Source organism: Argopecten irradians, chromosome 3 (assembly GCF_041381155.1).
Source record: "Argopecten irradians isolate NY chromosome 3, Ai_NY, whole genome shotgun sequence".
NCBI classification, from domain to species: Eukaryota; Metazoa; Mollusca; class Bivalvia; order Pectinida; family Pectinidae; genus Argopecten; species Argopecten irradians.
The window spans coordinates 14,673,315-14,734,262 of record NC_091136.1 but is presented as its reverse complement, the minus strand read 5'-3'; the positions used below and the strand labels follow the sequence as shown (position 1 = coordinate 14,734,262).

General features: G+C 33.5%; 3 protein-coding genes across 3 annotated transcripts in view; 1 reads left to right on the top strand and 2 right to left on the bottom strand.

Moving 5' to 3' along the window:
* Window positions 1–3,784: 3,784 nt before the first annotated feature.
* Window positions 3,785–7,054, top strand: LOC138317632 (uncharacterized). The gene is made up of 3 exons (XM_069259431.1): window positions 3,785–3,936; window positions 4,449–5,549; window positions 6,754–7,054. Exons 1-3 carry the CDS (start codon window positions 3,888–3,890, stop codon window positions 6,816–6,818), a joined length of 1,215 nt encoding a protein of 404 aa, XP_069115532.1. The 5' UTR covers window positions 3,785–3,887; the 3' UTR covers window positions 6,819–7,054.
* An 8,056-nt stretch (window positions 7,055–15,110) lies between these two features.
* LOC138317631 (uncharacterized) lies at window positions 15,111–29,521 on the bottom strand. The gene is made up of 17 exons (XM_069259430.1): window positions 29,357–29,521; window positions 27,437–27,539; window positions 27,181–27,311; window positions 25,572–25,653; window positions 25,246–25,367; window positions 24,341–24,419; window positions 23,864–23,988; window positions 22,939–23,023; window positions 22,550–22,671; window positions 22,136–22,338; window positions 21,009–21,170; window positions 18,868–19,015; window positions 18,383–18,442; window positions 17,698–17,779; window positions 17,132–17,253; window positions 16,353–16,397; window positions 15,111–15,680 (listed from the first exon to the last, which is right to left on the bottom strand). The coding sequence occupies exons 1-17, from the start codon at window positions 29,460–29,462 to the stop codon at window positions 15,466–15,468; spliced, it is 1,992 nt and encodes a 663-aa protein (XP_069115531.1). The 5' UTR covers window positions 29,463–29,521; the 3' UTR covers window positions 15,111–15,465.
* Window positions 29,522–52,097: 22,576 nt separating this feature from the next.
* The window catches only part of LOC138317630 (ultra-long-chain fatty acid omega-hydroxylase-like), a 13,765-nt gene continuing 4,914 nt past the window's right edge, over window positions 52,098–60,948 (bottom strand). Inside the window, exons 6-11 of the mRNA XM_069259429.1 lie at window positions 60,528–60,654; window positions 60,105–60,240; window positions 57,573–57,696; window positions 57,173–57,368; window positions 56,839–56,921; window positions 52,098–52,321 (exon numbers count right to left, since the gene is read on the bottom strand). Of these exons, the coding sequence (XP_069115530.1) occupies window positions 52,222–52,321; window positions 56,839–56,921; window positions 57,173–57,368; window positions 57,573–57,696; window positions 60,105–60,240; window positions 60,528–60,654 (766 nt within the window). The 3' untranslated portion in view covers window positions 52,098–52,221. The remainder of the gene's footprint in view (window positions 52,322–56,838; window positions 56,922–57,172; window positions 57,369–57,572; window positions 57,697–60,104; window positions 60,241–60,527; window positions 60,655–60,948) is intronic.

The following is a 60,948-nucleotide window of genomic DNA, read 5'->3' as shown; positions in this document are numbered from 1 at the left end:
ACAAATGCAATTCACCATTTTTCGTTACAGTTTGACAGGCAATACTCAAACATGTGTCTGAATAGAGGACAATGTATATATCATTGTCCTCTATTCAGACACATGTTTGAGTATTCCCTTTCATACTTTAACGAAAAATGGTGAATTGTATTTGTTATATAACCATCATAACAAGACTTACCGCCAATCCTCGGCATGTTGTGGTTGCCCAGCCAAAATCATACAGTCGGATTGAGATATCCCTGTCCACTCGACAGAACCATGGGAGATTATATTTAATACCAAGGAAACGTATAAGTCTGACATAGAAATTTATTTGTCAAGGTAACCAAAATGTTTAATTTGCTGGCCAGAATATTTACTGAATTGGCGGCTGCCAGAAAAAGATAATTAACAGCCGTCAGATAGGGTTTTTTTTTGGCGACCGTCAGATAGATTATTTGGCGGTCATCAGATAGATTATTTGGCAGCCGTCAGAGAGATTATTTGGTGATCATCAGATAGATTATTTGGAGATCATCAGATAGATTATTTTGCAACCGTCAGATAGACGTTTAGGCGACCTTCAGATAGATTACTTGCCAGCCATAATATAATTTAGTGACGAGCTCCAAAACATTTTGTTATGCTGAAATATAGTGTCCTATTTAGCCTAATACGCTTCCGTAAAATCCATTACATACACGATGCCTTTAGTTTAATAACTAATGTACAATTTTGTATACGAGTTCATGGATGTATGCCCAATTGATTACTTTTTTTTCTATTTTATTGACCACTCTGTATCACGCAGCATGTTGCGGCACCAGCAAGTGGTCAACCATACAAAGTATCGTGTTCTATTAGAGTCATTGTAGCCTGTCTACCGTGTTAGAATTACTACTGCCGATAACAAATTCAGAAATAATGCATTGCTATGTACAATGTAAAAATGGCTCAAATGATAAAACTAACACCATCGTAGACATTTTGCAAAATAGTTTACATAATAAGCAGACAGTTGCATGGCAATAAGTTAATATCACGTTTTTGGAGCAAAAAAAACGAGTTGTAGAAACGGAATATATTCTGTGGATATCTTTTTTATATGTTGTTTTTTATATTGTTGTTGGGTTTTTTTTTTTCATAATATTTCGGTTCAATAATTTGCCTTCATAAATGTACAACCTTAAAGATGTACACAGCTTATTAGATACAAACACAGGTTTCTAAAGGTGAAAATAGTTTGATAAAAATGAAGATATTATCAAATTAGTGAAACTAGACACTGTCTAGTACAGGATATGTTTGTCCGATCACCTGATGTATGATTTTAACAAAGGCGTAGATCTTACAATTAAAACGACAGTTAGAAATTTAACATTATTCTGGACTTACAGTTATGACAAAACACTATATAACTGATAACAAAACAATTCGAGTAAGCTGACACCACAGAACTACATTCATTAACACTACAATGGCGACGTGGTGACTAGTATTTATGTCTAGGAGTCCGGTGTAAAATGGTCCAGGTGAGATTTCACAGATTTTTTTTTTTTTTATTACCGAACCGGCGAGAAAACCATTATGATATTAAGATAGTTTGATACAAATGTTTTTTGACAATCGCTAATGTTTATAACCATAACGAATCACGAATTAATGGTTATGTTTATTATAAGTAATAAATGACTCCCTGCTCGGAACGCCATGGTAACTGACAGTGACGGTTCTGGTGTGATAAAATATTCTTTAAATAACCCCTTGTACTTGCCTGCCAAATTAAATGAAATACCGACCAATAACTGGGGTTTTTTCGTAACAGCCGACGATGTATAACTTATTCATATTTAAATAATCTTTATGGTACAGATATCTCCGTAAGCAGCTATTCTGAAATCTCTATCACGACTTTATTTTATCAACTTATAGTTTGTCATTTACCTTTGCACGGGTTTCGCAATACATTATGAAGACACTTAATATATTAATCTCTGCCAACGATATGATAAACTAAAGTAGTTAGTATTATCCAAACAACCAGATTTTCCTCGGTGAATATGTTTTCCTGATGAGGAACAGTATATCAATAATAAAATTTAGAAATAATAGATATTCTTGTGAGTTTTTATTCTGTGTATAATTGTTTTTCTACAATAATCAGCAATACATGGTTTCTCAAAGTGTCCTTGAGAGTAAATGCGACACGATGTTTACACGTCATATAGAAACATAATAAGTTATAACAAATTAAACACAAAATGCACATGTGTTCAATTAGGTGAAAGGTTTACCCCAAAAGAAGATGTTCGATCATGTCTCGTTAGATATGCGTTTATAGAATTGTGTTAAAAAGCGATATTGATAATCCACATTGAAATTAGCATTACACATACCATATAACATGCAAATTAGGTTAGGGCGCAAATGAAACAAAGCCACATGTCGTGATGTGTTTTTAGCGCTTTGTCACGATATCATTTTGTTTGTTGATATTAATGAACATGTTCCGGAAAATGATTAAATTTCATAAGATGATGACTAATGGAACGATTTCGATTGATCGCGTTTATACGTTTTCGGTTTTGCTGTGTTACATCGCAAGCTATTTTGGTTCAAAGATATCTAATTGTGTGATATAAATTTCATTTTCTATATATTCATCCAATCCATAAAATTATGTGTATGAAAAAAAAATTATATTAAATCGATTCAATCCATCAAATTATGTGTAAGAAAAAAAATCTTTGATTCGAAACCAGTAACATTTGTTATTTATTTACTTATTTATTTATTTATTTTTTTATTTATTTATATGTTTATATATTTATTTTTTTATTTATTTATTTATTTTTTTAATTTATTTATTTATTTATTTATTTATATGTTTATTTATTTCATTTTATTCATTCATTATTTATTCATTTATTTATTTTATTTATTTATTGTTATTATTGTTATTTATCTTATTATATAAGTCACTCTAAATCAGTCTTGATAAAAATCATAAACCTGTTTATAAAGGACACCAAAGGAACAAGAGGTTAATGATATAGTAAGTTGCACCAAATGTATATGTTATAGGTAGACAAGTCCGGTATAGATAACCTTTACAATTGCATATTTGACAGTATGTTTAGTTATCATTTGCGTGTATTTGATTATTCATAATTTATTTGGTAAATCATCATAATAACAACGTAAATAATGACTTTCATCTAGTGATACATCATCGAGCTTAATGACCGTATAATTGAATTAATTAGCAATAATGAAATAGAGACGTGACTTACATTCGGTACATCATTTATTGTGTGGCAAGATGTATAAAATATAAAATATATATATATCAGTTGTGTCTTCCGATTTTTTATTTGCTTACACCTATAAGGTAGTATTGTTGTTTTCTTGTTAAACGAAAACAAATTAGTAATAATGTTCCTGAAAAATGGAGTCATGTGTCTTTAAATTGTCAATCAGCAATTAGTTGTAATGTTGAAATATACATAGATGTATTTAAGAAAAAAAAAACACTTAAGTATGATCTCGTAAAAATGTATTTAATGTGAATAAGTGTATTCATTATTGAGACCTCATTATAACATGAAACGTCAGAACGCCATTCTAATGTGCATTTCTGGAAAAAAGTGTGTATTAAGCATAGCGCTACAAACAAGGATGTTTATCAAATGGTGAATATTTATAAGGCCGATGTCAAATACCTGGACGTTTCGACAGCTGGTAGGGACGTCGCGATTTTTAATGAGATCATGCTTTTGGGTTCGTGAACATATATAATGTGCCAAACTTTTGATAACGTAACATTGTCAGGAACTTTGTCTGTTGCCAATGTTCACTGATCAAGTCGTCAAATTTCAGAATTGCTTTTCTACGAATATACAGAAATGGATGTGCAAGTTTTAATTTCGATTTTTGTGACGCTGTCTGTTTGTGGTAAGTGATTAATTGCTAAATAATGTATATGTAACGTTATAAAACCTTGCCAACATGCATGCATCATGTGGTTCACTTATATTAATGGTAAAAAATTAATGTATTTCCATATTGCATTGATGTTATTGTTCTATCTAGCTATATTATATGCGCTGCATTTTCTTTGCTACATTAGATATTATTTTCAATAGAAAAAACTTTTAAGCAAAGTTTTGTGCATGTTAAATTAAAATCGTTTGTTTTGTTTTCGTTTGATTATGATTAGTGACTCTTGCTGCACTAACCGATTTGAGATTTGAGTTTCGTATTGTATCATTACATAAATTATATATACATTATGAATGTTTTGATTTTCTATGTGAAATAAGTAATCATTTCTATATGTATTAACTGTAAAGTCAAATATTTCGTCGCCATATTTATATCTGATTGTATTTTGCTGATTGTTTTCTGTAATAACAGAACAAAACCATATAGGTATATATATATTACACTATTGTAATCAATTGCAGGTGTTAAAGCAATGTCGCCGATGATGCAAGATATGAATGCTGATATTATGAAAGACATAATGAATCTACGAAAAAAGATTGAGAATCACCAAAGAACATTATCAAATAAAGGAGCAGGAAAAGACACAAATAGCGTACTCCCTGCAGCAGAAATTGCCATGCGTGAGTTTTTCTCCCCTGACAGAAAAAGTCAAGTGAGTACAAAAAAGTCTAAAAAGTCAGAGGATAAAAAGCCAAAGAATACTATCAAAGTACCAGACGTTCCTGAAACACTTAAAAACTCCGTGATATCAGATACAAATGCTGTCCCAGTTGAGAAAAAGAAAACAAAGGCATTAGAAAAGAACTCTAAATCGGCGACTGATTTAAGTGCAAAAGATTCTGCAACAGAACAAAGAGTTCCATCTGATCAACCAGTCATTGGCAAAAGTGAAACAACAGGCGCTCCTCAGACAACGTCAATGTCGAAAACAAAACGATCAAGGAGAAGGTCAAGACGAAGGAAATCTTCAAAGAAATCTAAATCTAACCGGGAAAGTACTCCTGCGCCTGAAACAACAACAACGGCGAAACCCGCAACATCTGTACCTACAGTTCAACAGGTACCAACGATGGATACTGGCCTTCCGAGTGGTGCAGAGACAGCTCCTGGACATTCAATGCAAACAGCAATGACCCATATGCTAAGCCAAGGGCAAATGATGGTGGCTTCAATGCTGGCAAGGGCATATCCTCGTTTGATGAGACTTCTTGGAGGTGCTTCAAGTCAAGGCCCAATGATTGATCCTAATGTAGCATTGATGATGAACGGTGATCCATATTTAAACGGGCCCGCTATTCCCGGAGATATGTTCGGTCAAAGTTCTAATACTAAACAACATGGGCAAAGCAAACAAAGTTCTTCGAAAAAGTCGTCGTCGTCATCAAAACGTGTAGAAGTCACGAAAAATCCCATGCAGCTTTATATGGAAAGGGAATTGTGTTCTGAAACTCCATCCAGATTGATCCGACAATGTCAGACAACACAAGACTGTAGACATAAGATGAAATGTTTTTCCGGATACTGTTGTGCCTCGAGCCATAGACATGCCGAGATGCTCGGTAAGTTTTTCTCATTTAAAACAATACACACTTTAAAATAACACTTTTCAGATCGTATAAGATCTCCTCAATTAGCATGAAATCACTTCGTCGTATTTCATTAACTACCTTTAAATCTTCATATTTTTCCAGAGAGTTTTTGTGGACAAAAATATATTTCTCTATCATTTTTTCTTCGTTATTATTTGTTATATTAGAATAGCGTAAAATTATATATACATATTGTTTGTATATGGTTCAGTGTATCTTCATAACTCTATTTAGTCGCTGTTAGGTGCAGAGAAACTAACTGCTGGAAATAGTACTAGTCATTATCTTTATACATAGCATAATTGCTTTATTCATCTCTCGGTTGATACATATTTTTTCATAAGGAAAAAGTATGTGCAGATTTCTAAAACTATAACCTCCTCATAAGTGACATCAAGTTACCAATGACACAAATCGCCCTTGACATGTCGATATAAAGGCATTAGTGTCAGAAACACAAAACCTGCCGGTCAACGATTTTTTTACCGTTGTCATACGTGTGCCATTGATCATTGTCAATCCAAACTCCCTTCTTATATTTGCCCACGCCCTACTTTGCATATTGTTGTATTAAATTACCATATCCTTTCATTTTTCCCTCCAAAATTTTCTGGAAAAAAATAAGTTGATTACTTGTATAGTTTGACATAATTTTATTTTTATAAATTTTTTCCTAATTCAAAAATGTAATAAGATATTAAAAAGTTCATTTTTAGATTTCAACTTTTATATATGATGCCTCTATCAGTTTTTGTAGTCTATTGATAAGGTGTTAGATAGCAGGGTGTAGAAACATAATGTGATTGTTTGTTACATATGTATTTGTAATCGTACCCCCCCCCCATATTTGTTCCATTGCTTAAACTTTACATGAAGTGTGTATTATGCAATTTGTATATGATAACCACAAAAATCTTAATTGTTAATATTGTATATGCATGAGGTAAATATATCCATGCTTTAATCTCAACCTCCATGCTTGAAAGTTTGAATAAAAAACGTATGTTTGAATCATCTCCACAACTAACACCACTTTTTTTTACACAGGGCATGTTATAAACAAAAATCGATAATGTAGCAGATGATAGAGTCTCATTATACATATTGTACAATATTAGACATTGCAAAACACAAATGACATAATCAAACTAATAATGTACCTTTCTGTTTTCAGATAATTTGCCTGAATACATCGGTATGCCACCCCCACAAAGATCATGGCGGAACTTTTTCAAATGAGGAAATGTTTATCTCTTGTTCAGTTAATGTGTGTTTTATATCTGCTTCAAATATACTCCGTGCTTTTCTCTGGGACCTCTAACAACCGGACTTCCTGGTTCTAATTATTTATCACAATTGTAGAAAACAGAACTAAACAAAAATTGACATGGGGACGTTATGTTTCTTTTGTGTATTCTGTTCAGTGGATCTCGATGTATGAGGGTGAAATATGTATAAATATATATATTTTTCTAGTTTGTCGTTCTTGTTATTTTTGTACTGTGTTATTGTATTCGTGACATGAACTTCTGTTTCTGTACTTCAATAAGTGTATAACAAAACTAGAACCATTTAGAAAACAATCCAGTCACACCTACTGTTATTTTATAATCAAAGTCTAATCCAACTTTTATTTTTAAATTAACATGTCTCATCAAACTATTAACGTTGTTAGTTTAATTTTTACATTCAATATGTTTCGAATAAATAATTCTTCGTCAAATGATATAAACTATATCTGATAACGGAATGGGTCAGTGTAGGCTAACATACGCCAGTATACGGTGAGACAGTGGAACAGTTGTGGTGTGAGCTGTCATCTCTGTGTGCCCACCTGTCAATCTTCTGGTGATAAATCACCCACTTAACGCGTTACTTGAGATAAACATTAACATATTATACCTGTCGCAAATTGAAGGGCTGTCAAAGTGCCTGAATCGTCAATATGGATAGAATAGAATGGTGGTGAACAAACAACCCCATACATCCACTTGGAAAACAAAACGTAAATGAAATTTTGATTTTAATCTTTTCATACATTACCTTCTTCAAGACACGTCCATTAACTTGAAACATTCATAACTGTTTAGTTAACGGCACATCATGTCTCATCAGTTATAACGTTCCTGAGAGTATACCAATGCCTTGTACATCATTAGAAAATAAAAAATGATCATGGTGAATTTTCTAGGTCATATAGCAGTATACTGCGACAATCCGAATTTCCTTTCATTTCTGGAGTTCTTTGATATGTCAAGTATATCCAATCGAATACGCCGTGATAACGGCATACTCATATCATGTAACCAATTAATAGTAATATTTAGCGAGGAAAAATGCAATGCAACAACCCTAGTCATTGAAATAATAGTTGAGCGGCTAAGGTCGATTTTTTGGCAAAATCGTTCAAAATTTGAAGAAATCATGAAACTTTGCATATGACCTCCCTAGGACATAAGGCTTCAGGAAAAAGATGGACACCAAAAAATCACGGCACCTGACGGCCGCCATATTGGTTTTCAAAATGGCCGTCAAAACCACCTTCCGCGACCCATTTTTCGCATTCTATACCAGCTAGGCAAAACTTTAAACGTCTATACCCATATTCCTGACACTTAGGAACATTTTGTTAGTGTTAAACTTCATGTAGAAGGACCGCCATTTTGTATTTCAAGATGACCGCCAACTCCGGGAGCTATATCTGTATATAATACATCTAATGGCTAAGCTTACTTTAAACAAATAAACACAGGCAAATATAGTAAGAGTATTTATGGGTTTTTTTGTTTGATACATAAATAATTTTATTCTTATTTTAACTTCAAAATGACCGCCATTTAAAGATCCAAGATGGCCGTTTGAAGTTGTCTCCGTATTTCACTCTGTAAGAGAAGCAAAAAGTTAAAATGTTGACACAAATGGGATGCCTTGAATGATCTTGGAATGTATCCTTGAATTGCAACTCTATAGGCGTCATCGGATGAGTATCTTTCATGTGCTTCGAGTCCTCAACTGGAACATCTTCAACTCAACAATGCTTGGCCGAATCAATCCCCATCTGTAGATATCTCCCAGCTCTTACCTTGTCGCTTCTACTGCGATCAGTCGGGCGCCTTCTCTCCTGTTTTAAAAGTGCATCTACAGCTGATTTCTTGTCACTTCCCATTACTGCCAATGTTGGATATAGCTTTTAAGTTGAAGATGCAGGAAACAGGAACACCAATTCCTACATGCTAGGGTATTGATACCTTCTTCTAACCCTTTATACTTCGGCTTCCTACTTTGAAATCCCTCCTCACAGTGTAACTCCGATGGAACTGTTACCCATAACCACTTGTCAATGAGAACATCTTGACAAACAGTTCACCTTATGGTGTTTAAGAACATAATCTACCTTATTTATCATGTGTATGAATGAATTCCTTCTTTAGATCATAAAGACATCTGTCATCCCTCTTCATCATTAACAAAGTTGACGAAAGTATTGTATTTTAGTGGCTTCGTCTTCTTTAATCTTTTCAAGATATGTGCCAATTTACTTAGCACCTTGTCAGGGCGACCGCTATACTTTCTTTAAGGAGCTGGGGTTGTAGAACGCGTAAGAGTTATTGTGGTACAATCATCAGCTGCACTACTTTTAGTTACATATCGATGTCAACCTGAAATAAAGCCAGCAAGGTTCCAGATGACAATATCATTGAGTTAGTTTTCAGTCTATGTGTTTGCCAATCTTGGTTATGCTCTCTATCATCTCCACAGCTTGCACTTATTTTTAATGACCATATATACATTCTCTTTGAAGACTAACAGTTCTCCTGTTCTCCATGCGATGGCTGCTACTTATTTTTACCCAGTCCTTGATGCCGTATGCATGTTTTACTGACGGTGTTTATAATGCATTGCTAGTGTAGCGTTTCATCTCTGTTCTTAATTCAACACCATCATCTTTCTTCATCACCATCTTTATCTCCTAAGCATGCAACGGAATTGGAAGTTCTAGCTCGAGGGCACAGCTAACATTTGTAGAAAAAAAGGACTTGTATTAGGTTAATTACTAGGGCCACTTTGTCAAATTGATAAACGTTCCACAAAGGGTCATGTCAGACCAGGTAGACATCCAAGCTTTTGCGGCAAAATCTTGCTATGAACTTACTCGAAGTCCGAAGTCCTGATGTTGTTGGAGTCGTTCAGGATTGCATCAAACTTATTTTCCTGGAATTTTATCTGATTACTGTAGAGGGAATATCTTCCCCTGAATCCAAATAAGCTTTCCTGAGACGGGGTTGACGGCCAGAATGAACGTATACAATATGAGTGCTACCATCTCATCCATGAAACCTCCTTTGTAAGACGAATCCCAAATAAAATCCTTAACTTTAGCACTTCTGTTTGCAAGTCAGTTATTAAGGTGAATCTCCATTACGCTTAGTATCTCGGATGCCTGCCAAAGTGATTTCGTTTAGATATTTTCTGATAATTCCCTTACTGGGGTCAGATATAGTTATGTGGTAATATCCATATGCATTAAATAGTTGCAGTCATAATAAATCATTTGAAGTCATGGCTGCCTTCTTGCTTTATTCAAAATAAATTCGTTAGCCGTTATGAAGATTCCCATTCTTCTGGCAAATACGATCTTCAATCATTACACATACAAAAAGGAGATGATCATCAATTGTTATTGTTTTGTTTTGTTTGCAATTTGTATATTCGGCAACACCTTCTCTGTCATCTGACCTCTACAATTTATCCGATATTCTGCATTTCTTCAAAATCACATTTATGTGTTTCGACAGTTTCTTTTATAAGCTTTGAGCACATCTTGCATTTGTAGGTAGTGTAAGGTATACCAATAGGACATTGTGCTGATGTAGTGAAGATCTCCATGAGGATAGGTTATTTCCAATTACATGATATACTAAAAACCCGCATTAAGTGCATCGTCATTAAAACAAATGAAATAAACAAATGTGGTTAGTGTTGTGACTGGATGAAATACAGTGATATTAGAAAATTAGAGATGGTAATACAATGTTTTAAGCTGGTGATTGATTTTCCGGTTTTTAGGCGAAATTCTACACCTCATTGTCTGAATTATTCTACCATTTCATTGCAAATTTTACAGATTTACATATATTTACATATACAGACACCTAAAAACCAATTAGCCACTGTCATTTATCAAATAAACGCCTTGCACTTTAACGAAATTGTACAAACGACCGATTTAACACTAGACTAGGTAAGAATTCACTGATTTTTTGATGCTACATGATAATGCATACGCTTTCTCTTTGGAACTACTTTTTCATAAAATCGTTTATTGAGTGAGTAAAAACTGGAATATGTTCGCTTAAGACAATGAAAATAAGATATCCATTTACCCATGTATTACCGATTTCCTCAAAATAGCGACAATGCCAGACTACGAAAACAGTACCTTATCTCGTAAGAAAATTCTTTGTGTTGATAACTACTATGATGTTGAACGAAACTAATGTGACGTAAGCTGTGTAGGACTTTATTGCAGGAAAGTTAATAATAAACTATTTACGACGGACACACTAAACAATGAATTAAAGATGGGCAAAACCAAAGATACCAATCTATATACTGTCGCACAATGTCCTCTACAAATCAGATGTGAAATGTTTATTATATTTTGATTTATGAGGTAAACGACTTAGTTTATCCTATCTGTGTGAAGCCCAATCATAGTGAACACTGTCAAAACTGGATGTGACAGATAGTGGCAGTGCACAGAAATTAATATATATATTTTTCCTTGAATGAATACAGAATTAATTTTGGTATGATTTTTGAAATATTCCTGGGATGCTTTATACAGTAAGATAGTACACGCTACACTACACTTGTAATTAGTGAAAATCATTCACCTTACAATTATTGATTTTTTTTCTATCAAACTCTCGGCAAAATATTTTGTTATTCCGCTGGTTTTGATCAATATATTTCAGATTTGTTTCTCAGTATGTTTAAACCAAACTGCTACTAGCATCATGAAACAGAATTTTATGAAATTTTCTTTTAAATATTTTGATAGTGTATTTTGTTTATTGATACATGACAATTTAAGCACTGAAGAATTATATTTTATATCAAAGATATAAAGACTTAATCGACATAGATGCATTTTCTGTTAATTTGACGTATTTAATTTCAATAATTTAACTTTCATTACAGTAAAGGTTATACATTTATTATATATAAACTTAATGCGCCATGTAAACAATCCCTATTATAATACCTTCGTAAGTGTTTATCAAACTTGATATACATGAGGTGTCACTTTGCAAATTTATTCAGATATGTCCGTAGCGCTTCATTAAAAGTACAAATCTGATATAAGTTCAACGCGGGCAGATGTCACGTCTCTTCATTACAAATCAACAATACACGGTAGTTTTGTGTGTGTATTATATTCATTACATGACCAATATTTACATATATACAAAGATCAACAACAAAGACCTTGTCTAAAACACAGGTGTTGTTGATTTGAAAGGTATTGTAGATTGTTATCTTTGATAAAGGAGAAGCCACTCCCTGCTAACCGACCATTGACCGATTTTTATAAACTTAACTGAAATCACTTCCTGCAAAATGTCCACAATCATATCCAGAACAAAACTCATCAACCAATGTTGTGAATTGCAAAAATGATGTGAATCGCATAAATGTTGTGAATCGCATAATTGTTGTGAATCGCATAAATGATGTGAATCGCATGAATGTTGTGAATCGCATTAATGCGTTTGATGGCAAATAGAAATGCCTTGATAAAACGGAAAGATTTATATGAGAATGATTCAAAAACAATAAAACTACAACAAATTCTAGTCAATATCAACCGTTTTCAATCGAGAGCCACGTTTCACTAAAATGATGCCGAAATGATGGTGATATGTTACTTCCCTATATACTGATGCAGGTTATATGTTACATGTATATGCAACATGGAAATGATATGGTCTTTGTCGCACTCTTTTGACGGGAACAGAATAGATTGAATCCGTATAAAAACGCATATGGTCTTATAATTAGTTATCATAAATTCTTATTATAAATATGTACCCACCAGAGAGCCCATTGACAATCAAAAATCGGTAAAATCGTGTATAGTAACATGTAGAATACGACTTTAACGATTTTTTTATCTAGATCCGCTAAACGTCTAAAAGTGGTCAGTAGGCGCTCTGATGGGTTTGGTTTGGTTTGTTTAGTTTTACGTCCTATTAACAGCCAGGGTCTTGTAAGGACGTGCCAGGTTTGTTGGTGGAGGAAAGCCGGAGTACCCGGAGAAAAACCACCGGTCAGCGGTCAGTACCTGGCAACTGCCCCTGATGGGTCCATATTGATATGGAATATAAGTAATTTACAGATACCTTTGTTAAAAAGATGTCACGGCCATTTTGCAAGGATGGAGGACGAAAAAAACAAGTGATCAACGGTTGATCGAAGGCTTAAATCCTAACTTTTAACATTTCTATTGTTAAAAGATACCAAATTTTGCTTACTGATATAATTAATTTCTTGGTGACCATATAAGTTAATGGAACATTGATACGGAGATTCCATAATTTGACACATTACGTATATGAGTTTTCAAGACTGAAAAAAAGTTATCTAAAACATTGAAAAACTTTCAAACAATAAAAAAGTGATCAACTCAGGTTCGTCGAGGTAAATTGGGAAACAGTAAGACGTAAAACATATAATCAGTGGTATATGTTGCTACATTTGATTTACATTTTTGCGAGCACACTACAATGCATACAACACAGGTACATATAGAGGTAGTCAGAACACGCGCCTCAGGGGCAGCTAAGGGACATTTCAAACCAATGCCGGTTTATATTGGAATCTAACCAAATATGTTTACAAAATTTTCGTGACAGTCACATTTACCTTGTGAGCATCCGGTAGCATACAGTCACAGATGATAATAATAAGACAAGCACAGATTCATGTACATGTACACGTTCCATTCATATATACAATGTTATTTGTTTATATGTAAACGTCCATTTTTTTTTGTTGTAAGCATTTCAACAAAAAACTAAAAACTAAGCAATGGTAAATTCATTTTTTACTCGAAAAAAATTGCTGATTTAATGATATGTATTTATGAAGTTTATTCTTTGTTAAAATGATGATTAGCAATTTTTTCAAGATGTGTTGGTCATTCTTCTTTGAGTTCTAAAATGAAATTATTACAAATAAGATGTGCCTCTTCAATAGCAAAATATATTGCGCAATTGCGTCACTTGATACACGAATTTGGAGTTGCCCCTCTTTAGCTATTGTAAATGTAAATCATCTTAATTGCATGTATATGATAATATAATGAAGCAGAATGAATACATGTTAACAGCAACGCTGGGCAGGATTTGGGATTTAAATAAAAGTAACTTAAAGCTGACAATGCAAGTTAAAAAATATGTACATTTGAGATTAAAAAGAAATAATGATATTTTTTTTCAAAATTTGTTTCTGAGACAGCCCACTGCGTTTCTAAGGACGGGCAGACGCCATTTTGTTTGAACTCTGCTTAGATACGAGACCCCTGCCGACCCCTATGTAAAGCGCGTGAATCGAAACACGTGCGCTCAGCCATGTACATATACATCTAGCAGTTGTCAACTGTGTATCCTTACAAATACATAAACAAAACCTCTTACCTGTAATATGTGTAGGGCTTGTTTTAGCAATCAAACATGTCAACTCTTCTAAGCTGTCATTTAGACGTTTCACAAATTTAACTTTTCAATGGAGTTGCGCATGCGCCGTAAGCAACTGAGAGTGAAAAAAAAAAAATCCTGATATAATCGGTCCACATATCCCCACGTTGAATAAAGAAGTGATCGTACCCGATGTACTCGACTGGTCACTTGCACGTGACCACCTGTCCCGAACAAGTGAACGTTCCATATAAATTAAAAACCAAATGCACACACCGTCCGTACATGTGCGTGTAATATATAAACTATATACATTGATTTTTTAATGTTATTGCTTTATTTTTGACATATTTTGGGATCTAGCTGACAATATTGCTTCAATGAAACCTTGTCAAGTGAGAGCAGTATTTCTTTTCAGTTTGACAATGTTATCTCCAATTAGAATTTCCGTGTTTTTTTACTTTATTATCAAAATGGATCTCGCACATGGAAAGAAGGTATGAATTCATTCCTTACTTTTATTTTAACTTTTTAGATCTTTATATGGTTCTTGGAAACTTTATTTGAGAAAATATTGAAAGTACTAACAAATTTATTTTTATTACTTATTGGGTATATAGACCAGTAGATCTAGAGCCGGTCAAGTGTTAGTTGTTGCACCTTGAACTGCAAGCGTTCGAGTGATTGCACGTGTGTGTGGTTCACGCGCATTATATAGGGGTCGGTACCCGTTTTTGTATTCAAGCAGAGTAAAAACAAAATGGCGACTGCCCGTCCTTAGAAACGCAAGGGTTTGTCTCAGAAACGAATTTTGAAAAAAAAATATTGAAAAAAAAACTTTATTATTTCTTTTATTCTCAAATGTACAGTTTTTAACTTGCACTGTCAGCTATAATATTCAATCACTTTCGTGTATATAAATTCAATAAAGTTTTGTTGAAAGTCACAACTTGACACTATGATGTGATTGGTTGACATGTATATAGCGTCATAGACCGTATGATACGTTTGTTTTTCACGTAGCAGAACACACATTGACAAAAAGTAGAATAAATTTGGATGGAATGTCAACGAATAATAAAATAAAAAGCTTGCATGCAACAGAACAATGCACAGCCGATAACACTATTTCCACACAAGGAAGTACATGTTTTCCAAGGTACAACAAATTGAGTTTACGACTGTCACTTCTTCCCTATAGCCGGGAGTCCTACAGCGTCTGTGCACGTCGTAGACCGGTACTGGCACCTCTGAACACCGGCGTCAAACACGAGATTGTCCGGACATGGCCGAACATAGGCATATCCCTCCGAACAGCTGGCGAAGTAGTGACAGCTATCGCACGTATGATAATCCCCATTATGTCTGTGTTGACAATCTTGATCCCTGCCAATGCAATCTGAAAAAGTGTTTCTTAAAAGTTAAAAATTAAAATACTCTTATCCACTTAATGTCGGCGTGGTACATATTTTTACGTATTTTTTAAATGTTTAGTGAATAATTATATAACACATCAATACAGAACACACAAAATACGAAATAGCCCTTGAACGCGGGCACATGTATTTTAGAATAAATATGGTGAAATTGACAAAGACGTGAAATATAGTTTAGATGAAAATGGTGTTGAGTAAGCGACCTTAAAATGGAATACCTTCAATATTGTTGAAAACATCATGATATGTATTGATGTATCAATAACTGAAAACCGCTGTTTGTTTACAAAATGCTTGATGGTTGACAAATGCAATTGGTGCTCTCAACCTCTATAGCTTTCTGTTTTATCGATAATTAAGACAAATGGGTAGTTTTGTGGTATTGTTTTATGTTAATTAGAAAATATCAAAATATGTCATTTTCCATTCATTAATCATTCAAAAAGACATAATAAGTTTTCCATTTTAACAATAAAAATGGTTCACATACATTTGAACTATTGTAATCATTAAATTACTCTTCACTTGAAATCATAACTACTGCTTTCATCAATTACGAAATAAGGTAGGTTACATACAAACGTAACCATATCAACGATGTCTAATTATCTAATGATTAAAAGCAAATTACGTACCTGTGAGTGGTTTGTAGCTAGTTGTAGTCGTTATGTCAGGTAATTCTGAAACACAACCATAAATTACATCAAATAGATACACTTTACATTCGATATAATAGGTTTATGGTTGGTTAAAAGTTTAGAGTAAACTTTAAACTTAAGGCAATTCTAGAAAGAAATATGACAAATGCCTGGATAATTTAATACCAATATTTAAAGTGAATAGTCGGGCAAAGAAAACCAGTTTAGATGCGTTCATTGGCCTTCCAAAAGTTCTCACATATTAATACGAGGGTCAAGTTCTGCCTACGTTTCCCAGTTCTGACCATTGAAATAAAGAAAAGTTGAAAGCATTGAAAGCGAGGCTGCGTGGAAATGTAACCACGGACATAGTCAGCCGGGAGGACGTTTTAGGATTCCTATACTTTAAATTAATTTCTTCGTACGCAGACAATTTTTGATGAGAGATTTTATTTTTCTATTTCATAAGAAATTATTCTGGATACATTCACACTATTTTTACCGACTTTAGCCATCCTTGCCCGACTGTTCACTTTAACATACTTCTTGTCGCAAAAAATAAAATAACCAAGTGTTGGATTTTTTTATTGGTATTTATTATTAAATATCATTTTGAAAATATAAGGAATCTTAACTTCCAAATAGAGACATTGATGTACTTTAACGAAATTGAACATTTAATCATTATATGATTTTAGAAAATATCAACAACATTAGTTTAGAGTGGCGTAATTAAAACAGTTAAAAACAACGACTTTCTTACATTAATAACTTACTATAGCAGGACGGAAATGCGTGATCATCTGTCCATGTATTAGTTGTGAGGTTACACTTTTTATGGACCAGGGATTCCCCGGTGGTAAACGCCCATCCATCTTTACAAAAGACCGTACAGACCCTGACATGTTAAATAATATGAAAAATGGTTCAATATCTACATCTTAACGACTTTGATATATCTATATATTTATAATCTATATATTTTTATATTTTTTTTTCATTTTAGAACAAGTTTGTGAATAGCATAGCTACGAATGATTTGGGCAATATGTAAATCCTAAAGATATCGTAAAGAAATCCTTTCCCTTTGGCGAGGACAATTGTGTTGTAGCATGTATCTGTGAGATCGATGTAGATTTTCACAAAAAGGTATGAGCTATAAGCCATAAGCAGCTACATGGATAGGAATTTTCATCCAGGAAATGAAATTTCTTTAAGCCATTACATATTGATTTATCATAACACCCTACATCAGTTTGTATCAATTATATATAGATAACCAATCAAAACCTATAAAATATTCAAATAGCGGTGAATAGACGGAGTTATCAGAGCTACTTACAGGGATGAGCCTCTATCCTCACAGGTGATTATCCCATTCTTCGGAGGCAGTAGTGATGAACAGTAAGGCGGAGGTCGTGTGCCTGTAACAAAGGCTTTGCATTGTGATTTACAAAGGTTGCCAGATTTCAATCGTTAATGTAGTATCATCTATCAAATTTACAAGAGACTATTAATACGTGTATTTGTCTAGACAAGATTCAGCCTGATTTTGATTATATCAACTTATATTAAGAATATATATTCAAAAAATACCGAAAACGAAAAACAAAGAAATGTTTATATTGAATGATCAGTATTTTTAAAAAGAGAATAAATCAAATATATTTAGAGAATAAAGGTATGTTCTTTATACACCTGTCAATGTTTCTTTCTTGACACAAACGTGAATGCCAATTAATACTAATAATCTATATATATATATTTTTTTTTTTTGTTAAAAGTGTCCCACTTTGGGAGCGCTATCCCTTCAAATATCACATAAATTATACCTTAGGCAATGAATTTTCAATTATTTCGTATAATTACTTGTATATGGTGATACATAAACTATGAACACCGGCATTATAAAATTACTAAGCGATTCATCAACGCAACCGCAAATCAAATCTCCTGAAACGTGCAATAAAATAGAAAGAATCCAGCATTAAGAAAACTTTATATACCTGTCACGTAACAAAACTTACCTGATGACGTGGCGGGCACGGGAGTTGTGCTGCTGACAAAAGTGGTAGTCAAGACAGACTCTACAAAAAACGTTATTATGTATATAACCATTTATGATTAATAATAATAGTCCTTTGGCTGATCCGCAATTTGTTAACCACATTTATTTTCTATTCATTTATGTATTCCCCTTATAATGTTGGATCTGATTATCTCAGCTTTTGAAACCATACTGACGATATAGTTGAAATGATGAAACTCTAACCGTTACCCTAAATTAACCAAACACAATGCTTAATAACTTATGCAAAGGTAATGCCATTGGCAATCACTGTTTCGAGGAACAATATTGCTATTTTGAAGATATGGACTTATTCATAGACTTTGATTCGATTATCTGTCAAATATCATTCGGTTTTTTGGAAGAAAGTCTTGAAATATAAACAGATACGGACGGTCTCATAGACGGTAATAAGATTATCTCTCAATTATCCAGTAAACATACCTTCATCAGCGGGACATCCAAGCAGTTCCAACCTAAGTCCAATATGGTCCTTCCAGGCAATAGGGTTGATACGAACATAGCGGGCAGTAAATGGACAGGAGAACCAGTTCGTCTGTGGGTTACAAGTGTCTGTATTCCCACTGAAAAACTTATGGAGAAAAAAAGTAAATTCGTGGAATTTCCATCCCCCGCTTTCAGGACATATTGTAGGTAAACATTATTGAGGTTAGGTTTAACCTGGGTTGAAACATGAAAAAATAAACTGAAGTCATATTAGGAAGTAAGACATTTAACTTTGTTAACAAGTTTGAAGAAAATCTGTTAATATTTTTACAGCTATGAAGTGGCAGAAAATGATTTTTTATTAAATCAAAGAGCCATAACTCTGCTAATTAAGATCTGCCAAAAGTGGCGATCGAACTTGGCTAAGCCCTTAAGGCATTTAACTTTGTTACCAAGTTTTTACAATATTAGTTTCAACATTTGTTAGTATTACACAGAAACTACAAAAAATGACATTTGTAATAAATTAAAGGACCATAACTCTGATAAGTAACATCCGCTGAAAGAGTTGATCGAACCTGGCCAGGCACTTAAGCCATTCATCTTTGTTACCAAGTTTGAAGAAAATCGGTTAATATTTATTACAGTTATTGTACGGAAGTGGCATAAACTGACTTTTGTTATTTAGTAAAAGGCCATAACTCCGCTAAATAAGGGCCGTTGAAAGTCGTGATCGAAATTATCCGAGTCCTTAAGGCATTTAACCTTGCTACCAAATTTGAAGAAAATCGGTTAATATCTATTACAGTTATAATACGGAAACGGCAGAAACTGACTTTTGTTATTTAAGTAAAGGGCCATAACTCCGCTAAATAAGGTCCGTTGAAAGTCGTGATAGTAATTGTCCGAGTCCTTAAGGCATTTAACCTTGTTACTAAGTTTGAAAAAAAATCGGTTTACATTTGTTACACTTATTGCACGGAAATGGCAGAAAATGACGTTTTTTAGTAATTCAAAGGGCCATAACTCCGCTAAATAAGGTCCATCGACAGTCGCGATCGAACTTGGCCGAGCCCTTAAAGCATTTAACCTTGTCACCAAGTTTGAAGAAAATCGGTTTACATTTGTTACAGTTATTGCACGGAAACGAAGTGTTACAGACAAACGGACAGACAGACGGACAGACAGGCGGACGAACCCAAATTGATATCCCCCGTTTCGGAGAAAGCGTGGGATAAAAAACAACCATTACCGACTCTATCTGAGACCCCTGGTGTACGGAATTTTTGTCATAACGTGGGGAATTCATTTTCAGAAATTTGATAGTATCACATATTTCCATTTGCTCGGGACTGGCACTTTATAACCTTACCAACCCAAAAGAGAATTTATGATATCATAATTCTCATATTACTCCCGTTGGTGTAATGATATGTACAGCATGTATTGTGACGTCGTTTTGAACGACCTTATGATGTAATGACCAAGGGCTTTTTTTTTACCCCGAATGACGCCGGGAGTTATTATGACGTCGGAAGTACTCTCCATTGACGGGAGCAGCAGGGAATTTAATTTTGGAGAGCCATTACATCATAAGGTCGTTTTTGAACGACCTTATGATGTAATGACCAAGGGAGTTATTACCCGACGCCGGGAGTTATTATGACGTCGGAAGTACTCTCCATTGACGGGAGCAGCAGGGAATTTAATTTTGGAGAGCCATTACATTGTACATTACAGGTTGGCCTTAAACTGACAGAAAACGGAAATATAAGCATTAAATTGTCTTCTTGGGGGAATTTATGGTCCTATCATTCTCCAAGGATTGCAGACAAATTAATCATAACGCGCGTTATCCAATGTCTTGGGAGAATTATAGGACCACAAATCCCCCCAAAAAAGGTAATTTAATGCTTAAATAATTCAGAAAAACTTAATTGCAATCAGCACATGACGTCACCAGTGTTACAAAAGATTTTATGAGCTGGTCAAAAAGGATATGTTTATACTGAATGCTTTACCTCAGTCCTATATTCTAAGATCATTAATCGTATTCATTGCTGATAGAACAAATAGTGTTAGGAACATATCTGCTGATGTTAAAATTGCTTTATGGTCATTCCTAATACCATACATACTTTGTCTGTGACTGTTTCATCCCCGTACGGTACGAAAGACTTCCCGTCGACGCTGTAAAGAATCCGGAACCTCGTTACAACATCCTGGGCTGTGTCCCCAGAACTCACACCTCTGCCTTTGGTAATTATACCTGTGATTCTGCTCACCTTGTCAAGTTTTACCTGTAACAGGAATATATTTTCTCACTGCAGGGGAATCTTTGCGTCTAACAACAACAGTTGATCTATACTGAAAAATGTTTTGTTTGCCTATTGAAAAATTTCTTAGGTCATACACAACATTAATCGAATGTGTTTTTATTTTGGAACATATTTCATATTTCATCTCATTTTTTACGTCAGCGAGTATTCACTATTCTAGGCAGATTCTTTTCTCAATAAAGGTGAGCGAGGAGTTTTTTTATAATAAAAAATGCTTTCGGAAATGAGGCATTGGTGACCATTTTGAACTACCTTTTAATGTGTAAAATAGGTTAATCTTCAAATTTAATAGACAAGTTATGATATTAATTATAACACCAGTTTCTCATAATACCAGTTTCGATTTATTATATTTAAAGATGCTCCACCGCTGACAAAAGGTATTTTTCCGCTATTAAAAACAGGAGCAGACGGTTTAGTATTTTTCTTCAGTTACAAAAGTTACTCACTAAGACCATTACCACCATTGAAAAGTTTGAGCTTCTAATTTTACTTCAAGTTAAAGATATAAAAAATAATTAATTGAATCCCGAAAAAAATCCGTGCCATTATATCCTATATGGAATGAAGTACTGATTGCGCATGTACCAAAGGCGAAGTAAATTATTTCATTTTATTTTTTGTGTTAATTATACGTTTATATACACGATAAAACACCTATTATTGTTCTAATGATCAATATCATATATGCTCTGTCGGCGGTGGAGCATCTTTAAATATAATAAATCGAAACTGGTATTATGAGAGGGGTTGATGAGACAACTATTATACATGTCTTTCTTCAATATAATTATAATCTCCCTTATGGAAACGGAAATCTTAGTAGGTCATTTTTATATTTTTTAACTTTTTTTTTTCCTTTTTTTTTTGTTTGTTACTTTTTTCTATTACCATATATTAAAGAACTGTGGTAATAAGTCTGTTACCTGAATATATTGACTGAGATCGTCATTTGCCGGTCTCCAACCTCCACTCAGAAACTGGCCATTAACGTATTCCAGGTTAGAGGTCATTCGCGCTCTATCCGGGCCAAAGTAAACACCCGGTAACCCGGTCCATGACCCAGATGCCGTAAAACTAATGTCACTAATGTCGTCACTTCCGGAGATTAGACGTTCCTCACAAGTTGCTATTGGGTAAATAAACTAAATGTTTATCGAATGTAATGTGCCGTTTGGTCGAACTAACAAAAAAAATAGCTTAGGTTATTCCATTCTTTAACGTAGTGAGCTGATATTGGAGAATCTAGACCTCAAATTGGAAGTTCTTATTAATTTTTATATCCATTATAAGCATTTTGTAAATGTCCAAAATATTAATGAAAATTATGATTTACTTACATACACAGCGAGGAACATGACTTCCGGTATACCATGTGCCTGTCAGGCGGTCACAAATTCGCCTGACCGTGACGTCATGAGTCTCAAATGTAAATCCATTGATGCATTTGACGTCACACATTCTGTATTTGAAAAGCAATCTTATTTTGAGACGTCAACGCCAATAGGTAAGAGAAATGCCAGCTGTTACTTTAATGGATCGGTTTGCTTCTTATATAGCCTGTATTATTTAATGTAGTGATTGGATGGAATTTTGGTAATTCTTATTATTCCAAATTTTGCAATAGATAAAACACATTAGATTATAGATATAGCATAGTGGAAAAAACTATTTAAGAATTCAAACATTAAAACACTTCCTTTGCAAATGCTAAGTCACATGTACTCACAAATCTCCATCGTACTGACGACATGTGACAGTAGATACGTCACGTGATACATTTAAAGATCCACAATGGTTTGTAGCGTTTATTGCTGTCAAAGAAAAATATTTCATTTACAAAATGCCTGTATTTTATGCATATATTATGATGAATGTTGGTTGAAACATTCGATTCAAATATATTAAAAAAATAGAAGTTATAGGATATTTTGTGTTATGTGACTGTATGATCAATCTACAGTTATGTAGTTAAAATTATACTTGTTATTTCGCTCAATCATGGTGATCTACGATACGCTCAAATTTAAGTGAAGAGAAAAACAGTCTATTTTTTAATTAGATCTTTAATTATATCAATGTTAACATGGCCAATTAAATATGAGTTTTATTTAATGTTTGCTTTTTTAAGATATCCTTTAAAAGTCATGTTACAATTGTGAATGCAGCACCACTTTAGATTGTACAATGCTTGTCTTATTAATATAAACAAATTATTATCTTATCGTGCTTACTATGGACATCTAGTCATATTTTTTACCTTTTTGTATCATTCTTTTAAAATAGTTAATATACGGATGTATCTTACGTATAAAAAAGAAGCCTAGGAAAGAATTTTATTTTACTAGGTTTCAACATATGATACTCCTCTGCTTAATCAAGTTGATATGTTTATCTATTTATTTATAGGATCATTTAAACCAATATAGCAAACCAACAGCTATATATATTCATAAACCTAGTTTGTCACCTGAGTAAAATAAGGGAAGTTACTCTAGCAGATCTGAAACATAAACCAATTAGTGTTTTAACAGCGTAACCTAATCAACGGGGAGTAACTTGTGTATCATTACATCTCCACATGTTCCATGTCTATACATCTATTAGGAAAAATTTACAAGGAATTGATGACGAAGGCAAAACAATTGGCTTACCCTGACAGGCTTGAAATGAGAACATTCCGTCGTACCAAACTCCATCTTCTATAGAACAGACACGCTTGGCGTTGTCTATAGCAACTGGTAAATAGTATCCATGGTTACATACTGCAGTACACACTCTACAACAGAATCAATGTAAGGTTAGTACCGTTACATCTGATGGTAGTCATCGACTGATGATATTGGTGGAACATGTTAGAACTTTAAAACACTTTTGATTAAAGTAATGTCAATCTCAAGTTTGCAATATTAGAATAAAATCCATTTCAATGCTCTAACATCTTCATCCAATTGTGTTCATTTTTATTTCACCAAATTCTTAAAGGGGCGAATGAAATTCGGACATTTGAAACGGGTCACTTCACAAGAGTTTTGTAATCTACCACTCTGTATTCTTGAAAAAAGTGTTAAATGCATGCAAGGAATTTTGCTAGCGGTATGCATTATCATTAAAGAAAATAGTTCACTCACAGTTCTGAACCCTCGACTATACATTTGCTCATTCCATTTGTTGGTGGACTCGGGAGTGTGCAATTTCCAATAACTGCCGCTACAGTATAAAACAGATGGAGTGTTGCTTGATAAGTCACATATTTGTCTGTTATGTAAAATTATACGCGGTTGAACTGTCATTTGACGATGGTTCTTAAAATAATAAATTAATTACGTTTATTAAATCAACTTCAATTAAATAAATGAAATTGTAATTTAGTTCATTAGAATGGTTGTCAAAATATTAAATACAATATTATTTTAATTTTGTCAGTTGAATTTACAATATTCTCAAACTTTGTTCTTGGCAATATATATTGATTACTTTATTATTAAGATATTAAAAATGAACGTCAGCCGCTGAAGTGAATGAAGACACGTGTGTAATTGGTACGGTGACTGTTTTTTTTAAATTATACAGCTAATAGTTCTCTTATCGAGTACACTTGCCTGAGTTCCTTATATTTATGTAATCTCTATCTCTATCGACCGTTTGGACCTGACTTCTAGTGATAATATTAAATACTACTTCATGATTGTTTTGAAATTAAATGTAATATTATGTGATATTTATTCTAAAATTATTTAATGTATAAAACCTGTAAACGAATATTAAAATTTCATTTTATTTAAGAATCCCCCCTTAAAGTAACTTTTTTGAGTGGATGTATAAGCAATGATTCTATATGTAATTAATGTGAAAGTGGTGGAAGTGCATAATTGAAATGATCAATTGAAATATGGAAATTGTTATGGAAGCCCTTCTGTGAAAGGAAAAACATTGTTATTTTATATGCATATATTGAATTTAAAAAATGAAAAAAAAAAAGATGTTACTCGATTTTTTAAAGAAGATATTGATAATGAATTTGGCATGACTGTACCTTTGCATGCAGGAAGAACATTGCCAGAATTCCATTCTCCGGTTGTGACGTCACAGGTCCTCGTCACCGTGGTTTCGTGGCTGACGAATATATAACCATCATTGCAGGTTCCGGTACATACCCTTGGTAATGAAAGAAGTTTAAAATATAGCACCATACTAATGCAATAGTTTCCTGGAATTATAGAATCAATTGATCAAACTTAACACAATCAACAAAAGTATATCAAAAGGATAGTGTAGCACAGAAACGTGTTTAACCTATTTTATAATTCATCACAAAGTAGCTATGGAACATTATTGTGCAGACAAGGAAAGGTAACTCACAGTTGTGTGTCCATGTGCTCACATCTAACGATTCCATTCTCTGGTGGATGGGCCGGTCGACAGTTCTCGCTACTCAGCGATTCTGTGTGGTAAATTACTTTAAATATTGATGCCATGAAACTTTATTGTTAAAACATAATTTATTGTTTTACAAAAAGTTCGTTAATACACTTAGCCGGAAAATCAAGCTAAGATGAATTGCATCATAAGTATGGCACACATGTGCATTGTTACGCACATTTATATTAGACATTTCGAAAAGGAACAACCCTACTAGATATTCTAGTCTTTTCGTAAATTGTTAAGCCACTTATTGTGATAGTGCTTATTGACATTGATTACACTTATTGATAGTGTTTATTGACATTTTATTGATAGTTTTTCATTGATACCAGTTTGCACTTATTGATAGTGCTTATTGACATTGAGTGCACTTATTGATAGTACTTATTGACATTGAGTGAACTTATTGATAGTGCTTATTGACATTTGAGTGAACTTATTGATATAGTGCTTTTTTATATTGAGTGAACTTATTGTTAGTGCTTATTGACATTGAGTGAACTTATTGTTAGTGCTTATTGACATTGAGTGAACTTATTGATAGTGCTTATTGACATTGAGTGCACTTGTTGATAGTGCTTATTGACATTGAGTGCACTTATTGATAGTGCTTTTTATATTGAGTGAACTTATTGATAGTGTTATGACATTGAGTTGATAGTGCTTATTGACATTGAGTGAACTTATTGATAGTGCTTATTGACATTGAGTGCACTTATTGATAGTGTTTTGAATTGGTGCACTTATTGATAGTGCTTATTGAATTGAGTGCACTTATTGATAGTGCTTATTGACATTGAGTGAATTTATTGATAGTGCTTATTGACATTGAGTGAACTTATTGTTAGTGCTTATTGACATTGAGTGAACTTATTGATAGTGCTTTTTATATTGAGTGAACTTATTGATAGTGCTTATTGACATTGAGTGCACTTATTGATAGTGCTTATTGACATTGGGTGCACTTATTGATAGTGCTTATTGACATTGAGTGCACTTATTGATAGTGCTTATTGACATTGAGTGAACTTATTGATAGTGCTTATTGACATTGAGTGAACTTATTGATAGTGCTTATTGACATTGAGTGAACTTATTGATAGTGCTTTTGCAGCAGTCATTGATAGTGCTTTATATTCACATTGCTTGCCTTTATTTAAATAGAAAATGAATATTATATTAATTATGTGATTGGAATTAATTTGGAAAATTTAAGTAAATGCCTAAGGGCAATTTCTACATTTAGAGAGTAATTTAACTTTATTGATTAAAGTAACTAAATTTCTTTCGATCAAGGAACTTTATGACTTTTGAATAAATTTTGGTCAAAAAGAAACAATGTGATGTTAACATAATGGAGTGAATGCTGGTATCCTCATTCATCTCTATTGACTTCTTGGAATATTAAGAAATTTGTGATGTTGCCAATTACACCCATTGGTGGGGCGGTGCATCAAATAAAGCCGTGACCTTAATCGCAGTAGGCCTATGTGTTTCTGTTATCTTAAATAATTGTTAGATATACTTATCCGTTGTCGAAACGGACCTAATGAAACGCATTGGGGGAGATCATTTCCACCATCAAACCAATTGCCATCGATGACGTCACATACTCTCTTTTCCAATGCATTCATAGACAGGAAGCGGAAATCATCGTTACAAGTAGCAACGCATGCCCTGTAACAAAAGATAATTATATTGTAGCAAGGATCTAATTTGCATGTCCAATTTTACCTCATTTATGCGGCCGAGTACTATTCAACATCATTTGATACCATAACTATTGTCCATCCATTACTTACAGAAAATTGCCAGTCTCCACACACGACACGTTCCCGTTTTCAGGGGGAGACATCTTCTTGCAAGGTATCTTTGTTGAAACTGTCGTGACTGCACCTTGTATTACTGAAATGTAAAATGATATCTTAATTTAATGTTGCTGGTTTCCAACTAAACGCATATGTTGAGTGGAAATTCATGTCAGTCATTATAAATACATCGGCTTATTTGAACGTTTGGCATGAAAACGCCAACATTAAACACAGCAAGTTTTGACTACGTATTTACTTATTTTTATATAAAGATCAATACATATACCCGCTATCAATCACGTGTGTATTATCAGGTAAGTTAATTAATCACGTTATTTTAACATATATTTAAGGTATATTCTGTCAACGTGCGACAAATAAAGTAATGAAAAAAGTTAATCTTCAGATGTTTTTACCATTTGATCTAATAAGAGTTATTTGCTTCTTACAGAACACTGTAAAACGCCATATTCTAATTTGATACAAAAACGCCACCATTTCGCGACGCTAAAATCTCCCAATTTACGGTTGTCAGAAACGTTCCGATAATCCGTGAAGGTGTATTCTACTCCCTTTATCATAAATGTTTGGCGCTATCATATCAGTTAATAGTGTAAATATTTGTCGTAGGTATACAAACAGTCCTCATCTCATTATCATTTATCAGAGTTTCCTCCCTTGGTTTTTGTTACATCATCAGAATGTTTGCTCTGACATTTAAGCTTGGATATGTCGGAAATGACTGATATATCGCTGTTATTGTCTTTTGAGCGGTTGATTACGTAATAATACCTCTAGTGTAAATACAGTCCAGATGTCATACGAAAACATTATTGCGAAAGTCAGTTCCCACATTCACAGTATGACTAGCACAGAATTTCTTTTCTTTTCTTCAAATCTTAATTTAAATATTACTTGGGCTTTTTTAAAGAATTGATCTCTCCGAATTAAAATTTGTTATCATGTTGAATGGCTATGGTACAGAAATTACTTTAAAATTAAAACTGAAACTCTGTGTTTAAACAAGAACTTAAATTTCAAAATGTGAATGTGTGTTGTATTGAGTGAATGCAATAAGTCATATTCTACCGCTGAAGGTATTTTGATATCATTGATACAAACATCGATTACAATACATAAAGAAAGTCATAACGGAATCTATTTATTCATAAGTTTTTTTTCATAAAAAAGGAGGGGGGAGATTGAGTGATAGACCGGGACATCTCTTAGAAACAAGTTATTGTGGTTAGAATGAGACAGGTGCTGGGGTTTAATACGGATACTCTTTGATTTCAGAAAATTATATTTTCAGATGTTAAAGACGATGGCAATGAAGTAATAAAAATGCTCCAAACTTGCTGACTATATGGGAGAAGAAATTATTTAGAGAAGATGTCCGACATAGAACAGAAGAAACACGTTTGTGTCTGCTTGCTGATAAGTTTCACACATACATGTATACATTTCTTACACATACTTTATTTTAAATACGATGAAAGCTTACAACCTTGTTTATACTTGATGCTTTTAATTGTAAATTATTGTAAAGATTCGAAATCAAATAAATGACACTCAAACTTACATCTTGCATTATAAATGAACTATTATAATTGAGACGTATTAAATCATTAATAAAAACACTTATATGTTCAATTGGTCCAGCAATTATGTGAATTTATCAATTCGAGATTTTTTTTTACACAGAAATGTCGACAAAAATAAAAATAAATAGCATATTTGCAGAAATGAAATGATAATATGAAATTGCTTATTTTATATCATATGTTTTTGCAATAGATTATTGGCATTTATCGATATCAGTTAATAGAACAATTTATAGTTCATTTAGAATTATATCAAAACGATAATACTAATGATAATGAAGTTACATTTGAGTACTAGTCTACTTACCAGATATATTATCAAAGTAAGTTATGATTACTAAAGTTGTGACAAATTTGGTAATGGACATCCTAATTCCGGGTAGTGGACTTGGTCCTTTGGGAATTTTTAGCATACTGTCCGAAGGGTATGGTCATTCCTGTCCTTAGCCATGGTTGTGGCCAATTTGTTTTATCCGTCATTTATCGTATGGTCTTTATCGCAAAGTTTTCACCAATACAGGTGAACGAATATTGTAAATATGTATGCTTACAGGCCAAGCCAAGTGAAATATCTGTGTTGACATATAAAACGGTTATTGGAAATGTGAGAATGAGTATCACCTACACATTAAAAACCAAGATTGTATTTCCGGTAGTGGTATTACGAGGTTTTCGTTTTGTGAGTTGCGAGTAGCTTATTGAAATAGTGAGTTGCACGTTTAGAAATCTGAGTTGAAAAATGCAATTAAAAGAAAACTTCAATTTTCGTCTTATGATTCAATATTCAATAAGGAAACAAACCGCCATTTCTTAGTTTTTATTACCATTAACAGGGTCATGTGCCAGGTTTGATGATAGAAGAAAATATGAGTACCCCGAGAAAAGCCACCGACCAGCGGTCAATACCTAAAAACTGTTTCACATGTGATTCGAACTTGCGAGCCAGAGACGGGGGGTTTGTGATAATATAGCTGGACATCTGAACGACCCGGCCATCACGATATCAAGGGAACACAAACAGCCAATCTACAAACGTATCCGTATGACACCTCCAGTCAGAAAAAAACATTCATCATGACATGAATAGGATAGTAATAGCTAAAAGTAAATGGATGTGAAGGAAAGTTATTACCAAGAAACACAATCAGAAATACATGTAATTTTTCAGCAGATATTCAGGACATTAAAAAGTCTTGCATTTTAATTATGAAAATAGAGATAATTTATGAAAACATCTCAAATAAAATCTGTTTATCATGGTGAAGTTAATATGAAGTATATCTGTTGTATGAGATAATGACAGAATATCAGAAATAGAGAAAATGATACCCAGGGGGAATGTTTTCTGATTTTGAGCGTGTAGGTTGTGTACTGTATTTGTGTAAAGGAGGATTGAGAGGTGTTTATGTACAAGATGTATTCAGGTGGTGATCACCACCTTGCATGAATACATAAAACATGATGAATGTGTGTGAAGATTGAGAATTATTTTGTGTGGGGACATTTTTTTTGTAAAGAAGCTTACCTTGCGGTCCCAGCACTTTCAGTTTTGGATTAGTCTGGGTAATAAAATTACATTTATGTTAAAAAGATTGCAAGTTAGACTAATTCATAACTCGGTTTGGTGTGCATAGTCTTGACATACAATTTAGATTAAATTTTAAATAACAAAATCATTAAATTTTGAATAACAAAATCATTTTTATTTCTATTTTTTATTGTAAAATATCTTTTTTAAAAACTCGATGTATTATAATATTGTAAATACGATGATGCAGTAGAACGTTTATCAATGCTGTTTAGTACTTATATATACTGTCTTTCTCTGTCGTACTACGATATTTCATGTTGCTCGTCCGTTTGTATTCATATTACCTTGGTCTGGCCTCGCCTTCCAACAATAAACAGGTAACAGCAAGGGTGACAAGTTTGCATTACAATGGTAGAGCTTGGTAACTCCGGAAACCAAAGGTATATCGGTCGTAATCCCATCTAACACCGGAACCCTTCAGTCTAAAACTAACATTCCTCGCTCAGATGCATGATGTTTGTCGGCTTATAAAATGAAGAAAAACATAGCGATTACGATAATATCGTGTGGAGCATGTTATAGCATACCTTATGTTTTCTATAATCATTAATTACATACACTTTTTATTAATTTTCTAAAATGTGATCAATAAATTCACCGTCATTGTCTGTTTCATTTGAATACTTTGAAAATATCAATTCCAGGGTAATGAATCTATCAATTATGTTTGGTTGCCATTGAGTGAAATACTGATAATCTGCGTTTATTTATTTATCTATTTCGTCATTCATTCATCCATTGATTTATTCCTTCGCTCTTTCACTTCCGTCTGATTAGTTGATTGAGTGAAGGTAGAATATTGTTTGATATAATGATTGATTCATTGATTGAATTATTGATTCATTCTTTCATTCATCTCTTTATTTCTTCTTTATATCGTTCAATCATTTGTTCTTTTCATCACTCACTCACCCTTTCATCAACGCATTTATCGCACTTAGTATAGTCATGTATGCATGTTTTCAATTACAACAACGATGGGGTAAATTACTAACCATTGACTATTAACTAGAATGGAGATATAACTCTGTGGTATTTATATAATTCTTAATCGCTTTTGTTACAACTTACACCAACATTAAGTCATATATTTTCACAAATTCAGAAGCGGAAACCATTTCGAGTTTTCTTATTAGCGAGGGATGACGGGAACGCAACAATCCGGATCCTCAGCGATCGTGGCATCTGTATGAAGGATTGAATGTAAACATTTTCCTATCGGAGATAAGTGAAAGATTAGCTCGAGTTGGCTACTTACTGACTACGCTGTACATTAACTACAGGGGTTTAGTCGGCTCCATAATCCCATAGTCGTACCATGATGATAATTAAGACATTTAAATGATACCTATCAATATTGTGCAGGTATAATGTGTAGTTTTTTCCGTAGTATATATCAAAAGGGGGCTAAATTGTTAAGCTAAGAACGTCAGCATTGTCTTTTGTCTGATAGCAGAGAAGAACCGGATGTACTTATTGCTTTTACATCGCTATTCACCTTACATTAATGCATATATTGGTCTTCGTACATTAAATTTGAATAAATTAAGTAAATTAAAACAATTACAGTAAAATTATCCCTTTTAAAGGTCTTAATCACATTATAATTAAAATCAACAAAAGCTTGAATAAAAAAAGTACCTACTCTAATACTCCGTCTATATATCGCATCGGTAGTATTGGTAAAATAGTATCATTATTAGAAATAGGATTTGTTGCAACAATAACGCACGTTGGAAATTTATTTATATGTATCCTGTTTCACAGTACCTTCTCTACGTGATTTATTCAGAATGTCTACTGCAACCGGCTATTAGAAGCAAGCATGATAACATGTTTTGTAAGTTTGGTTTCAAAATTAGTTGAGAGTATTAGGATACTAACAGCAAACTGTCAGGATCTGACAGATAAGTTCAAGCGTAAAGATGTCTTTGCATATTTAAGAGACAAAAGTTATAATATATACTGCATTCAAGACACACATTTTACCAAAGAAAGAGAAATACTAATACGAAATGAATGGGGATATAACTGCCATTTTAATTCTTTTAAATCTAATTCAGGGGGTGTTGCTGTACTAATTAACAATAATTTTGATTGCAGGATCAAAAAGGAAAAGATAGACTCGTCTGGCAATTTTTTAGCATTAGATTTGGAAATTGAAGATAAAAATATAACATTAATCAATATCTATGGCCCAAACTCCGATTGTCCTGGTTTTTTTACAAGAGTGAAGATAACATCCTTGACTTTAATAATGATAAATATACAATATGTGGTGATTTTAACTTAGTTATTGACCCTGATCTGGACTATGACAAAAGTTTTAAAAAAATCAATTATCCAAAGGCTAGGGAGAAAGTTTTAAATTTAATAGAAAATTTAGATATGGTAGATGTTTTAGGGAACAGCATACAAATTTGAAACGGCATACATGGCGAAAACATTTACCTGTAAAACAATCTAGATTAGACATTTTTCTTGTTTCTCGAAATATATTGTCAAGTGTTTTTGAAGCAAATATTGATACAGGATATAGGTTTAGATCTGATCACTCTTTTCCAAAGATTGTTTTAAAATTTAATGACTTCAAAAAAGGTAAAGGGCTTTGGAAATTTAACAATTCATTATTACATGATCAAGAATATTTGAACCTGGTAAATAATACAATTAAGTCTGTAAAAGAACAGTACTGTCTGCCAGTATATAATCTTGACTCTATCGATAATATTCTGGATAGCAGCCTACAATTTATAATAAATGATCAACTCTTTCTTGAGACACTTTTAATGGAAATTAGGGGAAGGACAATATCTTATTCATCTTTTGAAAAGAAACAAAAGAATTTAAGAGAAAACAATCTGAAAGAAGATATAAGTAGACTTGAAAATCAAATTACTGTTGATAGATCTAGATGAATTGAATAGAAAAAAGAAGGAATTAGAAGAGATTCGGTTGGAAAAACTTAAAGGTAGTGTAATTCGGTCAAAAGCTTTATGGGTAGAGGAAGGGGAAAAACCTACGCAATATGTTTTAAATCTTGAAAGTAGAAATTATGTGTCAAAAATTATTCTAAAACTTGAGAAAGAAAATGGAGAATTAATCACTAATCAAGATGAAATTCTTAGTGAAGTTAAATCCTTTTATGAACAATTATACTCTGTTGAAAAGAACATTGAGGAAGTAGATTTAGAAGAATTTTTAAAATGTTGTGAAGTTCCAAAATTAAATAATACAGAATCGTTGAGTTTGGAGGGTCAAATATCGTTTGAAGAAGCATCAATAACACTTAAAAATATGAAAAATAATAAAAGTCCGGGATCGGATGGATACACTTCAGAGTTTTTCAAATGTTTTTGGAGTAAATTGGGGTTTTTCGTTGTTCGTTCTATTAATTATGGGTACTTAAATGGTCAACTTTCAATCACACAACGTCAGGGCATTACCACTTGTATTCCAAAGCCAAACAAATCAAAATACTATATTAAAAACTGGCGTCCAATTTCTTTATTAAACATTGTATATAAAATAGCTTCAGGGACAATAGGATTAAAAATATTTTGGGTAAATTTTAAATTCAGACCAGACAGGTTTTATTTCTGGACGATATCTAGGAGAAAATACAAGATTAATTTATGACATTATGCAATACACTGAGGAATATGATATCCCTGGAATGTTGTTTATTATTGATTTCGAAAGAGCTTTTGACTCTGTTTCCTGGAAATTTATTGATAAAACTCTAAAATATTTTAATTTTGGAAATAGTTTAAGAAATTGGATAAAAATCTAACATTATAATGCTAGCTCTGCAATTAATCAAGGAGGTAATTTGTCTTCATTTTTTAATATTATGCGCGGTTGCCGTCAAGGCGATCCAATCGCCCCTTATATATTTATCATCTGTGCGGAAGTCCTAGCTATTCGTATTAGAAATAACAGAAACATTGTTGGTATAAATATAGAAAATTGTAATATTTTAAATTCTCAATATGCTGATGATACTTCTCTAATACTTGATGGATCTGAAAACTCTTTGAAGGCAGCTGTTACAGAATTAAGTAGTTATGCCAAAATTTCAGGACTTAAAATAAATACAGGAAAATCCCAGGTTATTTGGATAGGCAGTAAAAAGTATAGTAGTGATACACTTATTCCGAGCTTGAACTTGCAATGGGGAGTTACTAAATTTACACTTCTTGGTATTGACTTTCATGTTGATCTGAACAAAAGGAAAATATCTCCTATTGGTAGAGTGTGTATCATAAAATCTCTCTTAACTTCTCAAAACATCTAAACACAGTTCTCTTTAATTTTCTTTGGAATAGTAACTCAGATAAAGTTAAGCGAGATGTAGTTATCCAGAATTATATAGATGGAGGTTTGAAAATGATTCATCTTTCATCGTTTATAGACTCGTTAAAAATAGGCTGGATAAGAAGAATTTTTAGATCAAATGGTAAATGGAAAATGATTCTAAAACCTAAAGTAAACTTTCTTTATTTGGCAAACTGTGGGAGTGAATATCTGAATAAAATTTTATCTAATTGTAAAAATGATTTTTGGAAGGATGTATTTACAGCATGGTTCAAACTAAGATTAAAGGATAACCAATTAGAAGCGGAAAAACACTCTGTTCTTAAGACACCAATTTGGTACAATAAAAACATTATTGTTGGAAATAAAACTATTTTCTACCAATCATGGTTTAGAAGGGGAATTTCAATTATAAAAGACCTGATAAAAAGTGTTTCTCCATGTTCTTTCCTTACATATGATGAACTTTGTAATATTTATGGTGTAATAAGTAATTATCTTCAATATCATTGACTGATATTCAGCATTAAAAAGTATCTGAAGAATGTAAATTTACCAAATGAAAAATTATTTTATCCAATTATTCCTTTTAGTCTTGAAATTATACTGAAAAACATTTGTGGAGTCCAAGATTTTTATAGAGCACTTGTCAAAAATAATACTGTAATAACTGGTCAAGTTTAATGGGGAATCTTTTGACTACGATCAAGAAACATGGAAAGACATAAACAATATACCCTTCATCTCTACCAATAATACTAAATTCAGTGGCTTCAGTTCCGAATTTACCACTATATATTAACAACTAACTCTTATCTTTGTAAAATTGGTCTCTCTAATAATCCTCACTGTTTGTTATGTGCTTTAGAAAGGGAGACAATCACTACTCATCTATTTTGGGAATTCTCTGAAGTTCAGAACTGTTTTAATTTTTGAAATTTTGAAAGTCTTTTAGATATTCTGTTTATACCATTTGCAATAAATAAAGAAACAGTGCTTTTCAGAAAACTTAATAATAACGGCATATATCAAAGAATAGATAATGAAATTGTTCTTTTTATCAAACAATATATTTATAAAACAAGATGTTTACATGGTTCTTTAAATGTGATGGCTTTTTTAAACTGTATTAAAGATTATTATTATGTTCAAAGATATATAGCTTATGGAAAAGGAGAAAAAACTTTTAAAATTTTTACTAAAGATTGGAAAAAATGGATAAAGTTAGTAGAACTTACAAATCCCTGACAGTTGTAAATATCTTTTATTAAAATAGAATATAATCATATATATTTGTTGTCATACATACATGTGTCATGCTTGCTTTTGATCGGGATGTGGAGCAGTAATTTTTAATGCAATTGTCACTAAAAATATCAAAAATAAATTGCCTTTCTAACCTCTTGCCTCCGTTTTTTTTTTTTTTTTTTTTTTTTTTTTTTTTTTTTTTCTAGCTGTTTCTTTCTTACTTTTTTTCTCATGTTTTCATTTGTTTATTCATTATTTTTCATATAAGGATATATCTACATTTAATTCTTATTCTTCACAATCTCTCCTTTCTGGTTCATCCTATTATCCCTTCTTTCCTTCCCAATTCTTTGTTCTTTATTTTATCTTTTCTCTCCCTCCTCCCTCTCTATCAAAGAAACCCAAACAATTTAATTATACTGATGAATGAAAGAATGGCAGAGTGAAAGATGTGCATGGAAGATAACTATATTCATATTTCATGATTATTTAATTCTTGTAAAATTGATATATTGTTTGGCAAAAAAAAAATGAAAATTTAAAAAAAAATAGTATCATTATTAATAATTGATTTATGACAAATTCATAGCATCATTTATCAATGATTTTTAATTTTTGCTCCTTTTGGCCTATTTTGTTGAATGGTGTGATATTGTAACGGTGCGTGAGTTACCGCTTTCTCTTTACAAATTATGTATATTTGGATCGTTTTTATGTTAATAAATGCTTATTTCAGACAATACAATTCGATGTTTTGTATTGCACATATACAATTAGGATTTGAATTCACCAGAACTTGATTTTTATTGTCAAAGAAAATTTCATATTTCTTCATTTTTATTTTATTTAGCATCCCTTTCGTACTCGGTGGTGTTTTGTTAGCACTAGCAAAGCAACCGACTGGATGATATTTTCTGTCGTCAAGTTTTAGGGGTGGAACTTTTGAATACATTCTTAACACAAAATACTAAACCTCACAGCACGTCACCTTTATTCAAGTACAAACGTAAAACACAGAAAACAGACGATGGTAAATCTGAGAATGTTACCAGCGTCGATGACGTCATGCAACATGTCAAAAGTCCAAAAAAAAAATCTTTTTTATTTTGAAATGTTTATTAAATTGTCATTTATAAAAAATGTTTTTTCCATAAATATTAAACTCCTTTTGTCTTAGTTGAGTTGTGTTCTATTTATTCAACTACATGGACCAGTATGATAAACACTATAAGCTACATTATATTTATCTCTTTCTCGTTTCTGTCTATGAAGATGTTCGTCAGCATAATGAATTCATATTTACTGATTCGTTGCAAAAGCAAACGTATACTACATGATATACATGTTCGTCAGATCAAATGCATTCTCTAAACAATGTTCATCAAATGAAATCGACATTTCATCCCAGTATATATCATAAAAATAATACCTACATTAGAGTGTGACAGTGCCTTGTGTCACTCCGATGATATCACTGTCAGTCGAGGCGAAGCCGAGGGTGACAGTGATATTCCGAGGGATGACACTAGGAACTAACACCCTCTAATGCAGGTAGAATTTATTTTATTATAACAAAAGTCTTAATTTTCAAGTATTTGCAATCTATGAAACTTTTTAACTTATATTGATAAACAGACTAATTAGCTAAAATAGCTTCAGATAAATTTTGAAGCGTCGCTTCAAAAAACAAAGATGGCGTCGAAAAAAGAAACGAGTGTGCATCTTTTTTCGGGCGGTTGATATTTTGCACTGTAAAAAATACACTATTATCCGTTGCTAGGGGGTTCTACGAAAGTGTCTATTGTCTCCTATTTTTCTAATGCTAACTGCCGTGTGACAGTGTAAAATACCATATTTCTTTCGACCAATAAGAATGCAGGACTCTCACTTGATGTATGACAAATACATTTAACTATGTTGTGCTCTTTAGACGAGACTACATAAACGGGGAAAATTCAGACTGCACTTTCAAACTATTTTTTTCTATGGAATTAATTTCCAATATTCTTAATTGGGCAATCTGATTGGCCAATTAGAAAGGTCACAAGAATGTTACCTCTAATGGGATGATGTCAGATCCAAACAGAGTGACAATAAGGATTGGATTTTCGTCAGATTGGAAATTACTCGATTGTAAATATTGAATTGTGATTTTACCATGTTAATTATGCATCGGTGTACTAGGAAAATACAAAAAATAAGTAATTGATAAAAATATATCCTTTTACTGCCTTTTGTAGTATATTATTTCATATGTATTTAAAGCATAAAAAAGATCATAAGGCTAATATTTTTTTGATACCTAAATGATAAAAATAGATGGCATCTTTTGTGTTCAGAAAACCATATAAATCGTCTTTTGATACCAAGCCTACTTTTCTTATTTCAAATGGCAACATGGACTTTCTGATGCCTAAGATACCATGCAATATGCTGCCTCCTGCATCCACATGGAAAAGTAAAGTACCATCAGAAATACATAACCCAACCTCATATGTCGTACAACAATATTTCCCAGTGAAGAAAAATATCGGACCTGCTTGAAAGACCGACCCGTCATTATAATAGGGGATTCTACCACGAGGCAATGGTTCAAACGTCTTGTTAAGGGTTTGAAAAAAACCGGTTCGACCAACATACCCCCATACTCTAAATGGCATGCTTGCTAGTGCATATGACCAAATGAGAGAACTTTACATTGAATAACAAACGCACGAGCTTCCATTCTATGGAACGCCGGGCTCGGACAGACACGACATTAAGTATGTGTCATATAGACTGGGAGGTAGTCATGGAAACAGCAGTGCTATCGTTGCTCTTCATTGGTACAGTCACATTGCAAGATGCTGTGACCATGAAGCATTTCGGGAGCATATGCGGCGAGCGAAAGAATCAATAATAAAACTTTTAGATAGATCTCCGGATATTCAAATCTTCATTAAAGGCCCTCATCTGATAACAGGTTTTGTCGGAGGAGTTAAATGAATTAACAGACAGCATTACCTACCTTTAATAGTGGGACATGTTAGTAGCCTCAGAAAACTTTAATATTCACCCTGACGAAAAGCTTGACGACATAGCATTGAGAAATCTTGTTAATTTTGCATGAAAAATATAGAACTAGTAAAAAGCTGTTTTATGCTGTTTATTTTTATATTTTCATTCAGTATTTTTTTTAAATTTTTGCGAGACTGGATAAACAGATATTTGGGGCCATCTTAAAAATGCAATTGAGAAATACAAACAAAGGCAAACATGTTATCATCATTGGTCATGTTTGATGACAAAATGAATTGTTTTGCTGGGTAAGGTCAATGGAACCCTTGTGGCTAAAATAGTGTCTTTCATTGCAATTCATTTTATTTTCAGATGATAAAAACACACATTTACCTAATGCAGATAATATTCTTATAAGCAAATTCAATTCAGTATTTTTGACTTTGTTATGGAATGAAAATTAAAAGGGAGACTATCACACAAAAGTATGCAAATGGAGATTGAAAATAAAAATCCTGAAGGTTTTGTAAACTTCCCCAAACTTACATATGTCAGAAGACTAACTGAATATATAAAGATGTGTGAAAATAGATATAAAAATAAATTATTGAGTGATGTTCTGAAATCGTAGTACAATGTATATGTTAAACTCAAAATGAGAAAATCGTCCAGGAAAACATTTTGAATACTCCAAATTGTTACAACAGTGATATGAAGGTGGATATTTCTTAGATAAAAACTATTTTCAGGAAGATGTTGGTATCATAAACGACATGATATAGATTGAAGAGAACAGTTTTTTTTACATATATGAAGAATTTGTTCAGATTTACCAAGTAAAAACTAATGTTTGTTTATAGAAGAAATGTCTTGATAAGCAACCAAAAACATTCTCCGTGTAATTTACGGAAAAAGAAATTTCATATCCATATATGCCTATCAATCTGCAACTCCTTCTTAGATATAAAAAGTATAAAAACAGTTTTACAATTTTTACAATTTACAAAAAAGTTGGATGTGATTTGATCTGGTCCTTGGATTACAATTTTTGACAATATAGATCATGAGCGCGGTGTTTAATAGATAAAATTCCATTTTATGTATAACTAATAAAAAGAAAAACCAGAACGATCCAGACTTCCAAACAAACAGAAAATGTTTTTCAATGTACAAAATATAAAACAAAACATTTTGATCTTAATTTTAATTTCCGGTGACAATTATGAAATTGTATACTTTAAAACAATATTTGTCTTACACCACCATGTCACACAACTCATCATAAATATAACGATGCCGTCGATTGCCAGATGATTGAACTTTGTACCAAAACCAAGAGTGATATTCGTAGCCAGTCTAGGTTGTCACTCGAAACAAAGCTCCCAAAACAGTACCTTATTGTCCCATTCCACGCACTAATGACGTTATATATTTAAACCGACCTATTTCTTAACGGGATCACCACTCTGAATTCTGACCAGTGTTCGGTGATATTTAACGGTTCATTAAAACGACAAACTAGCCAATATATTCTGAAGGTGTTATCACGATATATGTTGTTTAAAACTACAGTGTCCCGGTAAACCTGATATAATTTATATATGTAATTGATAAAATTGTGTATTTTAAAACAACACGACTTTATGTCTTAAATATAACGATGCCGTCGATTACCAAAATGTTCGCTTTTTACCTACTACGACATAGGCCGCGTACAACTTTTGTTCGTGCTAAAAATACATTAAAGGTAAAATGTCACATGACGTATTTTATATATCTTATATCCAAAATAAATTGTAATAGCCTATAGAATTGTTCGCATGATCAACGCCAAACTCAGCAGCATTTACTACTTAAACAGTACATTAATTAGATATATATTTCGGTGTTAAAGGAAAGTATATTTACATGAATTACTAATCCATACTGATTCTTTCCCTAACAAAATTGACGTGACACACTGTCAACAATTTACATGGTATCGATCATTATAAGGACATTTTAATACAGATGATTTGTTTATCAAACACTTGTCTTTGGTTATATTAATTTGGTATCGCATATAGTTCAAAATATCTGTTTAAATAAATCTAAAAAGCAGACATAGTGATGATTCGAACACCGAACCTTTAGCCCTTGGTGCCAACGCCCCAACCATCTGAGCTTCACAGATTAACTACTAAAATTGTTCTGACATTGATTCATTTGCTTTTTAGCGGACATTAAATTATTTTAACGTTTTTTCTCATTTTTCGGTAGGAATACATCCTGCAGGATTTAAGTTGTTTTTCGTTACACTGAATAAAATGAACCATACTATTACCTGGACCTCAGATACGCTATATGAATAAAGAAGCATTTTAGTTTTAGGTTTGTTTAAAACAACTAAAGAGTTACGTTAAACCAAGATAATTAAGTAGCTTTCTCTTTTATTCAGGAGACTTAGAATAATAGTCATATTTGAATCTGCTGCATTTATAAATAATTCAATTTTGCTTGTTACGAGCATTTTCATTGGCTTAAAGAATTTACTTCTGCCCATAAAGCCTATAAAGGAAAAAATGGCTTCCCCGTTTGTAACCCCGTTTCTGATTGGCTAATATGACGGCATAGTGTTTTCATAGACAAAAGAGTCACAAAATAAATTTTGAATATTGAACAGATCATCTTCAGTAAATTGAATTATAAGGATTAATTTGAATAGATTTTTTATGTTATGGAGACATAACACAAAAATCTTAGTGTACTCTCATCATAAACCGCTTCGCGGTTTATTTAGAGTGCACTCAGATTTTTGTGTTATATCTCCATAACATAAAAAATCTATTCAAGTTTATCCTTTAATAAAATACTACTCATGATATCTTTTTACATAACATTACATGTACTATGGTTGACTTCCGCTAGTGGTGCATCAGATGTCGGGGCATTAACATTACTCCGTGAATTGAACTGGATGCGTTTCGCGTCAAACGCTCAAAGTAATAGCAATTTCTGTTGATTTTGATTTCTTTGTACGAAATTCCATGCTTAAGAATTGGGTATTACGTCATAAATTTTGTAATCTTTTTTTTTTTTTTTTTTTTCCCAAGAATTTTTTTTTTATTCAATAGACATATAAATAACATTATGTACCTTTCACAGAAGGACTTGCACACAAATTTCCATATTTAAATAGATTATTCTAATCTTGAACACAAACTTTCACCGCTTTCACATTATTTACAGATATATTCATCATCATTCATCAATAAATCTCAATCATTCCTACCATTCAAAATAAATATGTCATATGTCAGGTAAGGGGGGACAATCCTATCTCATTCTTTAATATAAAAAAGGGTCATCGGTAGAAGGGAGACTACACGCCACGTCCCGTATCACCTATTCTGACATTCTATTTAACCATCTGATTACAAATTGATATAAATGCTTTCTTACTTCTAATAAATTCAGTTGTTACATATTATGTAATGTTATTTGTTAATATGTACTTTCTTTTTTTTTTACATTTTTAAATTTAACTTCTAATCAATCCGTAATATTAGTTTTAAGGATTATGATGAACACATAAATTGATATCAACAACAAGGGGAGCTAACTCTCACATATACTTGAGTGATAGAAGAGTAATTATAAATACATGTAGTTCTTTAGTCACAGTTTTTGTAATAAACTTCGGTATTTTGAAACTATCAATTCCTTTTTCCCATTTTGTTTGATTTTTATGTATAATGACAGATTATCTTTAAGTAATTCTTTTAAAATTTAAAATGCTGATGTAGGAGAAGTTAATTTGTTTTGGTATTTTTTTTATATTCCTGATCTTCCATATAACCCATTTAGTTGTAATTATGACTGTGTTAGATATTGCATTTTTCAATAAATTATCAGTGCAGTCACCGAGCATCATTTTCTCCTCATCAATATTCCATGTCATATTTACAGTGTCAAAACTTTCATTATTGTAAAGATTAGCATGTATTATGTCTAACAATTGTGTTGTGAATAAACAGTTAAAAAACAAATGGGTTAAAGTCTCATTTTCAGTTCTACACATATGACATAGTCCATCGGATCTATTCATTAGACTTAGTTTGTTTTCGGTATATATTACCCTATGTATACTTTTCCATTGAAATTCTTTCATTTTATTTGTAATTGCATAGTTGGTATTTCAAAAAAAAAATTCCAAACATTTATCCAATCTATTTCCTTCTGAAATTGAGTATTCCGAATTTTGTAATCTTCGTTTTTACGGCATTCTCTGATTTCTTCCGCGTAATCCGCGAATTGATCCGATTCACGTAGTCAACATTCAGATTGAATATCACCGGACATGTTACAGTAATTACAAAGAGGTGATTTGTTTGTGGACAGTTCTAAGCAAAATGGTCAGTGCTTTTATACTTTATTTCTCACACACTGGTTAGTTTAGACATTCAAATGATGGATGGTTCTTTAGGTTGCAATGATAACATGCCGTTCTATTGTTATTTGTAAAAAAATCGTATGTCAAAATGGGAGAGAATGTTCACATACCTCGTGCCGTTTGCAATGTTAGTATTAAGAGAAGCAGTATTAAAGATAGTGCGGAAATTTACAATAACCACTTTGGAATTTTCATATTATCCTTTGTTGTACCGAGAATGAATAACACGAACAGATATTCTCATGGTAGCCAATGTATATCGTATTGCCGTCAGCAACTGGTTGTCTACTGTCTGATATTGTACTAACTATAACGTCCTTTATATTTTAGGTAAGCAATATAATTCCCATTGTGATATATTAGTCTCGAGAAATGATGACAAAGTAGCGTTCAGGATTGGGCAACCTTTGTAACAAATAACTTTATATCACAGCATATATATGGACATTGATGTTTCCTGCCATAAACACCACAGCCAATTAAAAGGCTAAACGCTAAAGGCTTCCAAATCGATAACGCTGGATATATCTTATATAAATTGCGTACCTATACCATTCTCCCTATATCACTTACTCTGAAGGCATTACCTACAATGAAGAGGATGCTATATGTGTGAGTACAATTTTACAGTGTTGTGAATTTAATGCTTTTCAAGACGAAATTGTCTAAAATTGGTTACGTTTTTTTTCTAGTCAAGTGACCTTTTCTAATTGCCTTTTTGTCCGTAGTTGTGTGATGTGTGTGTCAGTAAATGATTTACTGTTTCGACTTTTTCTCCAATACTGCTGCAGAAAATTCAATGATATCTTCTATGACATAAGGCCAATCAAAATTGTAAATTATATGACCTCCACACAAGGGACTATGGAAAAGGCCAAAAGGATCAAGTTGACTAAACAAAAATATAAACATTAGTAAATTTCATGGCCACGGCGTCCTTGCGTTTTTACTATACATTGTAGTTTATATAGGTAACACATTGTCAGTTAAGTCAAACTTAGTCAGCACACTCACCATAGGAGTGCACTTTGACATTTTGGCCTAATGGCTCTGACTGACTCCCAAATACCAGAGTGACGGTCCAAAAAAGCATCAAATGTCCTAAACATTAAAATTCTTCTTCTACAAAGGATTTTATACCTTTTGGTTTTTTTTTAAGTTTTGATGACATATACACATCAGAAGGATGGTGGGTGCCTTGTATTGTCTGTACATTTTGTGACATTCTGTGATAGGATTAAGATGACCGTTAAACCTCAAATGTTACATGAACTGCTAGGCAGTTCAGTTCATTTACACGAGATTAACTTTCTTCACCAGTCAATGCAAGTAACAAAATGGACAATCAGTTCTTAAATGTATGTTCCCCTAGGGCCCTAGTTGTGCATATTGTAATTTGGGACCGATCGGTCAACAAGATTGCCGACCAGCCACCATCTTGGATTTTGATAGTTGAAGTTTGAAAAGTGGAGAAAATTTCCCTCTATCAATTGTCATGCTTAGATCATTTTATTGTGGGCGCCAAGATCCGTCTGGGGTCTCTTTTTAGCTATTCACCTTTTTCTGCCAAAACTTTTGTAGTTTTCAAATACATTATGTATGTTCATAGGAGAAAGTAGAACTTAAAATTGTCCTGTTTTCTTCCTGAACAAATTTGTTGAAACAGAAAAGTTTTTTGATGAGTCTGTAGGAACCATGGCCAAACATAGGTCTCTTAATAAATAGTAGTAATAATACTGCAACATATCTCATTTCGTAAGTTTAATGTAGGTTTAGATTAAACGTAACACTGTAAAATTATCAAGTGAATTAGTAGACCACTGTTTGGCTTCTGATTTTACCAATATATGTACTTACTTTACAGCAGATCAGACGTAAGTAAGTAATATAGCAAAAACCATTGTCAACGTGTGCACTGTAAGTACATTATATTGTAATTCAGTAAGATGGTTATATATATATATATATGGCACAAATAACTTATTAATTATAGTTCCCATTGTTGAAGGAATAAATCCTTGACAACCTTACGCCTGACTTTAATGGTCTCTGCCGCCGACAGGATATAATGCCAAACCAATCCTATGCGATACTTTACAAAGCGTTTACCAATATGAAAAGAATGAAAAAATCCCTATTACTGAGAGCCTTTGTTTGCCGAGTAGCAAACCAAGGTCAGAGGTCAGAGAAGATAAAACATTGCATATCGACGAGGAAAAGTAAAATAGAACACTTAATCGTTATAGCACAGTCGTACAATTAGCACGGATACGTTTATAGTATACATATTGGGTTGTGAACGAAGCTCTTTCAGTAAGAATATAATTAAATTAGCATTAAGCATGAAGGTTATCACTTATGATATTTTTTAAAGTTTCATTATAACTCATCCAGGTATTAGTGCTTCTAATTAGTCAATACAGTATCACGTGATTAAAAACAATTGCCATGCCATCTAAAATCGCGCTGCATTGATTGAAATTCTGTTATGTAACTCCCGAATCGTCATGTCACCCTCGCGTGAGCGTCATCCGGGTAGTCTCTAGATGTAACCTACTACTGTTGATGTTTCTAGAGAGGTTCCGAGTTAAAGAGGTATGGCGGCTTCAGCACATTTGCTCTGGTTTACTTTACATTTATATCAGATTAACACCTGATTAGAGGTAAATCTGCATTAAATGAATGTTATTTAGTATTTCTTAATCATCGCTTCATCTCTGTTTCTTGTGTATAATTTGTAAGCAGACGGCGGTCTGACAGTTGTTTAGACACATGTACCTATGGTAACGGTATATATTCCGTTACGTTAAGCTTACAATTAACACAGTAGATTACTGCTCGACATTTTCAACCTTTTTAATGATAAACAGATTATTGAAATCTACAATGTAAAGGCCCGGTCCCACTGCAGAGCGGATTAATTACGGATGAATTTAATTCACAAATTTTGGCCGTTCGTTGCCATCCGCAACAAAATTGGCTAAAAATAACAAATTTTCAAGTATAAATTACGGATATTTTAATAACATTCTGCGAATTTATTACGAACAAATGCGGATATTTCACGAATAAAAACGAATACGATAACGAATGCTCTCCCATGAGGAGTACAATCGGTATGATTATCCAACAATGCGGATACGTAACAAACAATTACGAATATATAATGCATATATTGAGGAAACAGATCGGAAGTATTGCGATTGTTACGGTAATATTACGAATCTATTAATAATGCATTGCGTAGATATAGCGGAAAGAACGGTTGTATTGCGCATATTGGGCATCTGAATTACGGTAGGAAAAGAAGCGCGCTCGGGCCTTTGGATATCGCTTTTCACAACAACACGACTGCTACGAAGATAAGCAAGCTGCAACTTACATCCTACATCCTCCAGATACAAAGAAGGTCCAGTCTGCTTCAAATTCAAATCAAAGCAAAAAACTTTTTCTTTTCTGTCTGTGAATTAATTCCATGACTTGAACAATTTGATTGATATGTTATGTTGCATTGGTATTATTGCCGAGGACCCATTATTACACCTGTACTTCTCGACGGACTGGAAATAATAGATAGATATGTCGTTTTTTGCCATATTTATACAGTAGTAGCTGAACTCAATATACATTCGCAACAAATTATTTTGATTCGTGATGTCAACGTGATAGGTACGCTATATATTCGTTTTACACACTGTCCCAGTTTGCTATAAAGCCGCAAAACCCTGTCAGTTGCGGATATCAAGGAATAACAGCGGATATACAGCGCATATAATAAGCATGTATTGAGTATATATTACGAGCGAATAGCGTATCTTATGCGAATGATTTCCGCAATCAAAATTTTGTGCGTTCAAAAATCATGGGAACGGAAAAACACGCCATTGCGGATAATTACGGACGTGTGCGGATGTTGGGCGACAGATACAAGTACTATTTACGAATATTGCGTATGCTCAGCGAATATCAGCCAATTTTGTGGGACCGGGCCTTAAGTACCCACCTTGTCCCCTTTCCTAGCCACAGTTTGAACATATCGAAAATACGTGTATAGGCCGATACATGTACGGTAATACACGTACGGTAACGTTATACTCAGAATGCTCCTGCAAGCTCAACAAAGACGGAAAATCATAGTAGAACTCCAAAACGATAGTTACATACTGTGTTGTTTGACTGTTTTGGTACATTCCTCACGTTTTATTTTTATAAATTATATATGTATCCTACTAACTAGTATTTTTTTCTTGTGCAAACACCGATGTTAACCTGAATAATATTTTAACATTTTCAAATAAGCCCAATTTGGATAGAAACAGTAATATTCGTATAATAAAACAATGGATGCATCCGTGATGGAGCGACATGACGATTTGCCCACGCCCTCGGGTAACATAACCACTCTCGGGTAGTGAAATCGTCATGTCGCTCCATCACGAGGGCATCAATTGTATTACAAACAGTTCGCTTCGCAGTTATTACAGACATCTTATAAGAACCTTGACGAGGAATGAAAATCAGTGCGTTATAACCATGAATTCTTTGTAAGTGTGTTCGTTATAAAGCTTTAGGTGGTTTACGGTATTTGTAACGTTGTAATTACTGACGAAACCATGCATATTTGATCGTTAACAAGGCTAATAGGGAAAATAATGTGATAGTTGAAGTCTTGATTTTCTCACGTTTTGGTGTTTTGTATAGGTTGGTCATCTTTGTTTCCATCGTTACCCGGAGTGTCCATCAGGACGGACAAGGATTGAATATGTCCATAGTTCCCGAAGACTGCGACAGACGTCAGTTTAATTGTTGGAATGAGGCCATATGTAGCTGTGATGCCCTGTGTATTGTCTATGGAGACTGTTGTTACGATGTCCAAGTTGGTGAACAAGTCGCCAGCGAAGACGAGTTTCTCTATGCTAGTCATTCTGACTGTAGATACATTGTATTTGACGATGAATATACATATATGAACGAGGCGATATTCATGGTTTCAAGATGCCCAAACTCCTATCCGGATAGCGTACTCAGGTCCAGATGTGAATCGAACAGTGATAACTACAGTAATATCCTGGATGTGGCTCCCGTTTCTATGAGAAATCCTAACTTTGTATTTAAAAATAAATTCTGTGCCTTATGTCATGGTGTAAACGATTTTACAATGTTTGGTGTTGATCTGAAGCTCGGCATTGGAGCCATATTTAAACATCATCGGCCATTAACAGAAAACATTGCAAGAGCAACACTCAACGAGGAGAGTCGTTATCAATATATTCCTAATACGAAAGTTCGACAATGCTACGATATTGCCCTAGGACAGGGAATCGAAAATAACATTAAATCATGCAAGGGAGGTTACCTTGGCCCCTTAATCGGTAACAACCCTAAACGTGGCATTAAATTTATCGCGAGAAACAGGGAGTGTGCCAAAGAAATTATGGAAACATTGGATTCCCCTGGCAAAATTATTCATTGCTTCATGAAGCCAACCTTCAAAATAATAACGTCCTTCGGAGGAACCGTAAACTTATCACTTTTGCAGGAAAAAATGCTCAAAAAAACTCTTTGTGAGGAGACTGAAATTTATCTTTCCCCGAAAGTAAGTATTTTACTAAATGGATACAAAGATGTTGAACAGAACTATGCATTTCAATTCTGACGACTTTAAACACACGAGTGTATGCCTAAATACAAACAAAAGTTTAAAATATGAATCCAACAATGTTGGAATATACATAATTGCCCATTGTCTAAGAGATTATTCATACTAATTTAGATTACAATTGCATTTAGTTTAAATGTGCAAAATTAATTATGATAAAATCAAATCAAACATTTAAGTGGTTAGCAACTCTGATAGTACACTTTGTATTACAAAAAGCGTCATAAAGAAGTACTGAACATTATATAGCAGCAATTACTGTTAACCAGGTGTTTCTTTCTATCCCAGTTTCTGAACACTTTTTTTTCGTGAACCTATTTTTTTACATCATTACTTCTTAGACAAAGACGATTTATACCGATTAGTGTGTGCGAATGATCTAGTTTGTCAATATATATCAGTTTCTTTTTAGGACGGATGCCACGACCTGCACTGTCCGTATAACTTGGCTCCATTCTTCGGGGAATGTTTAAACAAGACTGAAGTGTTTAACGACACAACCGGTTTAGTACACGTGGTATTGTTTCAGGCCAATGATACAGTGGAGTTGTATGACGGCTTCTTTTTACCAAATTTTAAAGGTGTTTTGAAAAGCCAAACTTCAAAGTTTGCCAAACAAATTTGGTTATCATTTCACGGATACGACGATGATACTAATACAACCTGCTCCTTATTGAAACTGGTCATAGTTGAAAGGACATTTGTGCATTTGAACACCTTTATACGTAAACAATTGAAGTCGTACAGCAGAAACCAGTGTAAGGGGTTCTCAACAGTGAAAGAGAATGTCTCGTTTAGATATAGAGATACAATTGAGGAAAGTACATGTAAAACGGAAACACCTTTGGATATCCCGAAGTATATTCTGTCCAGCTTTGATGATATTTATCAAAGCTCTTACGTTCCCTGTCCAGCCGTGCGTGTTTTTCAGTTCCATGAAGGCAGTGGTTATGGAGACGAAGACCTGGTTTTCCGTCTCTCACCCAGTGGTAAGGATATAAAGGAAGAAGACTTGGTCCGTATTGGCAACAAATATTTTCTCTGTATCCGTACTTACTACCACACACATGCACGGGCATCTGTTGGAAGCCTTCCCAGTGGTACGTGTGTTGTCGGTATATTGATCACGTGGTTAGCATTCATATGACAGTCCATTCATCCGTTTACCGAGAGGGTTGCTAAATATCATGCAAATGACTATAACTTTGATCACCTTGGTAATTACATTGTAACATATCTCAATTGATATGTTTAAAGCCGATAGGCCCATTCGTTCATTAACCCATCCTCAATACTCCAGGGGTTACTATCACTGACGTTATACCACCCGTGAACTACCACATATTAAAACTGACGGTAGATAAAGAGAAAAAATCTGACCAGTCACATGCCTGCAAATACTCTTTTGGAAGACTACAAAGAGAGCGACGCCAAACATCAAAGCCACACAGTCAACTACAGGGTACCGTTATACGATTCTTTGGATGTACATCAAAGGACTTAATTACCTGTTCTGTTGTCTCCAGTTGAACTAGGAGATAGTCCAGGGGATGTAATAGTAACCCATGGAGTCTCGATAATGGCGTTTACCGAGAATGTTAATAACTTTCATGTAACTGACTATAACTTTCATCGTCATGGTTAGCGCTCACGTAACTAGTCAGTCGTTATTGTTTTTGTTTCTTACATTTTTCGTCCGTAAGGATTTTACATCAAATTTATTATATATTGATGTAGATATATAGGATGTAAAATGGGTGCTCATTTTACATAATATTTTTTGAAACGAGTCTGAGAGGTTATTAATTTGGTTTTATTAGTTTAACGTCCTACTAACAGCCATGATCATTTAAGGATGTGTCAGGTGTGTTGGTAGGGGAAAGACGGAGTATCAGGAGAAAAACCACCGTCCAGCAATCAGTACTTGGTAGATGCCCAAGATGGGATTCGAATTCGCGACGCAGAGGTGATAATATGTCGTGACATCTTAACCATCGCGGTCCCCTGTTTGACTTTGTTCTGTGTGAACAAAATGTTTGTAGATGTAGTGTACTGGTTATTGAAAGGCAATGACTACGTTCTGTGTGAACACTTGATGGACATGTTGGTTCCTGATGTGTTTGTATGTTGGGTGTGTTGCTGTACTCAGGTAGCAACGGATTGCCAGCTGACCGAAGATTACAGACCACAACGATAACACTAGTGCTGAATTTGGTGTCACTAGCATTGACTCTAGGGGTTAATTATTAGGCTTTGTTGTAACTATTTTAGGTGTTTTTGTTAAATATTGCATCATACATTGTATATCTGAATCATTGTACAAGTGTATTCAGTTTTTTCTGAAGAAAAACAAAAAAAGATTAATATATTTTGTAAAATAAATATAGCATACATTGTTGAAACAGTGTTTGTATCATTCCTTACCATACTTGCATTGCTGAGCTCGTTATGGTTACTCGTGCGACCTCTGGTGGCATTATATAAGTACCTCACGGAAACCTACACAAATCTGCCCCAACGTATAATTTCATGTGATAAGTACAAGAATAGCCGTATACCAGGTAGAAACAGAACCCATATCGGTCGTTCTTACTGTGGTAGGCTCAAAGGCAATTGGATGACACACATAATATTCATTTGTATATTTTATTATAACGACATACGCATCAAACAGCCTGAGTTGACATTTTATGACCGTAATATTGTGATTTGATGTTCATGTGCTGAAGGTTTATGGTGAAAGCCTGTACACGTGTTGATACCCTAGTGCGGATCATGTTACAATGACGAGACGTCAATTTGTGTTTTAATCAAGTTTATAATTCTCACTATAAGTGCACTACATTTGTTTGTCTAAAAATAGTAAATATTTGAATTCACACTGACACAAAGCGAACTACAGTCTTGCATATCAGTCTAGTTCATCTCTTATCTTTCATCAAATCGAATGTGTATTCCATTCTTTGAGCGGAAAGTCAGTTCGTACAATGGAATGACTTCATGGTCCTCGTCCAACATTATTCTAAACCTAAAACAAAAGATATCAAATCTAAACCTGAAACAATAGATATTATCCTAAACCTAAAACAATAGATATCATCCAAAACCTGAAACAATAGGTATAATCCTAAACCTAAAATAATAGATATAATCCCAAACCTAAAACAATAGATATCATCCTAAACATAAAACAATAGATATCATCCTTAACCTAAAACAATAGATATAATCCTAAACCTGAAACAATACATATCATCTTAAACCTAAAACAATACATATCATCCTATACCTTTAACAATAGATAGCATCCTAAACCTAAAACAATATATATCATCCCAAACTTGAAACAATAAGTATAATCCTAAACCTAAAACAATGGATACAATCAAAAACCTTAAACAATAGATAGCATCCTTAACATAAAACAATATATATCATCCCAAACCTAAAACAATAGATATCATCCTAAACCTATAACAATAGATACAATACTAAACCTGAAACAATAGATACAATCCTAAACCTGAAACAATAGATACAATCCTAAACCTAAAACAATAGATACAATCCTAAACCTGAAACAATTGATATAATCCTAAACCTTAAACAATAGATATCATCCTAAACCTTAAACAATAGATATCATTCTAAACCTAAAACAATAGATACAATCCTAAACCTGAAACAATAGATATTATCCTAAACCTAAAACAATAGATATCATCCTAAACCTTAAACAATAGATATCATCCTAAACCTGAAACAATAGATATCATCCTAAACCTGAAACAATAGATACAATCCTAAACCTGAAACAAAAGATATTTTCCTAAATTTAAAACAATAGATATCATCCTAAACCTTAAACAATAGATAACATCTTAAACCTAAAACAATAGGTATCATCCTAAACCTGAAACGATAGATATCATCCTAAACCTGAAACAATAGATACAATCCTAAACCTGAAACAATAGATATCATCCTAAACCTAAAACAATAGATATAATCCTTAACCTGAAACAATAGATTTCTCTTAAATCTGAAATATTATATACACTTAATATGGAATAATAGTTATTCATTATAAATTTGAAACAATAGTTATAAACATTAAATATGAAACAATATTATTGTCATTTCACCCTGTTTCGGGTTTTGTCCACAATTATTACTCCACCTCCCATTAAAATGACTTACATCTTCTGTCTATATGTAAATTAGTTTCGAAATGAAATCCAGAAAAACAGTTTTTGAGTGACTTGAAAATAAAGAATTAAGGTAGCAACGGTCCATTTCTTTTTTAGTACACATTGCTATACATTTCCAGTTTATGATTCCAGAGTCCGATGTTAATGAAAATTTGTGTACAGTAACAATTTTAGATGCTAAATATCATGGAAACACCTTTTGAAATATTGGTTGTCATGGTAACATAACGAATGCCTCTGACTGGCAGAAATTTAAATGATGTCAGAATTAAGTGAAAATTGGTATATAGAGGTTACAAGTTATGCTAAATAACATGGTATCACTTTCAAAAAGATTTATTGCCATGGAAACATTAAAGAGTTCTCTAATTGGTTGAAATTTAGATAGTATTAGATATAAGAGAAAATTGGTGCATATGAGCTATGCTGAACGAGAAAGTAACATTTTAAAATTCATTGTAGTCATTGAACGAAATAAATTTTGACTAGTCAAAAATAAAATTGTAGCCTTTGTAGTGCTGGTATTATTTTTCGATTAAACACATTTCATTTGAAAATCGAGTGTAACTCTGTTTCCCTACATAAGAGTAATGGATAATCTTAATTTGTATCTTTTGAGTTTTAGTTGCTGACGAAAAAAAAAATTCCAATTATTATTAGATTTCTGATACCAAAAAAGAACTATTTTTTTCACCCAAGAACATATCTAGTTGTCAGGCTTTTTTGTACTATTGAAAGAATGAAAGTGCACTAATTTTATAGTATATACTGTATGTTATTTTACAAAATTTTATTACCAATTGTTGTTTTATTATGGTGTATATGATCAAATTTGAATTAACAATCATATTGTATTTTTACAAAATTCTCCTGACATTTCAGCCTATGAAATTCTCTTTTTCCAGATTTCAATGTTTTTGAAAATTATCTGTTATAAGATTTTACTTATATTATGTTTTTTAATGGTTTAAAAGTGTAGTGAACATCGACAGCACGACGAATATACCAAATATCCTAAATTTTTATCCTGCCAAAAATTTCAATTGTTTTGCTTGAAAATCAATTTGTCTTAAAAATAATTAGTAAATATAATTATAAATGGGAATAAAATAAAGAATAAAATATCTTTTATTAACATAAAAAATATTTTTAAAATAAATGTTCAAAAGATGGACACAAGGGGTCCTTTTGCAACATACTCAAAGTAATGTTAGAAAACATCATTGTAGGCCCTTCATTTCTTTAAAAAATACAAAATAGATAAAAAGCACATGTAAAGTAGGCATGTTCCTAGACTTTTAACACTGCAGATTTCGAAAAAAAAATCGGAGCGTGGGCGGATTTTGTAACCCCAACTTTCGAAATGATATCTCAAAAACCTGTGATGTGAGATATCTTCCTTTAGACTATCAATCTGCCGGCCCATTACTCCTCAACTGGTCTTTAAATATAATATACAAAACCTAACGATAACACGAAATGTATTTTCCCTCTGTAAAGCATACACATATCAGTAACATAATAAGCATTCCAAAGTTTCGGATAAAAAATATTTTGCTTGTGAACTAATGATCTATTTTTTCTTTTAGTAGAGCGTCCTTTTATTGGCTGTATGATAATATCCGTCCGTAATACGTTCTATTGGTGGGGATATATCTTACGTCCGTAAAGCATTCTTTTGGTGGTGATATATTTTACGTCCGTAAAGCGTTCTTTTGGTGGTGATATATTTTACGTCCGTAAAGCGTTCAATTGGTGGGGATATATTTTACGTTCGTAAAGCGTTCATTTGGTGGTGCTATATGTTTCCGTCCGTAAAGTGGGTTTTTTTGTTAACTGTACGTTTTCCGCCTATAAAGCGTCCTCTTATTGACAATATACAAGCATTAGAATACAAACGGTAGTACTTGTTTTCTCTGTATTTGCCTTTTCAATATCCTGGACAAGATCACTTTCTGTTCATTCATAGAAAAGTTCTGTCCGATACAGTTCCTGTAAAAATACGATATCTTACTCGTGTAGATTTAGAGTTGGGGATCATGTGACTCAAAATGATATGTTTCACAGAAAGATAGTGACAAATCCTGCAACTTCAGGAGTAGGACAGCTTATATTATCATTCAGTACTTATAATTTATAGTCTAAAATCATCTGTGTATTGCTATTTGTTTAATTGTGTAATTTCGTGTACGAAATCATAGTTTTAGACAACATTCTGCAAAAAAGATCATGCGATCGGCAATTTGAGCTTGAGCATGCTTCACGGATCTACTTGCAAATTAACATTTTCTCTACTTTTCACATGATTTCACATATGTTACTCGTTATGTTGTTGTGGAATATGATTTCCTTCCCAGATTAGTTGTACGTTATTGCAGTGCAAATTAAATCTAAACGAAGTATAAATGGATCTGATACAAAAGAAATTTTTAAAAAAATTGTACAAATGCATTATATTGTACCCACATAGAACTCCAAAAATGTTTGGTATGGCTATATAGGTCATGTTCTATGTTAGAATTTAGTTTGTGTTTTAAAAAAAAGACAAAATTTCGTCCATGGAGCTTATCAGAACAACATTTAGGCATCATTTAGATTTAATTTGTACTACACTAACGTACAGCTAATCTGCCTGGGAATGAAATCATATTCTCCCATACCTGAAATGGTTATCCCGCGGTTGCTAGGGAAAAAATAACTCTGTCTTTCACCGGGGTAGGGAAAAGACAGCTTACATGCGCTTGACAATGACGTCATCGATACATGCGGAGATAATAAATTGTCAACAAAATAAAATAATTCCTAATCTGTTGTTGTTGTTTTTTTTAATTATGGAAGAAAAATAATCTTGCATGGGTCTGTCAAATGGACAGGGATATCTCAATCCTCGTGGGAGATTTTGGCCGCAAACCCGCGGCAAGCTTCGGGTTGACCAGCCAAAATCTTTCACTCTGGTTGAGATATCTTTGTCCACTTGGCAGACCCATGTAAGATTCTATCATATCACAACAACATATCACGTAATATATGTGAAATTATGTGAAATAGTGGAAGAAATGTTGATTTATAAGTAAATAATCTGTCCGCGAAGCCTGTCTAATATAAATTTATAAATTATAAGGATTGAATGAAAAATAAGCTGTACTATATGGGAAATATGCATTAAGTGGCAGTATTCGTGAAACATATCATTTTGAGTCGCGTGATCCCCCGCCCTGTAAATTAATACGACATATCATTACTAATGAGGTAGACTACATCAACATCGAATGCAAACTGTTATTTATATATTCGATACTTTGTATGTAAGAAGGACTGTCTATTGTTATCATACCTTAGACCAGCAGAAAAAGGCAAAAAGGCGTAGGGATCACGGTCCTCCATATTCTCAGGAAGAAAACGCTCAGGCCGGAAAACCTTAAAGTAGAAGATATTCACCAATGGCATTGCTTTATTGCTATCATGTTAGAAATAATATACTCAAGAGATTGCTTGAACACTCGCAAACTATCCATCAAATTTTAACTTTTTTCTTACATAAGTAAGTCACTATCAATAACAATTACTTCTTTCAGAGCTGTATACATCATAGAACAAATTTTGTGTTTAGTTTGATATGCGATAGCTAGAATATATACAGTTTCCTTGGTTACCAAGAGAAATCTTACGCTATGGTCAGGATAGATATCTGGATGGCGATGAAGATAGAAAAAATTAACCGAAACAGAAGTTCCGGTAGGAAAATAAACTCCATCTAATTGTAAAGGTTCACTGAGGACCCTGGATGTAATTGTCACCGGAGGAAATAGCCTCATGCTTTCCTTCATGAACAGTGTCAATTTCTGTAGCTTCCCTAGATCCTCCCTGAAGCAATATACAAAAACAGAATAAGCTACCACGCACATGACATTTCTAAAGCCGACAATTATTTTAAACACCTTAAACATATAATGAAAAGAAATATAACTTTTTATTTATTTATGATTTCCTTAACAGAAGGATTTTATTAATAAAGATAATACAATACATTTTTATAATATCTGAGTTATCACCAAAATCAATTCTCACCATTCTACGGTAGGCCGATCTCCCATGACGTCACAGACCTCATGATAAACTTTGGTTTGTTCATCCGGGTACTTTCCCAGATTATAGATAGCCCACTTTAATGCCGTCGAAGTGGTGTCATTTCCTGGTTAAGAAAAACAAAAAGAAATGTATTGAAATTGTTATTTCATTATTTGCGTACAAAAGCAATGAATAGGTTAAGGGCATAAGAGCTCAAGTGTAAAATGACCTCCACCGGTCGACGCTAGGATTGAAATATGTCGAAGCTAGGGTTGGGAATATGTCGAGGCTAGGATTGGGAATATGTCGAAGCTAGGATAGGTAATATATCGAGGATAGGATAGGGAATATGTCGAGGATAGAATTGGAAAAATGTCGGGCTAGGATAGGGAATATATCGAGGCTAGGATAGAGAATATGTAGAGGATAGGATAGGGAATATGTCGATAATAGGATTGGAAATATGTCGAGGATAGGATCGGGAATATGTCGAGGCTTGGATAGGGAATATATCGAGGCTAGGATAGGGAATATGTCGAGGATAGGATAGGGAATATGTCGATAATAGGATTGGAAATATGTCGAGGCTAGGATTGGGAATATGTCGAGGATAGGATAGGGAAAATGTCGAGGATAGGATAGGGAATATGTCGAGAATAGGATAGGGAATATGTCGAGAATAGGATTGGAAATATGTCGAGGATAGGATCGGGAATATGTCGAGGCTTGGATTTGGAATATGTCGAGGCTACGATAGGAAATATATCGAGGATAGGATCGGGAATATGTCGATGCTAGGATGGGGAATATGTCGAGATATGTCGAGGCTAGGATGGGGAATATGTCGAGGATAGGATTGGGAATTTGTCGAGGCTAGGATTGGAAATATGTCGAGGCTAGGATTGGGAATATATCGAGGATAGGATTGGGAATATGTCGAGGCTTGGATAGGGAATATGTCGAGGCTAGGATTGGGAATATGTCGAGGCTTGGATAGGGAATATGTCGAGGCTAGGATTGGGAATATGTCGAGGATAGAATTGGAAAAATGTCGGGCTAGGATAGGGAATATATCGAGGCTAGGATAGAGAATATGTCGAGGATAGGATAGGGAATATGTCGAGGCTAGGATAGGGAATATGTCGAGGATAGGATAGGGAATATGTCGAGGATAGGATAGGGAATATGTCGAGAATAGGATAGGGAATATGTCGAGAATAGGATTGGAAATATGTCGAGGATAGGATCGGGAATATGTCGAGGCTTGGATTTGGAATATGTCGAGGCTACGATAGGAAATATATCGAGGATAGGATCGGGAATATGTCGATGCTAGGATGGGGAATATGTCGAGATATGTCGAGGCTAGGATGGGGAATATGTCGAGGATAGGATTGGGAATTTGTCGAGGCTAGGATTGGAAATATGTCGAGGCTAGAATTGGGAATATATCGAGGATAGGATTGGGAATATGTCGAGGCTTGGATAGGGAATATGTCGAGGCTAGGATTGGGAATATGTCGAGGCTTGGATAGGGAATATGTCGAGGCTAGGATTGGGAATATGTCGAGGTTATGATAGGGAATATGTCGAGGATAGAATTGGGAATATGTCGAGGCTAGGGTATGGAATATGTCGAGGCTAGGATAGGGAAGTCGAGGCTAGGATCGGGACTATGTCGAGGCTAGAATCTGGAATATGTCGAGGCTAGGATTGAAAATATGTCGAGGCTAGGATAGGGAATATGTCGAGACGATATCTATGAAGATAGGGTAAATAATGGACGCATGCATGTGATCTTTTGTTCCAAATCTGAAATGAGTACTATCACATCAAATTAAGATCAGGTCTATGTTTCATCTGAACATTACAGTAATTTCAATAGTAGAATTGTTTTGACTGGGTTTGGTTGTAGAAACAACACTTGTCATTGTCCATGCCTCTACTTTCCATATGGAGGATTGTTATTGAAGGCTCCATGTTCTTTTCATCCGATTGCAGCATCGGTTCGAAACTTTATTCTGTAATACAAATTCCTTCTGCTTTGTAATGTCATTTCCTACTCTGATTCTCATTATACGTTTTATCTTTTTTCATCTTTCTAACTGACTTTTTTTCTTCCAAACGTGTCCATTGGCACTCGTCCCTGTGAGGAAGGTTCTGTGTTTTGTCCTTTGGCTTCACGATGATAGCCTAGTCTTAAGTCGTGGACCACATCTAGAGCTGTTATGGCTCCGGACAGTCATTCCCATAGCGTTTGAGTTATTCAAAGTAAGACTGTTGCGAATAATCTCAAATAATGTTAACATGTTCAAAAGTAAAACTATTTTTTTTCTCCCTATTTTTACAGGATCTCCCTTGACAGCGGTAAAATGTATCATTAAAAGGTTTCTAACAGAAGATAGAACGAAAAATATTCATAAAGTGTATTATCAAAATATCACACTTTCTTCATTCTTATTGATTTTCCAGGAGAGCTTGAGAGCTTTGCTTGAGACACAGAAACAAGATTTTGTTTAATTTTACATTTACCAGCAAACATAAAAGTGTCCACCTCGTCCCGGATTTCCTGATCTGTCAATCCGACCCCGGACTCGTCCCGAGCTGTCATCAAAATATCCAGGAAATCCAGTCTATGTTTACCGTCTAACAATGATGGATCGTCTGCCTTGAGCCAGAATCAGAATACTAACTACCAATTCAAGCATACGATTAAAGAGTCCTTATACAAATGATTGGACATAATCACAGATAACAAAATAAGCAAATACGCTACGAAAGAACCAATCTGTCAGCTCTGGTGTTTGTTACATCGTTTATCTCAGATTTTATTGTATATAATTAGCAACACCAATGGTGGAGCCAAAACAATTCAAACACACGTATTGTTATCAATTAGCAACACATATGTGTGTAGCAGAAGACTTGACATAGTTTTACAATCTTGCACCTTACCACAGCTTTCCTTCGTTTTGCTATAATATCATCGGCGAATCCGTGAACGTAGTCCAAATGTCTCTTGTACTCCTTTCCATCATCAGACATCATATACAAGGTCCAGGAAAGAAAGTGCCAGGGATACCTAACAATGGCGCGGATAATATATATATTGATTTATATAGGATCTTAAAGGAGTATTCATTTCATATAAGAGTATATCAAACGAGTCGAATAATCTTTTTTATATATTTTTGCGAGCCTTTACCTCATAAAAACAACCGACATTTCAATGAATCTCAGCATCAAAATGGTCAAATCCAGCTGAGGCTGCCACGTCAAGTAATTGTTTACTGACAGCCAATGAAAGCGCTCCAGGTTAGCGACATATACACACATATTAATGGACGAAGAAGTCAGTAGATACCAGGCGGATTAT

Bases quoted from the DNA above. Each gene is read 5' to 3' on its own strand.
- LOC138317632 (XM_069259431.1), top strand. From the start codon at position 3,888: ATGGATGTGCAAGTTTTAATTTCGATTTTTGTGACGCTGTCTGTTTGT. The intron at 3,937-4,448 runs GTAAGTGATTAA...AATCAATTGCAG, and splicing joins TGTGACGCTGTCTGTTTGTG to GTGTTAAAGCAATGTCGCCG. The intron at 5,550-6,753 runs GTAAGTTTTTCT...TTCTGTTTTCAG, and splicing joins TAGACATGCCGAGATGCTCG to ATAATTTGCCTGAATACATC.
- LOC138317631 (XM_069259430.1), bottom strand. From the start codon at position 29,462: ATGCTAAAAATTCCCAAAGGACCAAGTCCACTACCCGGAATTAGGATG. The intron at 21,171-22,135 runs GTAACAGACTTA...TTCCTGTTACAG, and splicing joins ATCTCAGTCAATATATTCAG to GTAAAACTTGACAAGGTGAG. The intron at 17,780-18,382 runs GTAAGTTTTGTT...CCTTTGTTACAG, and splicing joins CGTGCCCGCCACGTCATCAG to GCACACGACCTCCGCCTTAC.